This window comes from Scomber scombrus, chromosome 16, assembly GCF_963691925.1.
Source record: "Scomber scombrus chromosome 16, fScoSco1.1, whole genome shotgun sequence".
NCBI lineage: Eukaryota > Metazoa > Chordata > Actinopteri > Scombriformes > Scombridae > Scomber > Scomber scombrus.
The window spans coordinates 21,322,598-21,394,686 of NC_084985.1; the positions used below are offsets into that span (position 1 = coordinate 21,322,598).

Genomic DNA, 72,089 nt, shown 5'->3' on the forward strand with positions numbered 1-72,089 from the left:
TCTTGGGGTCTTAATGATGTCCCTGTCTGCAATGTTGCCAGATCCCAGCAGTTACTTTCGTGAGTATAATGTTATTGTAATTGGTGTGGCCAAGATCCAGCTTGGCACGGCAATAGGTCACCATTCTGTCCTTTTTGTTCTAAAAGTTGAATGGACATAAAAAAGAACAAAGGGAGTTTAAACTGTCTCAGGTTTGGACCAAAGAAAACAAACTGAAGGTGTTATTGCAGCAGATCCTAGCCTGTGACTGCTCTGTTATGTCAGTGTTGGCTTCTATCACCGTGCTTTCCTGCCAGCTTAATGAATTTGAATGAGCGGCAGACAGTCAATGGGTGAAAGATCCTGATCTGTTGTTTTTTGCGTGTCTCACACCCACATTACTGTAGAAATGAGTGTCAGTCATCTGTGTATTAGTCTCTCTTGTCTGCGCTCTTCTCTGTTGTCTCCCTTAGCTCCACACTTCTCATACACTATTACTTTTCTCTCTCCTTATCTATTACATTGCTCTCTTGGCTTGTCATCCATTTTCTAGACACTTGTTGAATGCTGAAGACAGCAGGGGATTTAATGATTTTTGAAAACACACACACACACACACAGTCTCACAATCCTCTCCTCTATCACTGTCTCCCTCTCTCCCTCCCACAGGATGTATAATTCATTAGGCGTTAGTGGAGTTTGGCAGCCATTGGCTCCGTGAGAGTTGAGAGCTGTAATGTGACACGAATTTGGCAATTACTAGAGGAAAACGTGTCCAAGCAGAATCCAAGGGAGAGAGAGTGAGAGAGTTTTGGTGTGTGGGGATGAGGTAGATTACTGGTGTCAGTGATGCTCTTGACTGCTGCAGAGGAACTCAGAGTGATGGGAACTATTAGAATATCTAACTAGCACCTATCCCATCCGAAAGATTTGCCGGGTGGTAGAAGGAGTAAACACTTTTTGATCCCAGATGACATTCAGAGCTTGTGTATAATGTTATTATGGCTCTGTTGGAGGAGGGAAACTAAATGTGTTTACTTTTAAATATGTGATACTTTTATGACCCCCTCCAGGAAATGTCTCTTTTTGCCTCGGGGCAAGTTTCACAACATGACACCATAAGCTTGTAGATATTCAGTCCTGCACTGAATGAGGATGTTTGTAGCAACTTCAGCACCCTGCTGCCTTTGTAGGAAAAATATGTGATGTGAAGCAATTAATAAAGAGGGTGCAGAGATGTATGGTTCACATCTGAGCTAGTATAATGTCAAACTATGTATGTGAAGGTGTTTCATTTTAAAGGTGCTATATGACATTCAGCCCTGCCAGATATTGTGTGAGGGCAACAGCATCTCATAAATAAATAAAAAATAAAATAAACAACCATGTTGTTTACTCAATAAAGTTGAAAAAAAGAAAACAGCATCTAAATATACAGCTCACGAAACTCGGATCAAACTGTCAAACTAGGCAGCGCTGATCAAATATGGATTGAGATTCTGTTGCTGCATTGCCTGTTAATCGACTCAAACGTTTTTAGAAATATATGTTAGTGTACTGTAGCAGTGCAGCTGTAATATGAGAAACTTTGTGATTTGTATGCCATGTTGACGATGGATGTGGGAAAGAAAGTGGCCAGATCAGCTTCTGAAACAAAGAACAGAGAAACTCGGATTACAACACACACAGCAGGAGTGTGACTTCATTCTCTGCTCAGGACAGCATTATGATATCTTTACAAAGCAAATAGTTGTGCAAGAGATAATTACAAAAAAAATGCCAACATTTTTTGGAATATGTAAAATAAGTGGGTATGGTTAGCATGAACACCTCAGCTAAACAGACAAAAATAAGAGCTCAAACCACAGAAACTTCTACAACACAAACAATGATCCAATACTGCTCAGCACTGTCTGACAGATGCAAAAACAAAGATAGAGATCCAAAAAAGGGTTTTTAGTGTTGAATGTTTAATGCATATCCATTTGTCCAGATATGTATCTTCTTGAATTTCCCTGGGTTAATTAATGATGGTCCCCTCAGATCACGTTGATCTGTTCTGCTTCCATCTGCTTGTTGCTGTTTTTTTCTTGTTGCTGCTTTGTCCCAATGACGATATCTTGAAAAGGAACATTCTTTCTTCTTCATTTCTGCCGACCTATCATAATGAGCGTTAAATTAGCCACGTGAAAGATGTGCCTTAATAAGTTTTCCTCCCCCAGCACCACTCGGGAAGAGCATCATGAGCTGAGTGCAGTGAAGGGTACTGCTTTATTTTACAGGTCAGTCATTTTTTTTCCACATTACCACATAATTACCTCGGGGAAGTTTCCTACTAATTGTAGATAAATCATGCCAATGTCTGAAAAAGTTGTTTTGCGCCAAGTGTAGTAAGTAAATATTCATTCAATGGTTATATGAATTGTTCACATTTTTTCATAATCAGCTGACCTGCTCTACACTGACCAAATACTCTCCATGTTATGCTACCATTGAATTAGAATTGATTAAGTGGAAATGTACCTATTCATCACTATGTCCACATTGTTTTACCTATGATAGGTAACAAATTACTACATTTTTCTCTGGGAATCTTACAACAAAGAATATACAGATCCATGATATAAAATCGGATAAGGGTGACCTTAAGTTCAGCTACATTTCCCCTTCAACCAAATCATACTGTTCAGATACTGTAAGTTTGGCAATGACACTAAACAATCATAATCAGAGCTGACATGAAGGAATTAGTCACACATCCATAACAACAGCCAGACTGAAATCCAGGCGGTCATTTATGTGGGCAAACGTGCTACCAGTCTCACACACGCACACCGCACACACGTAGGTACATCCAGCTTATTGCATATGGATGTACACAGCCTCAAGCCCTGCTGAAATACAGTATGCATGGTATGCTTGTGTGCTTCTATGAATCATAATGAATATTTCATATTTGGCATGCCTTGTCTGGATAAGCAGATGGTACCTCTCCTGCCTGTCTCCTGTGCACCTGGACCCCGTTCACATATTAGCTTTTAAGAATGTCTGGTCCCTCTCTCGCTTTTCTGTCTTTGTGTGTGTCTCTCTATATATCTCTCTCTCTCTTTATCAGTTTCCGTCTAAAGCCCTGGTATGTACTCACTTTCCAGGAGAAGTCTGATTAGTTTGGTTTGACAACATGAGATCGGCCGCGCAATTGCTTCCCAATATCCACCAGATTTTATTTGTCAGTCTCAAATGAGATCTGTCCTATAAATATAAACTTTAAACAACAAGTCCTCCAAATTAAATGAGCAAATAGGTTGTTTCACCATGCACTCCAAATGACCCAGAGGAGCATTTTCTAATATGCTACCTCTATGTACCATGTAGTAATTGGCAGGACAACATCATTTGTCTGTGCTATTCAAAACCGGTAAAAATCACTGTGAAATATAATTATGTTTTATGATTTGACATCGCTGTGGTTAAGGTTTGGTTAGGTTAAGGCACAAAAACCAATTGGTTAGGGTCAAGGATCTAACCAATATTTATATAAATGTAATTTGAACTACACCACTTCTTCAGGTCACAATTACTTTGTCCACTAAGATGGCATCTGTCACTGAAACGTAAGTATGGGCCATTTTGGGCGACTGACATTATGATATATAGTGTTGTTGTTTGTTTGTTGTTGGGGTTTGTTTGTTTTGGGGTTTTTTTTTGGGTGTGTTAATGTTGTTATTAGGATAACAACATTTATAGAGCCATTCAGTAATGTAAATGAACTTGTAAATGAGTCCAAGCATATTATTTGTTTTCCTTGTATAAGGGTTACAAATAAGGGGGGCCCCCTTATTTTTGCAATCTAGGTGTGAACTGAATACCCTATAATTAGTTGAGGCTTTGGCTCCTTTTTCTTGGTTTACTATGAATTATTTTTTGAAAGTTAGTTTTTTTAGTTACACATGTAGTGGAGAGAATTATAAATAAATTCTGCAAAATCCAGATGTCTGCTGAAACTGCCTACCCTTGTCATTAAAGCAAAACGACTTTACAAAGTCAAATGCAAGAAAGTCATTGTAAAACCTCCATTTGTCTTCTTATGCATAGTGAAGACTGTTAATGGAGATAAATTCTTGTGCAGAGTCACTGTTATCCTTTCCACTGGCATCCAGACAGCTATGGCGTCTACAGAATTCCAAAGTGGGTGAAAAACAAGAAAAAAGCAACCTGAATATACAGAGTATCCCACAGATATGAAGCCAAATGCAAGAGGCTGCGCAAAAGGTGGACAGATGATTTCAGAGGAGCCAAGCCGCCCATCTCCCAGATGGCTCCATCTACAAGCAGTTTGGAGGATGTACGCTTCAAATTCCTTCAAGAATTAATGAAGCTTCTGTCGCTGCAAGAAAACCTGTGTGGAAGAGTTTTAGACAGTTAAATCCTGTTTTATTCTGTCCAGACTATATCGCTTTACTTTTATATGATGATTTATTATTGTTTTTGACCTCACTTTTTATGATTCTTAATTGATTCCTGCTCAGATAGATAGATAGATAGATAAATAGATAGATAGATAGATAGATAGATAGATAGATAGATAGATAGATAGATAGATAGATAGATAGATAGATAGATAGATAGATAGATAGATAGATAGATAGATAGATAGATAGGTAGATGCATTTTGAGCATGCGTTAACATGCTAATGTTAAAAAGCTATGTTTGCCATGTTCGGACCAGGTCTACACTAAGCCGGTAAAATTCATAAACGCATCTTTTTCTCTCTTGTTTGGCTGTCTGTCTGTCCAAACTAAAAACAGCATTCTTCTCCCGTTAAAGACATGGTTTTCCAAAATGGCCTCCAGAGTGTGTAAAATGTGAAATCACCAACTCAGTAGTGTGTTATCGTGTGTACGGACAAACAGAGCTGTGTAGAAATGTGAAAAATTAATATTTCATTTTGGATCAAAGTGGTGGACCAACAGAACAACACTGTCATCCCAAGCATGGCTAAAAATAATGAATCATTTGTTGAAATACTAGTGTTTTGTAACTTATATGAAAAATAATCATCTGATATTGGCACAGTTTGTCCTCAACCATTTTATATAAATGAATAACTTGGTATTATCCTACTTACTTTCATTAAAATTATATGATATTATTGGTTCAGCTTAAAGTGTTCAATGTTAAAGGCTCTGCTAATGATGAAGGTTGCAGAGTTCCTCCACGTGTTGCATCTCAGAATAGCAAAATCCCAAACAACACTTTTCACAGCATGCTCTCTACTTTGACCCATTCAGTTGACTCAAATTTCAGTAATGGTCCAGAAATGGGTGAAATGACTGCAAGAGACGGCGGGTTGTACCACACACTCAACTGGTTTTTAGATATCATTTTATCCTAAATATTTTATGAAATTCATTTTGTCCAGATCCAAATGGGTTTTGTGAACAGCTGGATGTTTTAGTCATCAAGGTTTTTTCTGCTGAAATTGTAACCTTCCTTTTTCCTGGAGAAAATAAAAACCAGCTTGGTTGGGAACGAGTAATTATTTTTGAGATATTTAAAACACACCAAACTATATTGTACTGTAGCCTGTCCTAAACTGAATGTATGTATCAACATTGATGCTAACTCCCCACTTATTAACTTCAATTGCTGAATTCATAGAGGAGAGCTGGTAAATCCCTTAAATTCATAACCAAGTTAACACTGACTGATGCCTGTCTTATCTAAAGCTGTGTCAGTGAAAACCCTTGAGATGTCAGTATAAACCAGACTTCCTCACAATACTGTAATGAACTCAGTTCATCCATGCATCACCTTTGGGAGATTTCTGAAATACATAGAATAATAAGAAAATGTCTCAAATGTTTTGTGTTATTTGGGGAGAAATGCCTCTCTTGACAGATTACTTCTCATTTGAGTGGACATCTCGCAGTGTGACGTTCTGCACTGCTGATTATCAGTCCATGTAGGACAAGGTGGTGCAAATTGACACTAGAGCACTTAAGACCAAACTCAATCTGCAGTGATGTCTGTCTGAAAGGGCGTTAATTAGAAAGAGGGGATGATAACATCTCTCTGTCTGGCACAGCGTCCATCACTTAATCCTGGCTTGTTTTTTTGTTCTTTTCCTCTTCTGTACTATTCATCAGAGAAAACAGACACTACAGCACACAGATCCTCAAACATTTTTGCCCAATTTGTGACCATATGACAGGAGATTTGACAACAAAGTATTCCATCTGCAAATGTCTGGTACCAATTGTTCAACCTGTTGTCATAAAACAAAGAATTATCACTCATCTCTGCAGTTCCCCTCAGCTCTTAAGTGCATTTTAATGTCTATCAGAATTGTCTATCAGCAGTTTTACAGCCCGCACCTTAAAACATTCACCATCATCACCCTCATCTTCCTTGTTTCATGCCACAGCAGGCGGCTGTTTTCAGCTCAGTAGCTGTGATGATCCCACTGTACGCCACCTGCCCGGCACTAAATGGCAGACAGACAAAGTTAGTGACTAGCTGCTAAACATGGTGGAGCATTTAACAACAAGAGATTTTCTCAGGAACTTTTTTAGCCAAACTTTTTTGCTCCTTCTCTACTACAAGGGTAGTGTAGGGTTGCTCAAACTACCTAATGTAAGGATTCTACCATGGAAGAGCAGAGCAGAGGGAACTAAATGCAAAAGACTGAAATCAGGGCTGCAGAAAAATGTCTTTAATCCTGGGAGAAAGCACAGACCTGAACAGACTTCACAAAACTTGACGAAGGATCCATCAAATACTGAACAGAAAACCCAGACTTAAATAGTGACCGAACTAATGAGGGAATGTGGAGCAGGTGACTAGACACAGCAGATTGGGAAAGACACTAGGAGCAGGGAAGTGCTAACGAGGAGATGCAGGGCAAGTGTGAAGGCAAAGTGTGGAGGGAAAAGCAGAATATAGACAGACACACCCCCACCACACACACACACACACACACACACACAGACAGACTGAGGGGCAGAGAAAAAAACAGCAGGAAGACAGAGAACAGATCAACCAACAAAAACCAAAGTAACAGTTCAGTCCTTCCAAAAAAGTCCAACCAGCTTCTCCCACACAGTCCAGTCCTACAAGTAAAAGTCTAAGGGCAAACTCAGACTTTGTGTTAGATAGATAGAGAGAGAGAGAGAGAGAGAGAGAGAGAGAGAGAGAGAGAGAGAGAGAGAGAGAGAGAGAGAGAGAGAGAGAGAGAGAGAGAGCAGATATAACGATAAACATCATTTTTTAAATATACTTTTGTTTTTTGTACTTGTGTCTATAATAAGTATATTTTTAGTGACAACATGTCATGCTTGCATGCTTCTATAGTGAGCCTAGGTTTATGTGATCCATAACAAAGACAGTATGAGTCAGAGGTCACTTATCAAACAAATGCTTTAGCTTTCAGCCCAATTAATTTTGGACATTTACCCTTAAGTGTTTCTATGCTGATGATGTTATTGTTTTTTGGACTTCTGGTGATGAGGGGAATGAAGTAGACGCACGCATCGCACACTCCCATGACAACCTCAAAACGTAACTCTATTTCTTCAGTAAAGGCAGATGCTCGCTTTACCATGCACTTGCATGTCATACAGCTTTAGACAAACGAAGAAAGAGGCAGCCAAAAAAGACAAGCCCACCAAAGCCACACAGATTAGCATGCCTGCTCTGACTAGCTTGTTAGAGCTTGTTGAAGTCCATCTCTTCGGCCCTCTCCTCCAACCTCAAATCGGCATCTGCTTCGATTGAATCCAAACTTGATGCAGTGCAGACCATTGTGACCGATTTTGGTGAACGAATCCCAAGTTTGGAGGCCAACGCCAACTCAAATGAAGATCACTTCCAGGCCCTTGAGATGGTGTACACTAAGCTATCAGTTGCCTGTGCTAAAATCAAAGCTAAAAATATCGAGGGACGGAGCTGGCGAAACAACCTAAGAATTGATGTTATCATTTTTGCTGCTGGAGAGAGCCTGCTCGGAGAGAGAGCTACAGGAAGAAGTAAAAGCGTGTGTGTTCGTGTATGTAAATAACACACCCCCACCCATAACAGGATCTTTAAAAACGTACTACAGTTCCCCCAGCAGCATCACATCGCTTGTCGTCATCGCTGACAGCCAGGACAGCAGCAAAGACTCTAATCTCTCGATCCCTGTCGTGTTCAGCTTGACGGACGCATCACGCCATCATCACATGTCAAAATACTGCAGCCTTGAGACAAATCACGAGCATATGGGAGAGTGCTTCTTGGATAGAGGGGTCCATGAACATTGGAAGGTATCACTCTGCCACAGTTACATTCAGTTGAAATGTCTTTCCAACATCAAAAGAATCTCCTGCTCAGAAAAGGTGTCTTGAGTCAAAAAATCATCATTATAATGAAGTTTATTCTTAGCTGAAAGTCCTTCCACGTCATTTTATCTTCATGTATGCCTGCGGACATTTATGACGAAGTACGATTATGAAGTCTCTCTGGTCTTCATTAAAGATTTTATTCACAACTTTTGCGATGGAAGGCGAGGAAGAGAAAAGGGAATAAGGAAATAAGGAAATGGACTCGAGAGAAAAAGACAGAGGTGGGGACGTGAAGATGGTTAAGTAGAGAGAGAGACATTAGAAATGAAAGTAGATTTGCATTTCAAACACACTTCTGGCATTCTCTTCAACCATGAAATACAGTTTGAGAGTAAAGACAGAAAAAAAGGGTAGCAAAGGTAGAATTGATCGCGTTTAAACTGGAGGCACAATTAAAACAGAAAACTGCAGCTTTCCATAGGTAATGAAGTGTAATGTCTAAATAAGCATAAAAGCAGCAGTGTATAATTAAAGCTGAGGCTTGAGCTGATAATCACAGAGAGATGGCCACAGTGTCAAATGTTTCGAAGATGTAGAGGAAAGAGGAAGAAGTTTCAAACACATGACGAAGTGTAGAAATGTGCTTCCAATATTGTCTCCTCCATAATAAAAATGGTCTTAAACTCTCACGTTTGACGTCCTGGAGACATCAAATGTAATAGCATCAGTAAAACTGTACTGGAAACCATTTGGTTGTTGATGGGTGTCTGTCTAGTTCCATGTGCAGCTTCTTGTCTTGGCCCTTTAAAGATGATCAGTAGGAGAAGGATCAGAGAAACAACACAGCATTGTTAACCTCATGCATTTTTAATGCGCATCGCTTCAATATTTGATGGGCTGAGAGGCTTCACAGATATTGTGGTGTCAGTTGACAGATGTGGGCTTTACAAGTCTGGGGGAAAATCTCAGAGTTTTAAAGTGTATGTCTCAGACTTTAAGGTCTTGTTTCTTCCTCAAGTGTTGAGGACCTTTCTTTTTTTTGTTGTTGTCAGTTTTTTGTATATTCCAGTTTTCTTGTCGTGCCATCCTAATTTTCTAACAGAGCGAGGACCCTGTTTTTATCAACCTGCCTGAATTGATTGATTGGTTTTTAGCCACTTGGAGGGCAACGGATCAAGCTGGAAACATGACGTTGACATATCATCACCTTATAAAGTTGATGAGGCAAACAGTGTCCTTATTTACACAGAGAGCAGACAGAGAGCATTAGCATTCATTTGAAGTCGTGTTTGTGTCCAGCTGACAGATGTAAGTCCAATATTGACTCTCTTTTAAACTGTTTTTTTTGGTCTCCGCCAAGTCCTGAGGGATATATCTGGCTCCTCTATGTCGACCAGGTTGTCGCTAACTTTTTCTGTCGACTGTTGAGCTGAGAAGGAAGTGTACAGTAAGTTTTTAAGGCTTTTTTTCCCCACTGAGAAGAGCTGCTTACCAATGAGAACAAAACCAGAGCAGTAAAGTTGCAGGCCGAAAAACTAAAGCAATGAGTTATAAGAGGATAAAATGTTCTTTGGAGCTCAGGGGATGTGTCGAGTTGGTGATAATTCACTTTCATATTACACACAGTCATTTAAACTATTGTTAGCATAAAAATATTTATAAGTGAACCTTTAAATTTCTACTTAAATAGTTTATTTTCCCTTGAATTTCTCTACAATTGAACTCAACTGATTTTTAACCAGTTTTATCCAATTTAATAGACCAAACAAATGCACCTAATATCTAATACTCCTTCACTCATTTAATATGACAATCTGGTGGCTTGTCACTTAATCGATCAGTGATCTGTTATGCCAATAGCACCGTGTTTGCTGTACTCAATTGATATTGATTAAATCATTATCCAGCAGGAATGACGATGCCGTTCCGGCCCTTATCTCACTATCAGATGACTTTTAAATGTTGAGCACACATCATTCAGCTCAATGTGCTGTTTGTCTGCAGGCTGTGAATGAGAATTCAACCTTATCCACGTGCCCGCTGTCGATCATTAACACCGCTGCTCCATGGCAACGCGTCAGGATACATGAAGGGCTACTAGAAGTGAGGAAGTCAGAGAATATTTAAAGAAAATAGTTAATTTTAATAAAGCACCCTTGATAAACACATTTATAAGTTGTAATTCATGGTGCTATTAATGGTAAATAAATAATTTATTAATGCTTGATTAATAAGTGCAACTGTTGGATCCACTTTGGCTGCTGTTCCTTTTTTTCTAGTATGACACTTGCTTCATTTTTCTTTTTGCTCCTAAAGACTATTTAACCTTTGACCTCCTGGAGACCTAAATCTGTTTATGAGCAATTTACAATTGCAGGAAAGATGAATTGTTGTTTTTACACCCATTTCTAATCATGTCTATCTTTTCAACGCTCTATTTTAGCAGTCATCCTGATGAATTAAAGAGCTAAAAACACAAAGTCAGTGTCTTGGTCAAACACAGGGTAACTAGAAATATTAGTTTTGTTTGACGGTTGCTTTCTTGCATTATGCAAAGGAATTTTTTGCTTTGCATTTTTTTATTTTTTGTAGTTATTTGTACTTCTTTCACTTCAAAGTGGACACTGTATTGGGGATGATGCATCATTGGTGTAACTGTGCACTGTGGTTGACACAAAGGAAATATCCTGCTGACCCATGTTCTGTTTTATGATATGAAAAAATAAAAAAATTGATGTTTTCTTATAAAGATAAGGATTGATGGAAGATCTGAGTTCAGGTAAACTCACAGTGCTTACCTGAAAGAGTCCCAATAATTCGCAGGGTACTATTATATTATCATTTCCTTTTTAAAATGTGTGAATCAAAAGACCACATTCACCTACAGCTGTATTGGTAAATGTCTCCTTAACTCCTTAACTTCATTCGACATGTCGCTAAAGTGTGTGTGCAAAATGCAAGTCTCCTAGATGTGTCATGCATTCATCTAAAGAGTCAGAAGAGAGTCAGAGTCTTTTAAATAGCTCAGCATTTGAAACCCAACATGAAATAAACTTCAATGCACTTCACCACTGGGTCCTCTGCTGTCGTCAGAGAGGGAGAAATACGTTTGTTCAAACAGAAAGCTCTATGAATGAGTGGGAGATGAAGTAAGAGACTGAAACGAACACAAGGAGGGAAGACAGACTGAAACAAGTGAGCCTGTTGCATGAAGAAAGATCGTGGGTGATGTACAGTACGTTGTCTGTGTTTGATATATGTTCTTGTAATGATCTGTGTGTGTGTGTGTGTGTGTGTGTGTGCGCTGACCTTTTCACACCGTGGCAACGTGGGAAATCTGTTATATGTTAAGAGAAGTTCAGCTCTCACTCATCACTGTCACTGTTTGTGACAACGTAAGAGTTAGAGTAGGACACGCAGAATGAATAAATAATAAGGTGATCACATTGGCAGCAGCACACCTGTTATGCTCGACTGACTTCTGGGAGGTTGATGTAACAAACATGAGGAGTTTTGTGACTGACAAATTGGCTGGTTAAACAGTGAAAAACACAGAAATGTGGGGAAATTAAATCACCCTCTGGTGAGTCAGGTAGATTTTCTTGAAGGAAGCCAAGAAAAAAAATCAATATATGAATATTTATACTTAAAATTAGAGCACAAAGGTATGAACAAGCTGCTGGAATAATTAAGTTGGACAAAGTGACTTTTTTCCCCATTTTTAGTTTTTCTCATCTTGATACAACTTCAAATATATGGAGCTTCAAAACTGACTAATATAGTAAAGACACAATTAAAAAAAAGATTAACATAAGAGTGAAATAGATTAAGTTTAATCTGTTTTACAAACTAATCAGAGGTTAAAAGAAAAGTACAAGTAAAAACTAAAAGTATTACTTAAAGATCATATTGACTTTTAACTGTCGGTCAAAATCACACATTTTTGAACCACCCACTGAGTTGGTTCAGTCAAACTTGTTGCTGCATACTTTGGCTGTCAATTACACTCTGTCACAGAAATCTGACTGTTTAAAAAGGTGAGAAAAACGCCATTTAATTTAACTGTGATCACTAGCTGAGAATAGAACATTGGGGGAAAAAAGTCTGGCATATGTTGAATGAACCTGTGTGACACTCTGACTCCAGCCCAACTTTAAATTAGGTCAAAGTTGGATTGTACTGTTGCTGAAATGCTGATTATATGTCAGCCAGGCCTAACGTTAGCTAACTGAGCAGACAAGATTTGGCTAATTCAGATTTGGCCGAATTAGTCGGCTCTTTTAGACGTAACGTGACTATTAACAGGACTGCCGACTCTCATGCATTGACCGTGAGACTCAGGGAATTGATACCTCTCACACCAAACATTAATTTCCTCACACTGTGATAAAACAAATTCATAACTGATAACATCGCGATGGGAAAAGAACACACTGACAGCGTGCAGACAAGACAAGACAGAGCAGCACCGTTCAGCAGCAAGTTATTCAGACCTTCCATCCATTATCTGCCACTTAGATGGAAGGTTTTCACGCACTCTTACACCAAATGTCCATTTCCTCCATTTCCTCACACAGTGATAAAACAAATTAATAACTGATATTGTTGCGGTGTAAAAAAACACACACTTACAGCAATCAAGACAAGACAGAGCAGCACTGTTCAGCAGTGGGTTATTCAGACCATCAGGGGTAAAACCAGAAATATACACAAATCTGTTATATTGTAATTTGTTAATTGTAATGACTTCCTATGCTTAGAATAATCTCAGTAAGCGGTTCGCATGCTGTTTCTTGACTTAATCCAAGAGGTTTGGTGATATAGAAATTAAATTACAATTTAAAAGTTACCAGTTGTGTATCGTTCCAAGTTTACGCACCCATGGTGTCAGTTTTGGGGACTCCATCTAAATGTATCTGAAATTTGAAGATTATTCACTCTACTTTTCTCATTTGCCTCCAGAAAGGAGCCACCAGAGCAGAAAACCTGAAAAACCAAAGACGATAGAGATATGTCCTCGTTTTGCCATCTTTTATTAGAATTCACCCTTCTTATTCCCTCTCGTACTTCCTCCGTGGATTTTTCTCTTTTTGTCACGCATGCATGAATGGACTGAAATTTGCAGACAGGAGAGGGCTATATCTGTGCAGGAGATAATCCACAGATAGAGATCGTCTCATTTTTGCTGGGAGGATGCGTGGAATGGATGGGTGGATAATTTGCGCCAGCGAACACAGCGCCCAGAACAGAGCAGAGGTCAATGAGCTCTTACATGGCTCCATCTTGCATCTGTCGCTTCGTATGGTTATCAGTCCACTGCTCGCTATAATGGCCTGCTCAGGTGTGTTTGTGTGTGTGTGTGTGTGTGTGTATGTGCATACATTTAATAAACTTCTCTGATGCATTATGACTAGATAGAGTACTGGTCAGTCTAGACAAAACTTGAGGTTACAAGGCCATGGTGATTTTCTAATCCTATCATTGGTTTATGCCCACCCCGCCTCCACCCCACCCCTCACATTACTCACATTCAATCACATTCTGCCTGACGACGCTGCTATAGTGGGGTTGCCATGACTCCCTGACAGGATGGGAGGAAACTAAGATGTCATGATCCAATTCGTCTTTGGAAGAAATTAATCAGAGGACTTCAGGTAATGCGATTGCTATAAGTAGCCACATGTCCCACTGCACTGCTGCTGCTGCTGCTACATCACCCATTACCCACGTCATCCAAAACGCAACCCTCCCCTTTTTGTTTTCAAAGGGGTTCGCCAAAAAACTATCACGCAGAGCTCCTGTCTCCTGGAAGAAAATGAGCAAAAGTATGACTCAGTGATCTGCCTCAGCAGAAAAGTGGACATCATCTTTAGAGTTTAGTCAGTTGCCCCCATTGAGTATCATTGTCACCCAAAGGAGAGAAGTGTGTGCACGCATGTGTAGGTGCATGCACACACTTTGCTCCTGAAGTGGTTGTGTGTGAATGTGAATGCCTGCACATGTGGTTGAGACTAATGGATTGGTTTAAAAGTGGATACTCATTTCTAATATCTACCACTAATAGAAATATATTGTTTCTTAAGCTTTCCCACACTGATAGGAGTACAATCATGGGTAATAAAAAACAAAAAACAAACATCAGAACAGAATACATGTGAAAAGTATGGATAATAGGAGGGGAGATGGATAGTAGATGAGGTCATTCCATGGCTCACAACAAATCCAAACCCAGCAGCAGCAAAAGAGAATAAAGAACAGTTGCTATAAGACATAAGGATGATACTAACACCTTATCTTTAGCTCCCTGCTGAGCTGAATCTGTCTGTACGTGTCTATCCACAGTTATGTTCTTGGTGTGACAACAGGCATGAAGGAGGCAACACAAATCACATGACATCGAGGCATGACTAACAATATGGCACTGAGTGAGTTCTAGCTGATGTAAGAAGAACGGGAACGTGTTACGTGAAGTGAAGTGACGAAAAAATGCTGGGAGAGATGTCTAAGAACAAAAAAAGTAGTTTTCTGTCTGGGTGAAGAACCTCATTATCTCATGTGCCGGGTTGTTTTCTGGTTGTGTCTGTGATGAGATGGAGCATAAACATCTCTTGACTGAGAGCTGGAGTCAATATGCTTGAAAAAGTCTTTGAAGAGTGTGAAATACAAGACATAATCAATGCCTCTCTCTTTCTCTTTCCCTCCCTTCTGGTGCTGCCACACATCTCAACTCTTTCTTCCCTTACGCCCCCTCAAACCCTGAGGAACGACTCTCCTCAGGACCAGAGTTCTATCGGATGTGAAAGCCCCTTCAGGGGGATCACATTGTTGCTGGAGTTTCGATTACGTTGCGCCCTCGTCACCCCGATATCGAGACTACGTCAGCAGCCTGCTCAGCTCTTTACGTCAGGTCGGACAAATCCGCCAACGCCTCCGAATCTCAAGTGGAGACAGCGAGCGAGGTCTTGCATTCTAATTTTCAGTCAAAAAAAACCCCCAACTAAAATATATAGTATTTATTCCAAAGTGTCTTCAGGTCTACAGGCTCATTGAGACATGCTGGAGCACATATTTTACATAATTTGTTCATGAAGGCTTCTCATGACTGAAAAACACTTCTTATTTCGGGAAAATTCTGAAATGCTTCTGTGCATGGCCACTTCTCTCTTCTCCAGCTCTTTGGTGACTAAAGGTGACTGATGCTCTCGGCTGATTCTGGCAGAGAAGCCGGAGTTTGTGCCACCACCAAAGCGAAACAATCTGGATCTCTGAGTTCTTTGGTGCCTTCTCAGCTTGCTACAGCTAATTGGCCCCTCTGAGAGCATCACACACACACACACACACACACACACACATACACACACACTCATACAGGAGATGCAGGAATACACGCAAATATACAACCGAGGACCTCCCAGCCATCTGTTGGAGGGGCTCGCACATACAGGTGCTCCCCTGCTCCTGCTATCTTAAGCCCCCATGCTCAGGAGATATTTGAGGTCCCACCAGCCTGCTGTTGTGTTTAATCAGTGGTGCCGTGTTGTGTCTTGTAATTTGTAATTGTACAATCCCGCAGTTCACGACTCTTCACTGCCTCCAATATCTCTCCAGCTGAGTGTTGAATGAATGCCCGGAGAGAGATGTCAATCAAAATGTGTGCAGTGTGTCATTTCACACAGCATCCCACCCTCCTCTTGATCTGATTGAGATCATCCATAAATGTGTCACAAATCTATTGAAACATAATTAGCCCACAGTGGAGCGCTCTGTGTAAATGTGAAATGTTGCACTGCTGACATCAAGTTGTGGAGGAAGAGAACTACAACTGAGTCCGTCCCTGATACACTTTACTGTCCATGTGGGGAGACTCGTCTGGTCAATATCAATTAAACCCAGAGCTTACTGGGAATGTGACTCATTGGAGATGCTCAACAGGCCTTTTTCACAGGAGACATCTTGACATGTCACAGAAGGAAAAGCACCAGTGTTAATTATAAGATTATTGATGGCTGAATGTCATTTAGCTGATTCACTTTCAGGGTCCTGGTATGGTGCATGCTGGCTCACTGTCACGCCTCACTGGGACACTTAGAACAGAGCAGAGCCATTGTTAATGTTATTAGCACCTTGTGCTGTGAAAAAGGCCGACTGTATGCAGAGAATTAATCTCAGAAGAAATTGCATTTAGATATGTCACAGCAGGAAAAGCACAGGTGTAATCACTCATGGGGCTTACTGGGACACTTAAACAGGCAGACCTTTTTGTTATAACTGTGAATGATTGTGTCATCAGAAGCAGCACCACCTGAGCAGGATGTATACAGCTTCAACATTTGTGGTTCTCTCATCGGTTACAAAGTGAAATACATCTCTTCTGTACTTCAGATGCTGAATCAGGGCTCGTGTGTGTCTCCTCATCTTGTACTTGTCCTGCAAGCATTATGTCTATATCCATGTCACATGAAAACGTGGCATGATTGCAAGCAGCCACGTCAGCTGTCATGTCACAGTCCTGCGAAACAGTTTGATCTGACAGAGAGTCGATGATACCGACACGTGAGGCGGTTTGATCAGGATGAAGGTCAAACATTCTGACCTTGATTAGACAGTGTGGCGTTATCTTTGACCCATGATCTATATTTGCCTATGTGGCAGATCAGTTAGATTCAGACTTTACAGTATTGTAGCTTTTAAGCAATACTACCTCCAGTCACACCAGGCTTTAAGTCTTTCCATGACAACACTTTTGATCATGGTGCTATCACAGTTATTCTTAGTTTAAAATAACATAAGTACATAGTCGAGACAAAACACTGAATGTCCTGGCGGCTCATTTTTAACTCGTCTGCAACTTTAACGTAGATGTGTAAACAGCATTTTTCCTCAATGTAGCAAGATAGACTAATTAATATTAAGACTTATAATCATTTAAATAACTTTCTTAAACTCCTGGGTCATAACATGATTTTGCATCAAAGGTAATGAAACATTCAGCTGTGTATGAATGTAAAAATGTATATGTTTTTTAAAAATGAATACGGGTTTTTGACCCATGGTGTGCATTTATACATGTTTTTTATGCAACAATTGAGGAGTTGAAATTAAATATTGACTAATGGAGCGCCTTGGTAGCTGAGTGGTTACTGCGCATGCCACATAATGGCAGCGTCCCTGGTTTGATTATGGCAGGGGACCAATGCTGCAGGTCATTCCCCTCCCTCTCCCTCCTTGTTTCCTATTGGCCTCTCTGTCAACTACTATCAAAATAAAGGCAAAGAGACTTATGACTAAAAATGTATAACATGCAACATATTAAAATCATTTGCAGGGGTCACTTGGGACATATGCTGTGCATCAGAGAGTTCTGAAGGAGCATATTTATCTTATGTACCCAGCTGACATGATGAGCAAGAAGTTGACCTCTGACCTCTTTTATGGCACCTAAGACATTCAAGCTTTCTTCCCTATGGTTTCCACTAGGTGGGGATGATAGCCCACTGTGTACCTTATCATTTGTACCATATGTACAGAGGGTCACCCTATACAATTCTAAGTGCTTTGAGACAGTCCTAAATATGAATGTTGCAACAAAGGGAAACCATTTTCTGAAGCCTAAAAGTCCAACATCTAAAGGCTTTTGTTTAAGTTCTAAAATCTAACACACATTTTTATCAGATAACACTTCTCATATGACTAAGCCTGTAAATCAAGAATGCTTTATTAGCATTTTTATTAGCAATCAAGCTAAAGACTTTCAGGTTTTGATTGGTTCCAATTACAGTTTGTATTCCTGGTTTATCATTTGCTATTTCAACAGCTCTGAGATGTGTTAGCAGGGTTCGAGGTCAGCTGACTGCAGGCTGAAACTGGCCTGAATTCAGGTCAATTACAGATCATTGTTCTGCAGGAAAATGTACCTCTAAAGCTTTTGAAACTGGTTTTCCTTTCCTGTAAAAGCCATTAAAGAGAAAAGGGGGGGGGGGAATTCTTTTACTGCCTTGGGTATTATTGTTTGAATGTAGGTTTTCTGCATTGTTGCGCAAAGCTCTCAGGAGGTTGCTCCTCACACAAACTCAGGAAAGCTGTAGGCCAAAAAAGAGACACTTTTCTGTCTGACTTCCTCTCTAAAAGGTTAAGCACTAACAGCGGCACTTCTTCAAGTTTCGTCATTTTATGATACAAGTGCTGCTCGCTTCTCATCTCCCAGTAAAACCAAACAGAGACCGTCCTGACCAGTTTCAGACTCACTTTGGAGGTAACACAGGATGTGTTTGTTTTTCCAACTAGCAGGTTTATCTGTTTACTGTGTCATTTATGTGGACTCCAACTGTGTGGTCATGCCCCCCTCTGCTGGGAAACCACACTGAGAGAGTCATCACTCATGTACTGTGGAGATATTTGTGGAACGCATGTGACTTGTTACCCCAGAGTTTAAAAGGAACACACAGTAATATTCAACATTGTTCAGGTGGAGGGCAAAAAGGAGTCATGAATTCAAGTCAAGAAATACAACTTTATTTAAGTGTAAACAAAAAAAAACAACAAAAAACTGCATAGGAAATGTTTAAAGTCCACAGAGTACAGAGAGAGCAGCAGGTGGCCAATATATTATAGTCTCCTCTGCCTTATTTAGACTTAAGACCTGACATCTGCACTTCCACTCAGCACAATGTGTGAGTGTGTGTGTGTGTTTTAAGAGGGAGGGAGAGTGTGTGGCAAACGCACATACACAAGGTTAGACCAATAAATGCACACACACACACACGCACGCACACAGAGCGGCCCGGGTGAAGAAGCACCGGCAGCACCCATCTAAACTCAGCTAGCCACGCTGCCTCGCCCTGCCTCTTGGGACTGTGGGGGAGGATACATTCAGTGGATTTTTCTGCTCAGACAACACAGATGCAGTGCACAAACACAGCGCCTACTGCACACACACAGAGCCTGCTGCTGGGAGGACGAGGACACGACGGAGACGAGAGTTCGGACAAGATGAGCCAGCTGTTAGCCGCTCCCGACCTCGAAGGATGTTTATAAAAGCTGGTTTATGGACACGGTGCTGCATGTTCCACTACAACCACATGATTCCACCTATTAGTTTAAGTATTGCTGGTGTGGAACATTTAGCACCAAGAGATGGAAGAGAAAAAAATATTCTGTGGTCTCTTTTCTGTCTTGTGTTGCTACCAGCAGCTGGCTCTTAGTGAGTGAGCATCAACAAGATCCCATTCAACCCTTTTCTTCACAAAATACATTCTAAAAGGGTCGATGAGCATCAAGTGGTGTGAAGTATTTGTACTTTTTTTTTTGTAAAAGAAAAAAAAGGGAAAAAAAGAGCAAAAACAAAATTTAATCAAGGGAAACTAATCGAAAGCATCATTTTTTTCAGATTGAGAAATAATTTGTTTTATAATATGTAAATGGACACACAAAAGAATCAGACTAGTACTGAGAGATCATAATAGGGGGGGAAGAAATCACTACATCACTACGGGACACGTTTCAATGAGACACCTGCAGAGCAGGGCTGCTGAGAACTACCTGAGTTTTTTTTTTTTTTTTCCTTTCCAAATTTTCCAACTTTTTTTTTTCCTTTCTTTATGAGTATACAATCTTTAAAAAGGAGGTCTTTGACCTTGCACATATCACCTGGTGCAGCTTTGCTTTTTCTCTCTTTAAGCCGTGAGAGGCCTGAAATAAAATGGTGGACAAAAACCACAGGGGCCCAATAAAAAACCAAAAAACCCCAAAAAAACAAAACAGCCTAACAGGAGTGCAGTCAACCGATCACGTGCTCACCAGCCATTGCCGCACTTCCTGGACTCTTGTGAAGACGAGCAGGGGAAGCTGATTGCTAGTTTTGTGCTGGAGAAACCTAGCTGCTTCTCACATGACGGTGAGAGAAGAGGATTCCCATTACTAGGTCCAACACAAAACGGCCACCTTATGGATTCATCATTGTTGGAAAGGTAAATCTATACAAGTAGGAAGCTCTTACAACTTCCTAAGGTAACAGGGTTTGAGCGTGGACAATATGTTAATATGTCTACTGGTATTATTAATATTAGCTGGAGCTAAAGAAAAGTTAAGCACTAATGGTGGAGGGGCACGCCAGCCTTCTACATATATTTGAAAACTCTGCCTCTCTTGTTTCTCAGGAATTGAGGCATGGCCGGCTGAACAGGTTGTGCTCTGCAGAGCCTCTAGAGAACAGGAAATACAATCGCAAAGGTCAAATGTTAATTCCATCCAACGCATATCCTAACACACACATACACATCTTTGGGTATATATTTTGGTAAAACCATCCCAATAGTCAGCTACCCACCCCGTCTGAGTTTTTCAACACCTATCTGAGAGACGTCAGTATAATACAAGGACTTTTTAAAGCATGCAACAAAATGAAAAAAAACAAAACAAATAAAGGTTTAAAATACATTTTTCCTCTTTAAGAGTGAAGACCTAAGGATCTTAAAGATAGAATTCTGCAATCTTAATTAAAAAAAAAAACTGATGCAGACATGAATGAACATTTCACAGAGTAATACTGAAAAGCAAAAAAACAAAACAATCTTACAGGTGAAACTATGAGTTGGGTTCAAAGCAGCAAGGTCTGTGGACTCAAACTGGCTCGCCATCAATGTGCTAACAGCTCCACTTAAATAATAGACCTTTGATGTGTTTGTTTAAACCACAGTCTGAGTGGTTGAGTGTAGAATTATCTCAAGGTCCTCCACAACCAACATCAAGCATCCTAAAAATCCACACTGAAATCATGGTCAATTGTGCTGAAATTAGAGGTCATTCTTGTGCGTTTAAAGGTGGACTGGTAAAGTTCTTAACTCTTTAAAAGAGGCTGTTTCCTCTTCCCCTCACCCCTTGCGCACAGTAACAAAGTAGAGGGAAACGGCATGTTCATCATCATGAGGTAAAGATAATTGGGGCCCAGCCCTCTTAAGTGCATCCAATCAGAGAGCGAGGATTTATCCTGAGGCGCTCTGATTCAACATTTGTATCTCTGATATAATGGTCCGGTGACGTTTGTCGTCTACAACATGTGGTCCAAATGCCAACTCTGTTTGGCACAGAACTCTCAGAGATCATTTTGGCACGATGCTTTCATCTGAATATTTGGTTTCTTGGTGATAAAAAAGGCAAAGTTAACCAGGCAATTTACAGTAGATTCAAACAAACCGACAGATGTTGAGGGCTGCAAGATGGAAAATGACCATAATACAATTTTTTATATATTTCGGTTTGAAACAGTACCATGATCTTTGGTCCTAGAGCTATGGGACATGTACTGTACTGTAACACAAGAAGACTCAAAGAATGAGGTATATATTGTGACGTATAAATATCTGATGAGGTATGCTTAAATAAAAAGAGTAAAAATGAGGTATTCAGAACGAGAGTAACAAGTTGAGGTATTTGAATGTTAAAATGCACAGTAGCTATGAGTGACTTACTTGAGGTATTCTGCATTTGAGGTATACAAGAAAAAGAAAAAAAAAAGGAGGTAAAAACGACCGTTGAGGTAAAAGGATATCTGAGATATGAGGATGTAGATCCTGATCATGTGCAGACGGGCCCTCATCTCAGAGGTGAGAACCTGTCGGTGAATCTTTTCACAGGTCCCAAGATTTTTTGCTAGGCTAAGGAAGTGGCTAACAGAACCTTAATTGTCTAGTGCTACCTGTGGGACACAGATTGAACCAAGGGCACGGGGATTCAAAACCCCACAATGCTTTTAGCCACAAGGAATTAGCATCTGTTTGCTTCTAGAGTAATTAGTTTGGGAAACAAAAGATCATTTGAGATGCTATTTTGAGTCTACGGGCAGTATGATATTAATGGGGTAACATGGGTTACTGATCTGGGGCATTGTTAGATGGGATGAGGCAAAAAAATGCAAGGGGTAGAAAGGGGTTTTCTTTGGTGCGGGTATCCTCTGTTCTCTACACAAACATCTCAGACAGACAGACGAAAAGATCTTTCAAAACCTGCCTCTCACTGCGAGGGCCTTGTCTTAGCAGGATGTGAAAGTACTCATGCACAATTAAACTGTGACCCAAGCACACTAGTTATAAGCCTGACATGGACAGTGCTATGAACTCTGGAGTTTTGTGAACTTTAGACGTCCCGGCAACAATGATTATATTAAAAAAATGTCTTTAAAGGGGTGGGGGTTTTTTTTGTTTCTTTAATTGCCAAATCTAAAGTTGGCCATTGTGCAGAAATTCTAACTTTGGTTGACTCTAGTAGTTGGTCTATAGACCTTCATCTTTATAGGATTGGTCTACTAGCGATCGATCTGGAGAGGTCTCTACTACTCCAAGCATCAATAAATAGGGTAGGGCTTTGCGATGGCGCCCTCTCATTGGACTAGACTAAATCCTAGGCCCCAAGAGCCAAAAGGTGTGGCTTTCAACCACAATCTACATCCAAAGGATTGTTGAGTTAGGCCTTTAATTTGATGTCATTAATGTCCTCTGGACGGCCAAATCAGGTGTCTACTTCTTGAGGCTTTTGTCACACATGCCTCGTTGAAAAAGATGTCATTCAATTCTATGATTAAATCTCTACGTTAAGATCACTAATAGATCCAGATATTGGAAAAATTCATCTCCAAAATCCTCTGGTGGGTCCTCCTTTTTGGAGGAGACACAGCTGTCCTTGCATACTAATCTTTTCATCTTAGTTGTTCATGCAACTGGCTGGATAGTTATGCCACAGGTTGTCTTATTCTATCAAAAACATTAGTTAATCCAGTTTTAGGAGATGATTTTGGGGCAGGGGTGTAAGGATAATCACTTTGGATCATTTTATTACAGGGTTTACATCAGGGATCATTTTAGGGATTATTTTGGAGGCGATTTCCTAAACTTAACATTTTTTGCTCATCAGTAAATTCATCAAATCAGCATCCACTATTAATCAATCAGCCAGCGAAGCTAGAGAGAGAGCATGAAGAGTACTGATCATTTTTAAATCAGTCCTACCACGACCTGAGCTAATGTTGATTCTATCAAGTTTGGCATCGCTTTGCGCATTCTTCTTAGGCTATCATGACACTACGAACTCTGCAGAGCCACAAAGAGAGAGGGTCAATGCAGAAGCAAAAAAAAAGAACTAACTAGCCTAAAAAAACATGAAAGGACACTACTTTTCCCGCGTTTCCTCTCTGAGCAAAGCCTTCTAATGAGAATAAATCATGCAGCCTCTACAGCAGTCTGAGTATTGTCTCAGCAACAACATTCAGGAGGTTCACTTAACTCATATTTCAAAATGCACAGCAAGAATTCCTTTAATCCTGTGCAAATATCAACTGAAGAGTCTATTCTTTTTGTCTCTCTTAAATAACAAAGTATAGAGGTAGACTTTTCTTCTTTGTAAAACTTCACGGACTGAACCTCTGCTCAGTGACTATGAGTACATTCATAAAGAGCTAAATGAGGTAGGTATGGAGCAGAGGGTACAAGATTTCAAGAAAAGTGAGAAATTCCCTGAGAAGGATACTTGAGGAAAACTTCCAGAAAGGATTAAGAGCAGCTGAAACTGAGGAAGGGAAAATGGCTCTTTTTCTACTGATTATCAATTTGTAGAGGTCCCCTTTGTCATACATACCACAGATATCAGATTTGAAGAATATTAATGTAATGACGACAAATATTAATTAGTTTTAATTTCCCTTCACATCATCATGCTCTCAATCCTCTAAGAGCTCTCCTCCTGTTGTGTCTGTTTTCTGATTCATTCTCTCTCCTCTATTTCCTTCATCGAAAAAAAAAAAAAAAACTGCAAAAGGGCAAACGGAGGGAGAGAATGCAAAGAAATAAAGTTTTAGAACTTGAGGATGCGATTATTTCCAAAGTCAACAACCACGATGACTCCGTCGGGCGTCACAGCCACACCGGAGGGCCGATCCATCTGTCCGAAGCCGCTCCCCTGTGTTCCAAATTTGCATAAGAAGTTTCCGTTGGGCTCGAATACTTGGACTCGGTGGTTGCGGGAGTCGGCCACAATGATGCGGTTCTCCTGGTCCACGGCGACGCCCTGGGGCCTCAGAAACTGCCCGTTCCCCGTGCCCTCAGAGCCCAAAAAGCGAGCCGACTGGCAGTCCGGCCGAATGACCAGGAGCCGGTGGTTGTTAAAGTCAGTCACCACCAGGTGGTCTTCGTGGTTAAAGGCCACTCCTCTGGGGGAATCAAAGTGTTTCCACAGGGCCCCTTCAAAGCCGTACTTGTTGAGGAAAGAGCCGTCGGGGGCGAAGAGCTGCACGCGGTGGTTCCTGGTGTCAGAGACCAGGATCTTACCCTCAGAGTTGACAGCCACATCCCAGGGATAGTTGAACTGCCCGTTCTTGGTACCCTTTTCCCCAAACTTCAGCATGAACTGGCCCTCAAAAGTGAACACCTGTCAGACAAAGCAAATGTTTTAAGCCTCAGTAGGTTTACATTTGAAGTAGAGAAGGAGTAAACTCTTCTGTGGTTTTTGACTTTCTGATGCAGGTACGTACATTATTGTACAAACTAAGAAGGTTGTAAAAATAGGTTTTCATACCTGCACACGGTGATTGTCCTTATCAGCCACGATGATTCGTCTCTGACTGTCACATGCAACCCCAGCTGGACGATCAAACTGACCAGGCCGAGAACCCAGAGAGCCAAACTTATGGTGGAAGGCACCACAGGGCTTGAATATCTGGAGAAGGAAGAAACAGACACTTCATGTTAGACTTCTTCTTTAATATTAGAAGATGTAGCTGCTCTACAGTGACGCCTCGAATTAGCCTTCCTGAAACATGTAATGATCAACCTCAGCTGTATTGCTCCACAATGTAGACTCTACGCTTGCCTCCAATGGACACACAGCTAATATTTACCTTTAAGACTATTTGTTCCTTTACATACAAATAAAAAAAAAAAGATGTTTGCCACTGACCATGTACAGAGAGGTAAGGTTTGTTTGTAACCACTGATTGAATGACAGGGAATGAAGGTGATGCTCTACCTGTACGCGGTTGTTGCTGCGATCGGCCACCACCACATATCCCTCCTTGTCCACGCTGATCCCCCAGGGACGACACAGCTGACCATCTCCCTCGCCTTCGCACCCGAAGGAAGACACCTGGGAGCCCAGGGACCCGTAGCTCCGTCCTGACTTCACCATCACCTTGAAGGGACTGCCCTGGATGTGCTGGTTGCACACCAACACCGACACAAGGTGCTCGCCCTCATATTTGGGCAGGTAGTTCACGGTGTACGAGCCATTCTGGTGATCCGTTATCTCCGCCGCAGACAGGTCGCCTTCGCCAACGGACATGACTACTGCAGACACTGTGTCCCCGCCGGAAAGACGTGGTTCGCCGTCATGGTCATATCCAATCACAGTAAAGGAGGCGGGCTTGCCACGAAGGGCACTTTTCAGACCTTCGCCATGGGCTTTGGTGACCGGGGCAAAGGCTCCACTGCTGATCAGGCCCATGGACTGGATGGCTATGTACAGAGCCTGTGGGAACCATGATGGAATATGTTCAGTTGCTTTTTCTTTCTTTAATTTCTTTAAATGCTCATCAAGGAGAACCAGACACAGCCGTACTCCTAACTTCTAACGTTAAATCACACTTGAAACATAGCGACATTCTACTTTGTGTAATTTCCACCGTTCCTACCTGGTCTGGAGGAGTGAACATGAAGCGGTCGTCCTCTTGTGCCTGCAGCAGGCCCCTGAGGGTCTTGAGTTCATGGATCTGGGTGAGCATTCGCTCCCTGGCCAGGAGCACGTCTAGGTGGCGGCCCTCATCCAGCACCTGGCTGACGGCAGCGATGGTGCTGTCCAACTTGGTCAGACTCTGGTGCAGTTTCTCCACCTGCAGGTACAGAGACTTGGCCTTCAACTGACGGATCTTCTCCACCTGAAGGGAGAGAAAGGGTAGAAATGTTAAAGGAGGAGTACAACCAGAATATTTACTATTATTCAAGAGTAGTATATCCAACAAGTAAGCCTGTGATAAATACGCTTTCTGATCCCCAGTTGTAAATGATGTTGTTTTGGCAGGCAAAACACATACATTCTGAAGTTAAGTATTACTACAGACTGCCCACAAGATGGCAGCAATGTGCTGACTGTACATGCATTCAGGTGGAAGAAGAAGATAATTGGTTGACATGCTGCTGGTTAACTATGCGTCTATTTTGATCAGGGTGTCAATATTAACCAATCCAGTAGAATTAAGGTTAAGTGAAGAGAAAACAGGCACAAGAAGACATTAATTGTCGGAGAGCATTCGATTTATTTGAAGATGAATTGTTTAAATTGACGGGCATGGGGGAGAAGCAGCACCTTAGTGAATCTAGTTCTGACTGTAGACTACTGACAAAATGTTAATTGATTGAGCTTTTATGAGAGGGTTACTTATAGTCCACTTATAACTATTGTTTCTTTTGGCTTCTTGCCATAACAATAAAACAGCAGACAATAAGGAAACAATATTGCTCATTGTACAGACTGACTAGACCAATGTTTAAAAAAAAAAAAAAAAGAAATGTGATAAAGACAAATTGTTAAGCTAATGGTAAAAAAAAGAAAAGGAAAAAAAAGTCACTTAACCACCACATTTATGTAGCCGTGTGAAGACAGATAAAGTTACAGTACAGTCGGTGAGAATAAAGCATTAAGGAGGGTGGTAGAACCTGAGAAGCAGGGACTGGGCTCTTACTACAAAAAGAACATATAACACAATAGCCTGACTGCCTCTATGGTTAGAAGGACTTTTGATAGTAGGGAGGGACTCTGAAAGAAACAAAGAGTCCAAAAGAGAGGGGTCTTTTGTTAATTCTAAACAAAAAGTGGGGCTGAAATTTGCATCTGTGAGACTAGAGTTACACTTTATAGTCAGTGAGGACAAAGATTCAAGTTAGGCTTTCTGATGGACAGACAACTCGCTTTAGTTCCTCGGTTGACAACACTGTGAAGGGGAGAAAGGCAGAGTTGGTATGTGTTTCACAGACTGACAGGGCGAAAACCCCTTGAGACACAGAGATGGGGAGAGACCTTGATGTTCAAAAGCTGCAACCTCACATGCAGGCACACCTACTTCCTGGCACATTCGCCCAACTTCATATAGAAGACGCAGCAGGCTCATAGCCGTCAAGTGTCTCATGTTTGACCCGTGAGTCACGTTAGTGCCTTGAATCTCTATGGTTTATTGACACAATGCTGAGTCACTGTAGCGTCATTCTGGATACGGTTTCTGTTTTTCCTGACAGCGCTGTCAGCACAGTTGACCGTCACACCGGTTGGCAGTACAGGAAGTGCCAGCAGAGTCATTTCCAATATGCTGTGTGATTCAGCAGATGTACTGCTCACCTTGTAAAACTTTTGCACCTGTGCTGTTACTGAAACACTTCCACTGAGCTGAAATGACTAAATTCCTTTAAACTGAAAGAGCAAACTCACTATTTACTAGGTTGACCATTGAGATAAATTCCTAATCATTCTACTAATTGTTTTAATTAAATAAGTAGAAATACAGATTCAAAAGTGTCATTTTCAAATTATTTTACAGGTAAAAGTCCAAAAGCCAAAAATATTAATTTTACAATAATACAACCTACAGAAAAGCTCAGATTCTTACATTTCAGAAGATAGAAGAAGCTCATGTTTGGAATTTTGCTTGATAAGTGAGTCAATCATCAGCTATGAATTGTTGAAAATCATTTTTTTGGCTACTTTTTTGAGCCCTTGGTGGTGGTGGTGGGTATGCCCGCCTCCAACAAACTAAATAACTTCATGTAGCAGTGAAACAACATCAACACAGCCTCCTACCGACTTTGTAAGCAGAAACTGATAATCATATATAATTCATCAGCACCAATCTACTTTGCATGTTATGTAGCTTTCATCTGCCCCCACAGATATTCCTGAAATTCTTAACAGCATTCCTCAAAGTATAGTAAGCAGAGTGGAAGAAAGAAGAGAAAGTATTGTAAAACTCCCTCACAACTCACACTCACACAACATAGCTGCATACTTGTGAACAAGAGGCAAAGCACCTACACTTATTCAACATATGTAACAGTCAGTCAGTAAGTCAGTCAATCATTTCACATGGAAGAAGAAAAGAAAGAGGGAAACTCTTTGTGTGTGTGTGTGTGTGTGTGTGTGTGTGTGTGTGTGTGTGTGTGTGTGTGTGTGTGTGTGTGTGTGTGTGTGTGTGTGTGTGTGTGTGTGTGTGTGTGTGTGCACGTGCGTGTGTTATGGTTGCCTGTAATGACTTTATCAGGTCAGGGATGAAGACCAAGTTCTGTAGTCGTGTTGGAGGGGGATTAAAGAAGGGAATATTGGTAAGTGAAAACCTTCTTTGTGACACCCACACACCCACACACACGCAGTAAAATCTGAGGGAGTATGACACAGGTCAGTTTTTACTATGTCACTGAGCCTGCTCTGAGGGGAAGGAGAGAAATAAGAGTGGTGGGTGTTGTGTGCTACATTAATGGTTATTCCCCTCCACAGAAACAAATATATACATGAACAAACATTTGACTGGTTTTAGTCATATTTGCTTTGACTGGTACAATGGTATGCTTTAATGCAGCCTCCATGTTATGCCATTTTATGTCTGTACTCAGTATTGAGCTGAGGCTGAGGGGCCTCAAGGATGAGGGCTCGTTCTTTTACCCAGAAACCTTCTTATTCTGTGGGTAACCTTAAACCTGGGACCCCTTACAGATTGTTCACAAAGTGCAGGCTTTAGGCCAAACAGCTCTTTGGTTTTGGTTGGTTTAACCACATTTAAAGAACAAACTCTGACACATCCCTCTCCCTTCTGAGGCTCATTTGGTACATATAGCTTAAAACTAAAACTGAACTTTTGGGAGGCTGCAAGGTTGTGATGTGGCATTGTTATCCATCTCGAAGAATACAGTATATTAAACCTATTATAAAAAAAAGCCTCTATCGCAGGCTACTCAAGAGTGAGTTTAGATATGGATTTACTATAGGTGGCTTGGAGAGGGTGCAGGGGTTGAGGAAGTTCTGTGAGTGTAGTTGTCACAGGTGACAAAAATACACTATCTTTGGAATATTAACACTTCCACAATGAATTGGCCACCTTTGGGCTCGAGGCCTCTGACTAACTCAAAGTTAAATCTGTTGTGAAAGCTAATTGTAGCGCCAGTGACTGAAAGATGAAGATGAAGGCAGCAGCTCACCTTCCACAGTAGTTCACACTCCCTCTCCTCCAGCGCTTTCTTGTGTCTGAGCACAAGGGCCTTCACTTCCGTCTGCACCACCTTCGCCTTGATCTCCACCTGCTCGGCCATGGCCTGCACCTTCTCCATGCTTAGCTGGGGAGACAAAACACAGGTCATGTGATCTCACTGATGCAGGACTTAAATCCTGCCTGCTTATTTGAGCCAGGATTAGCTGAGAAAAAAGAGAAAAGGCAGGAATTTTAATAAAAAGTAATACCAATAACATGGGACCAAACAATAAAACAGAAACAGAGACACTGGATGTGGAGATGAGCAAAGACACATAATAAAAGACATCAAACACACCACTGGTTGGCTCTGTTTTATTGCTCAGATGGGATACAGATCACCACCAGAAACAGGATGCAGAGGATCAGGAAGCATTAAAAGGACGGACACTGTATGCGACATCTTCCTGGCAAATGAACAAACACCTGCTCGCTTATTGTGATCTATGCCTTTCCTCACATTTGGCGGCTTATTTGGAGGGGAAAAGGAAGCAAGGGTCAGGAATAGGAAGTCACTTCACACTGCACGAAATGATGCAACTTCCTGCCGGGCAGAACCCTTAATCACTCCTCTTTTTTCAAACAGGGCATCATAAAAATAACAAGCATATCTGAGCGTTACATGATGGGTCAATGATTTTTTTGGGGCCGTGTGGTTTAGTCAAATTTAAAAAGGGGTTAAAAGAATATATTAGAGGATTATGGCAAAAATGTTTAAGTGGTGTAACCATAAAAACTTTGTACCAAATAATTAAACTTGCTTAAAAACACAAACTTTTCTATAAAACACCATATCAACTAGTTTGCATGATCTTACATTATAACTTTTTATATTAAATAAAGGTAATGGAATAAAATTGTTTTACATATTAAATGTAATCTGGGGAATCATGTCAAGTATAAACTTAAATACACTGTAGGTGGATAAAATATTTATCATTCTTTTGTGGTTACACCATTTGACATTTTCAGGAGCATTCAGTCAGTCTGTGCAAATGTCATTTCAAAATGTAATTTTCTGAGCTCAACAGACTGTTCTATTACCTGCCTTTATCCACTTAGTTATTACATCCACATTACTAATGATTATTTATCAAAAATCTCATTGAATAAATATTTTGTGAAAGCACCAATAGTCATCCCTACAATATTGTCCAAATATCAATATCAATATATCAACATGATACTTGATTCTGTCCATATCGCCCAGCCCTAATATTTATAGAAAAAGGTGTCTATGTGCACAGGAATCACTTTTTCTTAATAGATACATTTCTAAATAATACTATGAAAAGATGATTGTAAGTTAATATGTTCTAAACATGTGGTCATAAACATTTCTCTTATAATTATTGTATCAGTTAAGATATAGGATGTATATAGTCACTTTCAAGAAGCGGTTGATTGTGATGCTTTGTATAGGGCATTTCCATGGTGAATCAATTAGCACTATATAAAAGGAAACGGAAGTGGCATCAGACACCCACACTAATGAAGACAAGATAGCCTAAAGCGTGAATAAAGCATTGAATCCTGAAGAAGAGTGCAACTTTTTGCAGGAATCACTCCACAATACATGTAGAATACAATGAAAGTATCCTTTTTGTAGCTCTTTTTGAACCTCTATAGATAGCAACTGTAGGACATAAACTTGAAAATCCTGTTTAAGAAGGTTTTAGCTTTTACAGCCCACACTTTGGGCTAAATGCACATTTTTTTCTCTTTGTCTCCTTCCCTGCCCCCCCCCTGTGTTATCTGGCTTTTCCTCTGGCATTTTCTGGGAGGTCACAGGGTGAACCGGACCTCACAAGGACGAAGGGGAGGTGGGATAAGGCTTCCTTTGTGATATCGGCCACAGAGATCAAAGGTCAGCCAAACCTTACAGGTCGTGATCTGCAACCCCTGTCTTAAGACACATACTACCCACCCCCCACTGCCACCCCAGCAAGAACAAAGCCAGGCAGTAGAGTTCTTTTCTCTTTCGCTTGGCCATTTGAGGTTGGTCTAAAGGCTCACGGGTCAATTATATCAGGCCTCCGGAGAGGGAACAGCAGGGAGGGAATCTAGAGAAACTGGGGGAGGGCTGTTATCAATGCGTGGTGAGGAAGGAGGCAGGGTGAGTTTCATAGCCACTAGTTTTCTCCAGTTGTTTCTGTCTATTTTATACTCCTATTCCAATTCTAATGATCCTCCTACTCGTGTATTTTTCTCCCATTATTTTCTCCCTCCGTTGATTTTTTCTCTTGTTGTCTTTGTTTCCCCCCATACACTTCATTTTCTGGTCTGCTTCTTGATCATATGATCTCCATCTCTGTATCTTCTCTCTTTCCATCTTTTTCTCCACATTCCCAGAAGAGCACAGCTTGGAACACAAAGAGGGTCAAACTGTCCAATCAAATCGCAGAGGGAAAGGACTCTGGCCAACCAGGGGGTCACAAGTCCAGGGTCAGGGGTCAGGGAAGATAATGGGTGTGGAGTGGGCGGAAATTTCCTACCTCAGGGGACAGGAGCGCGTGTGGTATATGTAAGTGTGTGTGTGTGTGTGTGTGTGTGTGTGTGTGTGTTTACACATTATCTGGCGTCAGCATTTAGTCCTGTGGTGACCTGTGACAACATGGACAAACACACACAAACAGCAGCGTATTGCCAGATGGATAATGTTTCTTGTGACTCTGCTGCGTGGCTCCTGATGGCTTTCTTTAAATCTAATATGGCTGTGTTGATAGGATTCTCATTGGTTAAGAAGAGCAAGCGAGCGTGTGCTGCAGGGGTTTCAGTTTCAAACTTTGTTGCACGTGATTGAGAGTCTGGCACTTAACTGAGCCGATCTGTGTTGTGATATGAAAGGTCTTGGAATTTCAAGAACACCCACAGTGACATAAGCATCCATCCACGGAGGCACAAAATGTGACCCAGTCATACAAAGGTCAAGCCGAGAAAGGGATAGGTGAGGCGCAAGGTCTGTTGATGAGATAGTACATGCCAGCATGTCACATGACCTCAGTGAAGCTAGTGTTTCATGTTTCGGGTGAGTCTTTACCAAGGCCGTAACACCTTCCAGGCAAAATAGACACTAGTGTGTGTGACCTAAACCTGTAAGCTTCAGTTAGATTAAAAACTCATAGCCAATCTAAGCTTTTATTAACTTTAAAAGTAAGGCTGAGATTGAAGGGGTATTTTCATTTTTGATTTGCAGATTTTGTTAATGTTAAAATTGTTAATTGTTAATCATAAAATTGACTAAAAAACGATTTTAAAAAAATGTCAATCAGAATTTCACTGAGTCCATGTCTTTACGTTGTTTCTCTAAAACTGTCTAAAAATCCAGATGTGAAAAGTTTTTAATTCACAGTGATTAGGCCGTTGGAAAGTAGTTTACTTGGACTGGTGCCTCCTCTGTCTCACTTGATTAACAAACTATCATGTAAAGGCTGAGGTATGCTAATGAATAATCTTTGAGATAGGGGATAACATCACAGACTGTCTCTCCTGTAAGGCGTTCACTGTGCTGCATTTTTTTGTATTTTAGTTGTATGTAACTTTTAACTTAACCAGGAAAGGTCTCATTGAGATTAAGATTGATTCACATTGAGATCGAGATCACTGGGTTACCCAAAATATTCATCACTACTCATCAATCTGGGATCAAACAGCCAGATGTGCCAGCCTCAAAATCACTTAGAATGACTTTAAATGCATCCAGTGAGACCAGCTCTAGAATATTCAAGTGATTTTGCAGCAGATTCCAGGCAGAGGGAGTTTTTCCCAGTTCAGTACAGACTTAAGGGACAGAAAGAAAATAAGTTTTGCGAGTAGAGACAATAACTAATACTTTATACTTTTCTAAAGCATATATATCCATAGGTAAAATGGAAGCAGACCAAGAATAGCTTTTTAAATAAGAATATGCCAGTAGTATAGTCTACAGGTGGACAAGGGCAGACTATCCAATCGGAGTATACAAAAAGCAAAGGTGAGTAAGGGCTTTAAAATGTATAATAAACCTCAGCACAGTTTTTCTCACCAATTGGTGGAACGTGACAGCTACAGTTTGGCACTTTTTCTATAAATAACTTCACAAATGAATACATGTGCTTATCATTTTTGTGTCAATAGACTTGTTTTTGCTCATCTGAGAGCATTTCCTGCAGGTTGTGAATGCAGATGCAACTTATCTGGTACTGCATGATGTAAAACATGGCTGCTGAAGCATTTTGTCTTTACTTGTGCATGTTTCAGTGTAGAAAAGGTGAATCTAAGGGGGGTTTAGGAGGCTGTCACCCAATTTATGGGGGGGGGGGGTCAGTGACAGAGTGAGTGAGTGAGTGAACAGGGGGAGGGCAAAGTGTTCCATTTCTTTAACAGAGGAGGGGAGTTTTCCTTTCTCTGAAATCCTTTAAATACCTCATCTACCCTCCCCCCATCCTCCTCTCCGCTCCTCATCCCCTTTGACCTTCAGCCCTGCCCCCGCCAGACCTCGCCCCCGTGCGTCCCTCCCCCTTTTCAGGGCCAGCTGGACACCTCTTAACCCCGGGCTTCACAGCAGCCCAGGACTGGTCACTCTCAAACATATTGGAGCTGATCTCTACTCTAATAGCCGCTCGCTCTGCGCTGAGGGACGACGGAAAGACACAGCTGCTCTCCTCAGCTTCTCCTCTGTCTTTCCAGGAGATGGATGAGTTTGGATTTGTGTGGTTTGACCTTCATAAGGGTTGTCTTTTTGGTCAGACCTAGGAGAATCGTGCAGGAGAGCTCTCGGCTTTGTTTAGTTAAGACTTCTATCTGTTTGACCTTTTCAAATCCAGTGGAGTGACACAAGACGAAGAAGTTTTCTTTTGATGCAATTATAAAAACATCTGCTCTCACTCTCTCTATTGACTGATTGATTTCTGATTTGACACACTGCACAATGAAAAAATAAAATGGCAAATATTTTATGCAGATTTTATGTGTTACCTCATTGTTACACAACCAAAAACATACATAAATGTATAACTGAGTAATAGTTTCATTTGTATCTGCTGCGAATGTGTCTGCACGGGTTCCTGTCTCACCTGCACGGCCTGTCGTCCCTGCTGTGCGTCTGCCAGCAGCTGGATGGTGATGGACCTGCAGTCCTGTACGGCGTCTTGCAGGTAAACGAAGGTGTGGCCCATGTGTCGGCCCATGCTGCACTCTCTGCAGATAGGCACGGAGCAAGTTTCACAGAAGAACAGGAAGACCTGCGAAAAACAGAGAGGAGGATTCACACATTGACTTCGTCTCGTTGGGACTTTGTGTGTGAGCTAAAGCACGTGATGCATACTTGTTAAAAATGGATACCTGTGCCTTTTAACACCACCATGATTTGAGCATTACATTTGTTTTTTACTCTTTACTCTCATGAACTACCAGCTGTTAATGATGAAATAAGGAAGAAAAGTGTCTTTCTTGAAGCCCAAATTTTACTTTGTGTAACTGCATGGCTGTAAGCAACACACACACACACACACACACACACACACACACACACACACACACACACACACACACACACACACACACACACACACACACACACACACACACACACACACACACACACACACACACACACACACACACACACACACACACACACACACACACACACACACACACACACACACACACACACACACACACACACACACCTAATGGCAAAAGACCACGAATGATAAAGCCACCATTTACATGCATGACCAGGAAAAGCTCATATAAGCTTGACACCCAGGAGAGTTTTCTTTCTTTCAAAGCACCCTGCCAGAAGAGGCGCAGAGGGACAGAAGGCCACCCAAACTAGATCAATACTCCTTTTGGACACTAACGTTTGACGAGGAGGTGCCATGAAGGGATTTTGTTTCCATTTCACATTTTTCAAACCAATTGATCTTGTAGCTCAGTTGGCAACAGTCTCAGGCTTGTTAAGAATTCTGCTTAAAAGTTTTACTAAAGATAAATTGTACCCCATCTTCCTAAAGTGTTGTTAGATTAAAATGTACTAACATGTATCCCATTCTTTACTATTAATCTGGCAGAAACACTTGGTATACACTTTGTGGATCAAATAAAAGTGGCGCTGGTAACAGTTGAAAAAAAGTCCCCATGTCCCTCAGGTTAAGAAGGAAACCAGTCATTTAACCTTTGCTGCTAAAACCTAATTTTTTCCTCTGAATGCTGATTGGTTGTAATGAAAGGCTAATTAAATATGCACAGGCCATCATATCCCAAAGAGACACCAGATCAATGGCCTCCAGTAGCAAGAGACCTGAGTAGATGGGGAGGGGTCTGCAATCAATCCATCAATAATGCCCCCCCCCGGCCCCCCAAACTCCCCTGGGGAGCGGCATAATCTAATGACACACACACACACACACACCTCCCCCTTTTATCTGATTTCCTCTTTTCTGCCTTCTCCTTAAACTCCTGTTGGGTCCTTTTTTTCTTGCCCTTTTTCTTGCTGCTGTCTCTCCTTCTGCTGAACCCCATCGCTCTACTACAGTCTCCGCTCTGTCACTCAATACCCTCCTGTTCTCGCCCCTCTCGTCTCATCTCATCTCACCCCCTCCCAGCACCCCCCATCGACATCTCCTAAATTCCAAGGGGACGGGACGCACAAAAGGGAGGAATGCAGCTGGGTTGGAGTGGAGGAGGAAGGAGGAGATAGACGATGATGGACAGAGAGCTGGGGCAGTCGGGGTGAAGCGACAGGCAGATTGATGATGCACGGGCAGGATGGATTCTGGTGTGAGGGATTGAGCCGCGCCATCTATACGTGGGCTGAGACCTGCAGCACTCACATCATCAAATGAAGCTGTTCCAATATTGACAATTACATGACGAATGGTTTATTCCACTATAAATAGTCACGGTGACAGGAAAGCGCCTCCTGACGTGAAAATGCTGACTTGCTCGCTTACCATTTGTAAAGTTTTAGGGTCTGGCATCTGTTCTTTTAGGTGGGAGCATTTGCTAATGCAAATGGAAAAATGCTAATCAGTTCTATTACACACAAGCTGCCACACAAAGAGCTGGGAGGCAGCTTGTGTCTAATAAAATGTGTTAATTTACTTAAAGCTCAGCAGAAACAGATGCCACGAGCGCTCGATTCAGACGACTGTCAACCATTTTATTATCAAAAAAATCCCTCAATAATATCCCCTCTGCTTCAGTATAAATAAAACGCTGCCACATTGATTTACACCATCAGAAACAGTGAAACTCATAGTAGGTGTGCCGTAAGAGAGAAAAACAGCCGATATCTAGGAGAGGGAATCCTAAAGACAGCAAATGCACTAACAGTGTTTAGAAATGTAAATACAGGCCCGATTACTTATTTTGCGTCATTGGTAAGCAAGCAGCCCCCCTTCTTTTACTGAGTGAGTTCAGGAGGTGTTGTCAATGTTGAAACTGGAAAAAATTCAATTTGCTGTGAGTGATCCTATCAAAAATTTGGTCTCCATTTATTAGACATGTTGAAGGTCTTCCACTTCCTGCGAATGTTGAAATGTGTAGCACATATGAGGTGGCTGACTGGTACTGACAATGTCTTTATAGTGAAAATCTCTGTAGATTTGGCTTATTTATTGATGTAATATTACTACTGTTTTTGTTTGTTTAAAAAAAAAAAAAGATTTATTTACTAAATTACTAAAAATTTATTACAGATCTGTCATTAGTATTTGTATTTTTTTTTTTAGATCTGATCTTTTGTGCACCTGGTTTTTAAAATGATGTATAGGACCCTGGCCAGGGCGGGGGGTAGTATGTGTGTTATGTATGTATATTTGTATGTGTTTTATAAATTGAAAAAATGTCAATAAAAAGAAGTTTATAAAAATGTAAATACAGGAAAACTCTTAAACAGTCTCACAAATCAAAAAGATGTTTCCTTGTTTATTCACTGTGTTTAAAATTGTAGATGATCATTCACCTATTGTAATTTTCCTATCTAGTAATGTGCATTACTTCATTAAATTGCAACCCAAACTACTCTTTCCCAAATGAAACTGAAATGGGCCTTTGAAGTTTTTCCACAATAGATTTCTTCTTTGTGTAATTTTATCTTCACTAGTGTACGTACGTGTCAGTGTGTTTTCACTATGGCTGGCACATATCACAATATTTGTGGCCAAATATCTGGATATATTATGACAATGTTGTGCAGACGACTATTGGTGCTTTAAAATTGGAGATAACTGATAAATAATCATCAGTATGTGTTGATGTTGGATATAATGAAGAGCTAGAACAGTCTGGTAAATTCAGAAAATGACATCACTTTACTGTATTGCAGCCTTTAACACTTATGCCATATCATGAAATTATGATATCCATTATCTAAGATGATATTTTGGCTCATATCACAATATCAATATATCACCCAGCTCTTCACTGGTGTTTCTACTTGAGATCGAGATTAGCTTTCACTTGTTTGTCTATGTGAGTTTATTATTTACAGTGTCTGGAGCAATAGGATAATCATATGATGAGCTATGCAAAACACTAACATACCGAGTTCTTCCATCATCAGTGTTTCCTGATGCAAACACAAACAGCTACAAGCCTCTATCTATCATCCATTTGTTTGGATCTGCTGTAACCCTGGCAACGACTATTTATGAGGTCCATTAAAAAAAAAAACAACATAATAAACCAACAAATGTTTAACACTCATACCACATACTGAATTGTCACAACTGCACCGACACAAACAAATCAAAACCACACCCACACACACACACAAACACAACATACAAAACATTAAGTAGAATTGACCAATAAAAAAACTCTGACATTTTATATGTTTCATACAGAAATCAATAACTTCTTATAATTGTTACTCTTCTTATCTCATGTTTTCAGTCACCATTTGTGAATGTGGGAACAAAATGAAAAACAACAGGATGAACAGCAGCCTGTTATTGAAAACAGTGGAGTCCAATTTCATGGAACTAGATCTTATGACAAGTAGCAGCGAGGAGCTTCGGTTATCTTTAATACTATCTGCTGCTTATGTGTTGTCAACAGCTCGACGGTCTTAGAGGTGAAGCGAATGCACTCATACAAACACACACACACACACGGTTGTAGATTACATAACATGCACTGGCCTCTTGGTCAATATTATTGACTTGCACAGGATACTGGTTCTTCCCAGAGGGCTTCATGGAAGGAGGTTGATCCTTCTCTGGCCTCCTCTGTCTTTATCCGTCCCTCAAACCCATCATTAACAAGTCATTCTCCAAAAATTCTAAATCTCCAAACCACCTACAAACCAAATTCTTCGCAGGCCACAAATACAGCTGCTCTGTTACACGTTGTGTTAGAGCGGACCAGGCATTTCACAGCCGGACACGCCGGATACCCCTCATATATGCAGAGAGCACACCAGACGCTTCCAGTGTGCACGTGCCGCAGAAATGTGAAAAACAAGTTAAAAAGATGTGAAATAGGCGTGGTGTCACGCTAAAGTTGTAAATTCCACAGAAAACACCCCTGAAGAGGGGGGGGCCTGTGAGCAAGTGACACTCCTAACAGGCATGTATTTGCATTAAACATTAACGTGCAGCACACACTCAAACAAACTGAGAAGCAAACTAGATGCGTGTGCTGCGTGCTTGTGTGTTTTGAGAGGGGCTGTCAGCAACATGCCAGCAGCCAGCTATAAAGCTCTGTGCAGCGGGCCTCGGATACTTTCGGGGAGGGGGGGGGGGGGGGGGGTTATTGTATTTCATTAGTGCACCGGATGTTGCTCGCTCTCCCGCTCTGCCCATTACGCACTCCCATTATCAATTTACAGCGAGACACACCCACATATATGTTGGGGCGTGGGCTTGAGAATGTTTATGTTTATGGTACCCTAAAAGAGACAATTTGTCAAGACATTCATTCGTTTCTTGACTGAATTTTTCCAGGTGAATTCATTTATTGTAAAATTATTTGATGGGTAACTATAAACTACAGATGACAGAAACATTATATAAAAAGTATAGAAATGCCTTATATATTGTGATCGGAATAAAATACAGACATGTTGAGGATAAAACCTGAGAGAAAATGCATGATGACTGAATGACTGGGAGCCGCCTGGCCTTGTGCTCACACAGCAGCAGGATCAGCCCCCCCCCCTCCCTTCCCCTTGTAGGCACTGGGAACTGGGGGAGAGGGCACGAGCCCAACTAGCCAGTAAAATCACTCCATGCAGCACTCGCTGCCTGCGTGTACAGCAGAGTGGGGGGAAGGGACAAGGGCCATGGTAATGTCACACTGTGGTGCCAGAAAAACCAGGACTGCTCTGGGAACTAAAAGCATGTTTTACCAAAGAACTAAAAAACACTTTTCACTGACAGTGAGATGCTCTGACATCTGCAGAGGTCCTGTCCAAATGTTATTTCTCAACTCTTTCCATATTACTCTATACCTGGCAGTGTCAGATGCAAGAAAAAATGTATTTCACATATACTTAGAAAATAATCTGCAGCGCCTTTCAAAATCGTGGCTTTTCTTTGCTTGAAACTCGATCCAGGACTGGAAACCAATGGAATTTTTTTTGGTAAGAAGTCTAATGAAAATGTAATTGAAAACAGACTTTCAGAAAACAAATATGTTGCTGATGTTGAATTCACAGTAGCTAAAAATGCTACTTTTTCTGAACATGCAAAAAAAACCATACTAGTTATTCTGTATAAATCTAATTTATCAAACTTTTACCACTAAACTTTTACACTGTATTCATTTCTAATGATTTAACAGCAATACAACGTTATATAATTTAATATTCATTTATAATATTTTCAAATTAACTTAAATTAATCAATTACATCACTTAAGAAAATACTTCAGTTACCCAACCTAAAGAAATAAAGATGTGAGCTTATTTTCATATATGTGTTGTTTAATCCAAACGACAAACAGACCATCTCCTAAGGAGGTTTGTTTTTTGGGTGTTTTTAAACAATGGGGATTTGCCTAATAGACGGTTTTTCATAATCCATGTCAGGGCCTCGGGCCTGTGAGCTCTAGAACTACCTGTCAACAGACAGAAACAAGAACGGTCAGAAAGGTATTGACACACAAACACACAATCAACAGACAGTCCTACAAACTGATGTAAGACGCCAGTGTGTTTGCAGCATGAGAAAACAAAGTTCCTGTTTGAAATATGAACCCCTCTAAACACACCAAATTTAGCATATTTATAGACTCCATGTCTGATTATGTCTCTTTTTAAAAGCAGCTTTTTAAAAATCCAGATTAGGTTCACCGATCATTAATTTCCAGTATGCTGCATCACTCACGTTTTATTACACAAAAGCACCTGGAAGCCGTCAAATATAACCGTCTGCGTCTGAAAAGACGGTTGGGCGGTTGGTGGTTGAGTACCTCGCTGAAGGGTCTATTATCAGTAAGGAGGAATGAGAAAGAATTATTCTTATTTTACAAGCACTTCCAGCCCAAAAACAAATACATGGCCTTCCTCATCTATTTGTATGAGCTTCAATACCATCTTTAAAACTGATGTTAGTGGAAAAAATGCCTAAGGGCGTACTCACACTAGGCAATCGTACCGTGCCCAAGCACGTCTGCCCCCTAAAATCCGGATTATTTGGCTAGTGTGAGTGCAAGTGTACCGTGCTTGAGTACGGTACACTTCCCTGGTACGGTACGGTTGGAAGAGGTTTGCTTGAGCACGGTACACTTGGTCACGCATGCGCACTAGGGATTCATATTTTTTCCGAAAATAAGACATTTTAAATCCCAGGAAAATCCCAGGGAATCCCGGGAAATCGACGATTTTTAAAAAGGCAACACTAGCTGAGCCCTGTTCATTTCACAAGCAACACTAAATGCAATGTGGAGAGATATGCATATATGGTTTCCCAATCCAACCATTTTTTGTGTATTATTGTATCATTATTAAAGCAAAAGAACTCAATTTATGTCCATCGACATTATAATGAAAAGGCTATAGGCTTCATATTAGTTGGCGTCCAGCGTGCTGCGTGGACTTCATTACATCTGCTGCACGGCTGCTACCACAATTATGAAATGCTAAGTTTATTGTCTGTGACTGCGACCTTCATAAAAGTAATATTTTACAAATCTGCATTATATAAACTAACGAAATTCGTTAAAGTAAGTCATTTGGCGACTTCTAAGTCGTTAAACTAAGTCTTACTTTTACTGGCGTAAAGAGTTGAATCAGGACGTCTGCTTTTACTAGTCTTTTTTACACTAGTATCTAGTACTGCATACACAGGCATGACTCAGAAGAACAAGCTTGCACTTTTTAATCATAATGCGTTGTCTTAATTGATCGGCTGTTTTGTGTTTTACCGGCGCACAGCACGCGAAAACACACCTGTGCATGTTTTACGAGAGTAAACTGTCTATATGTTTTTGCGCAATGTGTCGGAGGCAACCGTGCTTGAGTACACTTGGGTTTGAGGTAATGTGAGGGCGGGCCAGCGGGGGACAGGGGAGGGGGGACATCCGTGCTTCAGCACTATACGGAACAACTGGCCCTAGTGTGAGTGCGCCCTAATTGTCAGCTTCCAACTGCAGCCAGTTTTTCCTCATATCAGTTGTGTCCACATGAATCATAATGTGTTGCACCTCTCAGGCTGGTTTTGGTCATCGTTATAATCCTCATTATAAGTAGGAGCCACATCAGGTAAGACTGCTGACTACGTGAGAGACGTGATGACAGATGGAGACCAGTGACCCGCCTCCTTCCAACACATCAGGCAGAGGCAGGTGTTAGGAGGCTGCGCTTGCTTCAGCACTCTCTCCTTCTTCCGCTGTAGAGGAAACTGCTGCAGCGATCATATGTTGGGACTTAGAAAAAAAAACTGTCTACATTCTGCATGTGTTATTGTTGGGATGAATGGTTGAGTGCAAAAGAAGAGGGAGTATAAAGCTGCAACTTAACTCCACCGCTGAAAAAGCCAAACAGACAGCACCAACCTTAAACCGGTCTGGTATGTCCATGCGGGATAATCTGTGGAATACCCAATCCCGACATTCCCAGCAATCCCAGTAAGACTATCTGCCAGACAAAGCTCCTTTTATGGAAGTCACAGACACCTAAGCTGTTCCTGAAATCACTCCCTCCTTCACTCATTCTCTGCTCCATATATATATAACAAACAGTCGACAGTAAATTGAGATTCAGGAGCCTCACTAGTCTCCATCATTTTGTGTCATCATGGACAAATTGAGAGTTTTAAAAGAGAAAGCAGTGTATGTGCCGTGGACACTAAAGTTCATTCCACTGTGGAGTTTTTGAGTGTAAATTAGAGTCCGACTGATATATTAGTCAGCCGATATTTTCAGCTGATATCGGCCTATCACAGATATATCAGTACTGACGATGTATGATATGTGCCGATTTTAAAAAAAGAAAGAAGATATATCAGCATCATTTTATGTATATTTGATCAGTTCTCTCAAGTTTAATATATGAATGTTTTCTGTTTTTGTTTTTTATTATTTATAATTGTAAAATTCCAGTGAAGTTTACTGCTTCAGTGCATTGATGTCATTTTATACACTTTGAACTTTATTAATTAATCAATTAATAAAGTTTGATTGATTGATTTGTTTGTAACAAGTCTTTTATAACTATATTTGAGGGATAATTGCATTATTAAATTTTTCTTACTCTTTAATATCAGTATCAGCCCCAAAATCCAGTATCAGTGAGGCCCCTAGTGTGTATATATATATATATAAACACACACAGTAGTACACTATATAGTAGACAGTGAGGAATTTCTGACACAACCCTGCTCTCATCTTTTTCCAAGCAGCCTCCATATTTAGCTCACATAGTTTCTCCTCTCTGCTCCCTCCATCACTCTTTCTCCTCTCTCATTACTGTTTTTCTTCCTCCTCCAACGCTGCCGCCCCGCCCTCTCGTGGCAACCCCTGTTGGCTTGTTGCCAGGGACACAACATGCACACGGACCTGCCTGTAGATGTTTTGAAACACTGCCAGATACGACATGAGGGGAGTGGGACGGGGGGGCGGTGGCCGTAAGCCGGTGCTCTGATTGGATGGCCTCGGGAGCGGAGAAGGAAAACAAACCACAGTCAGCTGGCCTCCTTACCCAGCGAGCATGTGACCGACTGTCTGCGCTTAATACTCGAGGGCTGTAAAAAGAAGAAAGAAAAAAAGAAAAGAAGAAAAGGAAGTCAGAGGGAGGGAGATGGGGGCAAGAGAAGAAAAAAACAGGGAGAAGAGAAAAAGAAGGAGCGTAGCAACAATGAGAAGGTGAAGCAAAGAAACAAACATGATAGGGAGTCGCGGCTAGGAGAGAACGGGGGATGAAATGGAAGAAGCTGTGTGAGCGAAATGTGGAGCAGCTGAAACGTGACAAAAGCTTATTTGTGTACAGTCACAAACCATCTACTCTCACTTACTGTGACATTAGAGAGCGTAATAAACTACCCATGCTTAATTCACACACCCACATCGAGGACTGAGTGACCACATGACCTGTTTTTGTCCAAAATAGTCCAGAAATAATGAGACGTTTGCAAGACGGATTACAAGCAGCCATTGTTTTAGCATGCTGCTCTGTCCTGAGGCCCTCATATATTCATGGTCTGTTTGTCACACACACACACGCGACACACATCATGTACATGGCAGGCATACCAACATGACGGCCTAAAGAGCGTGACCTTTTTCAGGAAATGGTCTGGTTATACAAGGCCAAGCTCAGACATCAACAAAAGCGAATGCCTCTCACATGTAGCATCGCCCAAAGAAAACAAAGCGCTCTATTTAGCATAAAGGGACAGTGTGTGACAGAATAAATAAAGGAGTAACTAGTGAAACTGAATTGCCCTTTGGGGATAAATAAATACATATAAAAATCTAAAACTGCATCCAAAAATGTAGAACTAAACTTTGCAAACTTAATGTAATTGAATGCAGCAATTTGAGTTCACAGCATGGCCACACTACAGCAACTACTGTGCAACTGCTCCAGACCATCTAATATTTAAAAAAAAAAAAAAAAAAAACTGGACAGATTGTGGCTGGAAGCTGTGGAGTGCCCCCCCCCCAAACAGGGTTGAGAGCTTTTATGTCAAATGTGTTAACAGCACAATCACGTTGAGTGGGGTCAAATAATGGCCAATTAAAAGCCCATTTGTGCCTGACCACGGAGTAGGAAGTGGCAGCTTCCAGCCTTTTGAATGGGTTTTAAATCCTGTTGCTAAAGAAATGTGATAAATGCCTTCCTTTCTGTCCATTAAATTTATATGGCTCAGAGTCCTCAAATGGACATCAAAGAGAGGACACACACACATATGAGAGCTCCCCCCTTTTAGCCTACATGAAACACATTCACAACACACAGGAAACAGGGAATGCTCTCTAATTACTGGGCACATGTTGCGCATTAAAACCCTGGAAGTCCAACTTCATATAATCCAACTCTGCTGGCTGCATGGAAACACACACACACACACACACACACACACTCTCTAAAATCCTCTTCAGAGGATAACTACCTACAGATGGGAGATGCTATTGGAAAAGAAAACGCTGCAACCACACACTCGCACCGATACTTCCAGGAGTGATGAAAACTAATCACTTGCCCCTCAACGGCAACAGCTGCTAAATCATGTTGAGGAGACTTTTCTGCATCCATAATGTCCATTGTCTCTGACACAGAGCAGAGAGCGCTGATGAGAATGGCAGGAGCCGGCAGAGGAAATACCCAGCGTGTGAGTGTATGTGTGTGAGAGAGAAAGCGAGGGAGAGAGAGGGAAAGAAGGGGAAAAGAGAACCCAGGAGGTATAAACTCAAGTTACAGGAATTCCTCTGGCCTTGTATCAGCGTCAGTGTTGGCTTGGGTTTCCTTACAAACATTCTCTGCTAGCGAGCTGCAGAGAAAGAGAGAGAAAGAGTGAGGGGGGGAGTGAAACTGGGGATCACAAAGCCAGCCCAGCATATGTTTCAAGTGATAGTCTGCCTCTACAGAACTAGATAATGGAGCCCAAAAAAGTACCACAGAAAGAGGAATTGTGTAAAATGTTTGACAAACTGCACAAAACCCAGACCTCCCACTGGAGCTGAACATCCCACGTCTTCCTTACTGCTAGACAAAAATGATCCCCGAGGAGACAGAGGAGCATTAAACTGATTAGTTCAACTTCACCTCATCCTCATACTATGATGCATACTCATCCCCACCATCTCCCAAAGACTATTCGGTGTGTGCGTTTGTTGCAGAGTAGCAATGCGCGTGCACAGCCAGATGCGTAGTCATGGTGATGACAATTTAATCTCAAAAAAGGCACAGAGGTGACATTTCGCGGAGATTATCATATCATTAGCCGTCTCTCAGAAGGAGCAGCTAAGTATTTGTATGTTGGGTGACATCGCAGCGAGCAGAGGGCACTCTTTTGATGTAATCCAATTTTCCCTTTCCACTTCACACACTCCCTCCGACTGCCAGCGCTACAGATGAGTTACAACGACGACATTTACGCTGTTTAAAGTAGGCCAGCATATTCTTTCATGTGTGCACACCCTGTAAATTCTTGTCAGTGAGCAGCATACACCCTTTGGGGGCCGCAGAGCCTTATCTTCCAACTGAAACCCTCGGCTTTATCGGCAATCTGTGAAGCAATCAGGTTGTGTAATTTATGATGCTTTTATTAAAAAATTCTCCTAAATTGAAATGTGTACATTAACAATTAAAAGTTATCTCAAAATGATAGATTATCAAAGCTAATAAATGTGATATTCAATTAAACATAAAGTGAGGGATTTTACAATTACACAGGGTTCTCAATTTCCAAAATCTGAATCATGTAACATATGTGTACTTATTAAAACAGGCCTCCTATTTTTAGCCAGCAAGTGCCAGTGTCGGCAGTTGTCGTTGGCAAATTTGATCAGCTGTAGTCAATTAACGTGAGACTGTACATTGGCCAGAGGACAAGATGAAACTAACTCTCAGCTGTTGTCGGATGAGGATGCTCTGTGCAAGCTCCAAAGTGTCAGAAAGATGACAGACATCAACTATCTCATTTCCACACATACACTTGCACTTGTATACAATATATATGACATGCCTATCTGTCCTAAAAGAGGTAGCGTTGGGTGTACAGATTGTAAAGCCCTTTAAAGCAAATTTGTGATTCTGGGCAACACAAAATAAAGATAAAAATAGGCTTGAACCTCAAATGAATATTGAACAGTTTGGATTGGAAGGATTAATTGATGGTTCCATTGAAAGAAACTAATAAATCACCAACTATTTTGATAATCAATTAATCAATGAAGTAATTTTTAAGAAAGAATGGCAAAAAAAGTTTTTCTTTGCATTTTGTTTTGGACTGTTGATAGCACAAGATGAGTGACTGAAAACAGTGCCTCAGGACCTTTTTTTGTACCTTTTCTATTTTACACACCAAATAATTAACCAAGAAAATAATCAGCAGATACATTTATCGTGTGAATTAGCAGCCCATTATGAATCAATATTTTAATCTTAATCTGGATTTCCAGGATTCGCAGCTGTGAGGCATCCTGTCCTGTCAGTCTGACGGTAACGCTGGCTCCCGCCGCTTCATTAAAAACCAATCTGGTCCCTCCGGTCTGACATGATTAGCTTTCACATCAGACAAGCTCTAAAAGTAATTTGTCAGCATTACCTGAAGCTGCAGCGCACAGATATCAATAGTGCCAGCTTGTCAGTCAGATGTTATTAAGTTGACATTTTACAGTGTCAGAAATGACTTACTGCATGTCATTAGACTCTTTTTTTCTTAGAAAGAGCACATGTGTTATTGATATTAGATAAAACAAACATTGAAAATGAGCAGAGCCCTGAAACTGGAACACCTGCTGAGAATACAGCCGTCGTTACTGTGATTAATTTCCCCTGCGCTAGCACTGCTGTGACATGCCACAGCAAGTGTCTGCTGTGAAAAGGGCCGATAAACTAGGTTAACTTTAATGCTCTATTTGATCCATAGTGAACATTAATTAATTAAGCAACTTCTGCATGTGATATTTATTATTACACTAATAGTAATCAGGTTTCTCTTATAATCACTTTACACCTTGCATCTAGATTTGATTTAACCAGGTTACATTTACATCTGGTATTAATGTTTCTCCAGTGTCCACATTAAGATTTGAATGCTCTGTCCAGCTCAACCAACCAAACGTCACATCCCACTCTCATTTGTGCGGATCCATTGTCTGGAAATCTGCTTAGTTTTCGAAGCGGTGGAAGAAGGAGACACTTGGTCTTTGACTTGACTCCGCCATTGAGTGTCTTGAATATTCATAGTTTCTTTTGCTGCTTTCTTGCTAGTAGCTTAGCTTGCTAACTGGCTAAAGTCTGCTAATCTGCCGTTTTGGAAAAGTTGTGCACAATTACGAATTTCCGCATGTTTGTTTCAGATGCCATGTTTGTGGGCCAAACACCCCTAAATAAAGACGGACACAATGAGACTTTTTTTATTGGTCTGAACTCTTTTTTTCACAATAACCCAACCAAAAAAATATCTGTCTGGGGTTTCGGTGATCCCAGTGAGCAGCGACCATCATCACCACCAATCTCCCGGGAGAGGAGAAAATTTCTCAGCAGCCTTACATAACATTGCAGAGGGGACAGACCCCAGCTCCTGGGAAAAAAAAGAAAGAAAAAAAAAACTTGGCTCCCTAATTCACACAAGAATGTCTTCTCATATTGGTATGGAGGGCCATGACACACCAAGCCGACCTCAAAGCACTGGCCCAGACAAAAACAAATGCAGCGCGCCTCGTGTCTTCTGTTAAGAGTTGCACTTGAATAAACAGTGGGGCCACACAGCTGACGGCCAGCTGACCGCAGACGTGCATGCAGAGTTCTGTGCCTGCATGAGAGGAAATAACTGGCCGGTGGTTGATGTTCCAAAACCGGAATGCTGACCAGCCAACCGTTTCTACACAGCCGCAAACCTGCTTAAATAGCATGGAATATGATTCAAATTGGGAGATACAGACATTGTACTGCAGCAACACTGAGAAAGGAAACTATTTTGATCAGACACCCTACTGTGTGTGCAATAACCAGCTCCCACAACCCGTAAAACTGGCAGACAGGCATATCTGGTTGGAGCTGTGCTGGACAATAGCAGTCAAAACAGTAACAAAGGTCCTTTCTTTAAGCAGACACACAACTGCTTTGAGACTGTGAACTTTGAGACTAAAACAATACGGCACTAACACTCAAGGCAAACGCAAGGAAATGACAAGTTTCTGAAGGAAACAGCAGGCTTCGAAGAAAGAATTTCTTAGTTTGTGTTGGAATCTAACTTTTACATTAGAAAAGACAAATCTAGCAAATCTTGGATTTGCTAGATTGGACTAAAATAAGAAAAACAGGGCTTGGCAAATCACAAAAACTGAGTTGAGATGAAGAGGATTCCTTCTTGACACATCGTTACCCATATGGAAGGACTGAGCTGGAAAACAGGCCGCTCTTTCCAACAGAGCAACTGACTGGGGAGGACCATTTTTTAAAAAGACATGATGGATGTGGAGCTGGATGACGGGACAATGACTCCGCTCGCTCCTCGCCTCCCAGGTAAAGAAAGAGCAGCCTTCTCCTGTGTCATTCCCTCCCCCAGGGCTGGAGCGAGTGAGGCATTACTGGGAAATGAAGCTCTTACTGGAAAACTGAACCCACCCATTTACTGGCATTGGACTGGGGGTGGGGGGTGGGTGTGAAGGAAGGGGGCAGGGGGTTGGGGGGGGGGGGGGGGGAGTGTGCACTAAAAAACTAAATTGGAAATCTGAACTTGGTCTCGGTGATTGAGCGCTCACTGCTGAATCAGGCACTCATTGATAGCCCTGCTGTTTTATTTACATTCAGCACATTAAATAGCGCTGCAAAATAGTGGGCTTTGTTTTCAGAAACACAAGTCCTATTATTTGTGTCGTTACATTCTCTGTTGCCCCCCTAGGTTTTAGCTTCACCACAAAAACTAATAGCATGTTTAGCACTCGGTAGGTAATTGACACTCTCAGCACCGATAAAAGCAGTTATTCTATACCGTTGAAGCTATAATGACGCCGTTGTTCATTTCCTCATTTCCTTATGTTTCCATGCATCGCAGCATGTTAAACTTATATTGTAGAGAAGTGGGAAGACGTCGACTACAATGATCAGCTTTTGTTCCGAATGGGCGGGACAGAGTCGCTGACGTTTTTGTGCGAGTGTTTCACACCACACTAAACTTGAACGACAGCAAGTTTTTCAAGATCCAGTTAACAATAAATGGTGTCCAGTTAAGTCTCCGGTGTTTGACTCCATATTTATTAACAGGGTACATATGGCAGGATTGGTGTGTAACTCAAGTCTGTTAATTGGTTATGTGAGGAAGTTAATATGACTCACTTTTGCACCAGCGCTGCACTATTTCATTATAAATGGATGATTAGTGTTTAAGTAAAAGGTTCTGTGTTTAACTGTCAATCCGCGCTGAACATTTACAAACTTTACGGGCCACATTTGCAGATATGATAGGGTAGGTAGGGTAGAACACCACCACAGCTTTCTGATAAGATACTGATAGATAGTTTATTCACGCTGTAGGTGCCTCGCAGTGTATTCTCCAGCAGCAGGGAGAACTTCCTTGAGCTCCTCAACAGAAACCAGAAGAAAAATTACATTCCAAGACCCCCTCCTAATGCTATTTGTTATTCTTCCTGACCATATGACTAAACAGAGAAAAAGCTGGTTTCCTGTTTTATAGGCCTTTGTAGTTTCCTCTGCCCAGATCACATGGTCAGAAAAAAAAACAACTTTGGGCCCCCAAGTTCCAACTTGTCTTTCCCATTATCAGAGAAAAGCTAGATCTCCATAATATGTCCATGCATAGGACTTCTAACAGTCAAAGAAACATGTGTGCAGTTACTACAGGGGCCTCTCTCTGCCCTGAATGGATGGTGTGGTACAGATTAACCAGACTCTGCATGTGTCTATGCATAGAAGTGTGTGTGTGCATGCAGGGTGTCTGTGTGTATATGTGTGTGCGTGCGCGCGTGTGTGTAAATCCAGCTCAGCACACGTGCCTGTTTGTCTCCAGGGAACTAGGTGAAGAGCCACTCAGCTCCCTTTGAACCTAAGGCCATATGGCCCCCAGTATGGTTCCATACTACACACATAATGCTATTACACTAAAGTGTGTGTGACACAATAAATATAATGGTATTAAAATACACAACAGCAGAAGACCAGCAGGGCAGGGTTAGATGCAGAGGCACTACAGACTGTGTCAAAAATAGAGTACCTGGGTGTGACGTGCATTTATTTCCCATTCACTTCAATTATTAGTAAATATATGAATGGGCAAATGCAGCCCTGCTTCTGTGGTTTAAGTGCTATATGTTATGATTCTTCTGCTCCACTCACCTCATTGTCGTGGTGCTGGCAGAAGCTCATGCGATCCTGGAACAGGGACAGCAGGGCAAAGTTGTTCTGCAGGGACTGGGCAAGGGACACCGACACACCAGGCTGGCCCTGGTTGCTGTTGGCGTTGACCCGGCCCAGGTGGAGGCTCTCTCCCAGGCGCTCGATGAAGTGGTCCTTGGTCAGCCGCACCCGCTGGTGTGCCCGCACACAGTTGTCACAGAGATACTCCTGGCAGTCTAGACAGTGGGAGGTGGCCGGGTTCTCCTCATCACAGGAGCTGCACTGAGGCTCTCCCAGGTGGTGTTGGTGCAGGAGTCCTCCATGGGAGTGATGGAAGCCTGAGGAGCCTCCACCTAAGCCTCCCCGGTGATGGTGGTGGTGGCCGTTCTTGTTCTGGATCTGCTCCTCGGAGCTCACCACCACATCCAGCAGGTTGCTGAAGAGGAAGTTGGAAGAAGGCAAGGAGTCCACCCCGGCCTCGGAGATGGACACCTTCTGGTCACAAGTGGGGCACCTCAGCTTCAGAGGGTCCCCTGGACTACGCTGGCCCTCTAGGCACTGCCTACAGAAGGCATGGAGGCAGGGCAGTACGTGAAGCCTCCTGGTGGTCTGGCTGGAGGAGGACGAGGTATGCGAGGATGATGAAGAGGTAGACGAGCTGGAGGAGATGGGCGCAGAGGAGCCGCACAGCTCCTTGCAGAGCGGGCACGTCTGCAGGTCCGAGTCTGGAAACGAAGCCATCTGCAGTGTGACTGAAACACAGGCTCAGTTTACAGTTGAGGTATTAGAGGACACATCGGCCCTGTTGTGTTGTGTAGAAAATAATCTGGTGTTTGAGGTAGATTCATGAGGTATTTAAGTCAGTTCAACAGTGAAAACAGTGTTCATCCACTTACAGATATCTCTCTGTATTATAGAACTCAGATTTGATGCAAAACGAGGAGGTAGCCAGTTCTCCAAAGCAGTTCATTAGAGATTGAGGTATAAAGAAAACACTTATGCTGCTGAGCTCATATTAACTCAGTCGTGTGAGGCTGTAGTGAGGAGCATCCGAGCCATTCTTACATGACCAACATGATGCCACCGAGTGATGTTGGTGCTTCTGAGGAGGGGAAAAGTGTCGGATGGTGTTTTTTCTCGAGGTTCATAAAATTAACCCGAAACTGAAGTGATACTGGATCGGCGTCGAAGTACTGGGGGCTCGGTCTCTCCTCCCCCACCGGCTCAGCAACATGACTATGGAGCTCCGCGCTTCAAAGCAGCACCCAGGCGAGTACTAAATAATTTATATATATATTTATTTATTTTTCTGCTCTCCAAATGTAGGTCCGTGTTGAGGTTGTGGCTTCCCTCTCTAGTCCACCATCGGGGCCCGTTCAGGCGGCGTCAGGCGCAGCCAGTGAACGCTCGGTAGTCGCAGCAAGAGCCTCGGACCGAGAGACCGTAAATTATTCATCAAAGCAACGATCTCATAACGCGCTGTGGGTCATTAGGGCGGCAAAAAACTAACACACAGAGTCTCGGCTAGAGTCAAAACTACCAGACAAGCACGTCTGTGACGAGCTTCTGCGGGTGAATTCAGCGTCCCACCGTGTGAAGAGGCCGCTTCCAGCTCCCCCTTCCCCGTCCAGGCTCTGGCTCTCTGCGTGGAGGAATTCACACGGGAGGTTTTTTTTCCTCCCGACAGCGCGGATAAAATGACGCCCTACAACCGGGAGAAAACTTGGTGTGGGTTTCTTTTCCAAGTCCTTTACTCCGTTGTCGTTGCAGCAGTTTACTCTTGGAGAACTGAAACGTTCATAGAAACATTAAGATGTGCGCTCTCGTAGGCGCGTGTTGCTCGGGCTGCAGCTCCTCGAGCCGCTCTTATCCGACTGAGAAAAAAATGGACCCACTTCCGCCCCAGAGAGGTAGGGACAGAGGGAGGGGGGGCTCGTGCCCGATAGTGAGGGATGGGGTGTGTGCGCGTGCTCGTGTAAAGTTCTTATGCGTAACGTTAAAAGGGAATTTAAATAACATGAAATAGGATAAAAGCCAGACTCATTAATTGTATTTGATTTAGCGTTCCCTCAGGAGATCACCCCTACAGCACACAGAGCTAATTATGATTGATGTTCATACAGTACAAACAGGGAATACTGAATCCTGACCCTCCAGCTGGTGCATTTAGGTTGGCTAAGACTCACTGAAGACTCAGTATATGCCTGCTTTCTTTATTTGTAAGTTGTGATGTTAAGTGAAGGATAAAAGGGAAAAAGGTGTTAAAATTCTGCACTGGAGGGGACAGAACACCCATGGAAAAAGTGAGACTTCAGTATCCAATTTGAATAATAGGCCACTGAAATTCAAACCTTATTGTATGATTAATGTTCAATTATAAAAAGAAATTAATATTACAGCATAACCATAAATCTCTGTAGGGATATACAGCATATAAACATCAGACAAGATGTACATATATTAAAAGCATTAAGATCAAAGTAAACTATCCATTTAGATATTACTTTTGTCTTTTTTTACATTTCAAAGCTTGATTTGGAACCTCAAATTCATTGTGCATGCATCTGATTTCCTGAAAACCTAAAATAGCACCAATTAAGCTGTTCAAGAATGCACATAACGGACATCCATGTTTATCATAGTTGATGCTCAGCTTTCAGCACGATGGAGTAAACAGCGGTTTCTGACACACACATTGTTAAAGTATTCATGCACTTGTTAGAGTCCTGGGATATGGAAGAGTATTGATCTGCTGTGGTTCTTCCTTCTCTCTCTCCTCACTCCTTTTCAAAAAGACCTTGCAGAAGGCACAGCTCATTTCAAAAAGCTCTCAAGTTATTATTCACCAGCAGAGACCTTTAAAATGAGCTTTTGAATGAATAAGTGATGAAGGAGGGATGAATTTTGCATCGACTCATCTTTCCACTGTCACTCCACAAGTTGCATCAGTCTCTGCGTTTATCATCTCGCGCCTTGAAAGTGTATGATTAGGCCACACCATTAGCACATATCACACGTCATGTTATTTACATGTGTGGAAGCATCATGTCTGTGTTGGCTGGCTGATGAAAGGATAATCAAATAATAGGTGATTCACTTTGGAGAGGGCGTTTATTTAGAAACACGTTTTATAAGGCTGATAGATCACCTAATTGTTAAATGTCATATACTCACATCCACATTATGCACTCTATATACTGTACTGTTAGCAATCCTTTCCATAAAATCGGTTTTATTTTTACGACCATTGGCAAAAATCTCCTTTGGCCTTTCTTGTTGTTTATCAATGCAAAGCCAATCCAACATTATTTCAGATAAGAAAAATGTTATAAATAAAAAAGAAAAACAGAAATTAATAATTGTTGTGCTTTTTTTTCCACCTTCAAATGCAGAATGAGTGTTCTTACTCTCATTTAAAACTAAAATATAAATTTAAAAAATGTTATGTAAAGGCTATGTTAAATAATACAGTTGGACTGTTATATGAACTAATCTTCTTCTTTTTTTTAGGCTTTTTCATTCTTATGAGCCGGGGAGAGTTTGTCTTTTCCTTCTTACACTTCTTACACACAGATCTCACCAGGAAAAGTAATGGATGGATCTTGAGATGAGATTCTCTTCTAAGATCAAGAATGAACTCTGAACCTCAGCTTCTATGCAAACATGGGTGAGAAGTCCTTGAAGTGCAAAGAGAAAATGGAAATTTGATGAAAACTAGGCAAACGCCATCATTTGATGAAAATCATATGGTATAATTTAAAGGTCATGAAAAATTACTAAATGGATCTTGTGTTCAGATTGTTTCCTTGATCAACCTTTTTTATTTTTTTTATTTACACAACACCCTGCTTCAAAACCTGTCCACTACTTTTGGTTGAAATAATAGGCTGAAGGCATTTGAATAACCTTTGGGCTGTAACTCATAGACCCTAATGAGGATGAAGCGAGGTCAACTACAAAAACATAAGTTACACAAGTATTTGTAAGAAAGCAGCTGGTGCAGCAGAGGAATTAAAAGAAGGGTGAAAGCTGTATGGTTTAGCAGTTATCTAAATGACACTTAACAAACTGAATTTGACAAGTTAAACAAATGTTACCCCATTTATCTCGGGGTAAAGAACAACAGTGACCCGGGTCTGATTTACAGCAACCTCGCAAGGTGATTAAAGTAAGCAGGGACAGACAAAAGGATGAATGGCTTGCAAACATGCCAGAGGTTATGTTGATATGTCAAAGTGAGAAAACACTACTCCTGATGGAAGAGCCCATGGAGCTTTCTGTTTCATACAGGCCTTTCCTAAAGCCACCGTAGAGTACGCGCACGCAAGATGATGAATGAATGAGTGTGTTAATTGCAATTCTTAAAGTCTGAGGAATTCATGGTCAGATGACACATTCAACATTAGCCCTGAGATGACACAGGCCAAAGAAATGGAGGGAAGTTAAGGTTACTGAGCCTTCAGGAAGGGGGAAACATGGTTTAGAGAAAAACAAATCACACAAATGGTTCAGTGTTAGGATTATGTCTATCCTTGGATGACACACACTTTGGCGTCAGTTTGCCCAATACGGTCATTTTCCATTATTTACAGCGTATCATCTGACTGAATGGTGAAAGCCCCTTGACAATGTTAACATGAAAGAACATCTTAACAGACATTCATGTATCCAGACCACGTGAAGATCGACCAGGCCTTTTTTTACTCTAACGTGCCCCGGAGCTCGCCTCTCAGGATCATCTCACAGATTGTGACGATAGAAGGGAAAACAGATGATGTGCAGTGTTTCACTGAATGTATGCTGCAGAAGGCTCCAACTAATTGCAAGGCAGAGGAAAGGGGGGTTGGGGAGGGTAACAGTAGAAAGTGATGAACTATGCAATGACTCAAACCTTCTGTCCATCTGTCTATCCACCATACCTATGTCTCCAACAGTTGTCTCTTATTTCTCTTAGGTCATCTCAAACTTGTAGGTCACTTTACAAATGTCTTTAGAATGGAGTTGAAGGTTTTGAACCTCTTTCTGGTCCATATAAACAGACATCAAGCTGAAAAGTGATTTCTCTACTCTAAATTGAGTCACACAATCAGATACACTATAGTAAATTATAAATGGTTTAACTTTGACAAATATCACCCTCTGTTGGAGTAAACATGTGAAACGAGCTAAACAGGAGCTACTACTACAGCTGTCTAGGTCTATTTTCTTCTGCTGTGTTCCTACATTTGTATCAATGAACCATGCCTACTTATTCATCTCACCACAGTCCAGTACTCCCCCCTGGTGGTTAAATTGCTGTGTAACACCTTAACGCTTTTAATGACTATAAATTACACTGTTTCAGTGCCATGTGTAAGATATGGAAGGAGAGGCATATGTAGCTCTTTAGTTTTAATATCTGTCCACATGAAATTAGAAGGTGCATTTGAGCCAACAAAAGGCAGATTTTTTAAATGTGAACGTGTTTGTTACAATGACTTTGAATGCAGTTATTTCAGACGTTTTCTCCTAGCTTTACAGGCATGAGGAGCACAGGCCTGATTCACATGGACCTTAAACCAGATAACACTGGTCAGTGACGTGTGGTTTCTTGGTTGTCACGGCAACTGTGTATGTGTGTGACCTGAACCCTGAATGTTGTGTATGCTGTCAGTGCGCTATCTGTAGATGTTATTGTATTTTTTTGTCTGTGTCCATGCAGCTACTGTAATTTCATTTAAGAGGCTGGAGAGGGATTTGTTTTTCTGTCAGCTGAACATAAAACAAAAAAAACTTACCATGAAGAAGTACCATCATTTGTCAAAACAACTGTAACTGCAATGTCAAATCAGGCTTTTTAATTGTCAGGCTTTGCAGTGATGTGCATCATCGGGCCAGCAGGTCAATCACTGTCCTATTTATAATCCAACAGGACAAAATGCTTCACACCTTCAACTTTGATTAATAAGGCGGTGATCAAGCTTCTCAAATCTGTTCCAGGCACTGATAACTGATACCTCCTTTAGGACAGTTATTAAACTGTTTGCCATTACAGCAGACATGTAGTAACATTACTTCTTCATGACACCAACAGACAGGTTGGGTAGGTAAGTGTTTTGCAATATTAAAAGAAACATATCTGGAAAAAGTAAAATTAAAAGCTGAGGGAACAGATACATGGTTTATACCACTAACCAGATGGTCATTGGTCTGGAAACATTATGATGTGATATTGAGTTTCCTGGAACGTGTTCGCCGACACTAGGGAAATAATGTTAAGACTACATGCGAGTATCTGGCAACATCACATGCATACTATCTTTATATGAAGAAACAATACAGAGCCAAACCTTTTGAAGCAGAACAGCAATTTTATAAAAACATCATACAAAGGAAATACAAATCCGCAGCTCTTGAACTGGCAACAATTGAGTTTTTGACAATCCCTAGAATAAATCAGTAACATAATACTGTCAAAGACTTAACACCATTATAAATATATACATATTTACACTCAGATGTTATTTACAATTAAGTAAACAAAATCTATAATACACAACGACAACCCTACAAATATATCCTGGACTTTCCCCACAGTTATTTTTTGAATAGTAAATCACATAGCAACACTGAGTGACATAAATCGAAGACAAATTAGCTTAAGGAACACCTCAGGAAATGACAAGGAATTAAAAAAACTCCTTTAACATATTTTTAAAAGAAACTGAACACATAAATTATTAGATTTGTCAAAAACAAAAAAACAAAGTGCAAAGTTCTGGCGTCAGTCTTTGGTGTTGATCTTCTGATTTTTCTGCTTAAGTCAAAAGCTAAATTGAAATAGCACCATTGAGTGTAACAAATGTACAGCCGACAGAAATGCACATGCGTTCATTCTCCTGATTTCATTTGGGGGTTTTCCCCCCAGTCAACTGATGTCCCTGGAAGATAAACAATTTCAGGGTGAAGGAAGGTAAGTCCTGGGACTGCAAAGAGTGGGGGGGGGGGGGGGGGTAACAGTTTGGTCTAGTCTGTCCATACCTCATTGGCCCACAAATGATTGTGTCGGAGCCAGCGTCGAGCAGAGGGAATGTCAAGCATGAATACCTGCTCCTGTGAGGAGTTAACTGCTGTGTAGTGAACAATGACTTTGGGCTGAGGGATGGATGCTGCAGAGAGGAGACGGCTACCAGCAGAGAGGTATTCGCTCTCACTGCTTTGGGTCCTGGAGGGGGAGGAAGAAGGACTATCATGTACATGCAGATCACATGATGCAAACAGGGCTCGCTGACACACACACACACACGTTACCTTTTGAGAGTGATGTTGAGGCAGGAAGTGGTGTTTTCTGGAGGGTGTAAAATGGCTGTTGCGTTGACTGTAATGAACATTTCGAAGGCGAGAGCCAGCTCAACCTCCCCTAGTCGACAGGGGACGATCAGTCTCATGAAACCAGAGGGAGCTGATACAGCTGCGTAGTACCCCACACTCAGAGAGTCTGGAGAACATTAATGAAGCCACAGAACCAACAGATGGAACAACAACACTGTCAGAAAAACAGGTCATCTATTATTGCTGGAAAATGTATTAATGAAGCTGCCGTTTAAGTCCAATAAACTTTACGATCCAAGATGAACAGCCAACAAACTAGAGGCCGATACTTACGTCTGAAGACTTCTCGCGCGCGCAGCCACAAGTTCTGTTTCCCCAGTTTGTGTAACAGTATCTGCAGCACTGCTTGGTCCACTGCCAGGTTTTTTAAGAGCATGAAGTCCACCGTGTCTGAGGCAACAGGAAGTACCTGTCTGTCCACACACACTTGCAGTTGAGCGTTAAACAGAGGACTGTACCTTGAGATATCGATATTATCTGAGGAAAACAAAACGTATACACAATTTCACAGACATTAATTATCATACTGAAGCCTGCAGCCATAGTGGGGGTCAACTTTTAACTGTGTTTAAGTGTGTCTACAAATTTTTTAAATGCACATCAACAGATTTTACACCTCCAAAAAAGGATCATAATATCTTTACAGTGACAACACTAACAGGCTGATGTTAAGGATGTTTAATATATACCATTTTCACTGTATGAGTTGAGCTTAGTAACACGTGCAAATTAGCACTAAGAACAAAGTAAAGCTGAGGCTGATGCCAATGTCTTGCTATTTTGATAATAATAGTTGATGATTGGGTCAATGACAAGTGAAGGAGTCGCCACCATGACTACACTTCATCCTGCGGGGGACATGCATGTCTGTAATAAATGTGATGACAATCCACTCAATAGGTATGAAGACCTTTCACTTAAAACAAATGTGAATTTCATGGAGGACCAGAGAGGAGCTAATCAAGTAGACATTGACCTCTTTGTGGCACTGGATGAAAAGTCAGGGGATCTGAGCAGCATGAAAATATATTTAAGATAGAGATATTTAACTAAAAAAACAGTCCTGAAATAAGCAAGTTATCAGCTGTTCAGAACATCCACACAAAATTATGCTCCAGATTTTTTGGATCTGGGCCCAGTCTAATATAATGTACATTTCACTTAACTCTAAAATATATAACAATAAGTTTAAATGGCTAAAGGTGACAGAACTGGGAACAGAGCTGGTTATGCTCTCTGACCATCTGGTTCTTTGATTCCAGGTAGATTGCGGAGGACCTCCAGCGTGTCTCTATGACAGGTTTTCTCAGCCAGACGCATCAGCACACGACTCCGGCTCTCCAGATCAGCAGGCTCACACGGCCATGAGCTCGAACTCAGGAACCATTTGTTTTCTGGATAAACAGATGCATATACAAACAGGAATAGATTCCTAAAGCATTACTGATAGAATTGTATTTAAGTATCCCTGCTAACAGGTCCACTCACCAAACCTCCACAACATCAACAGTCCAGTTAAGGTACATTACATAATATTTCAGTAAAAAACTCCACAGCTCAGTACATGAGCAGCATTTCTGTACTAATGAGACAAGTGACACCTGTGTTGTGTCTCCAAGCTTTTAAATTGGGTATAAAAAGGTGTGATAGCACACTGGAATGTTCATTAGTAAGTCTGCTGCAGGATGAGTTGTTAACTGTGTTCATCATTAAAAATGTCTGATTTTACAGTTTTTCTGCTGGAGTTGATATAATGACTACAACTGGTTCAATTTGGTGGTTCTTCCATGTTTTTGGGATAGCTTTGGTCAAAGGGGGCATGTTTGTAGTGACATTTTATGTTACCACTCTTCATTATGGCCACTGCTTTACTGCAAATCAGGCACACGTGGTTTTGTGCTTGCCTCAGGCAAAATGAACAGGTATTTCTCAGTCCACTAATCCTTAAATGCAGTTTTCAAGGTCAACCTTTTTTTCCCCTCTCTCTCTTTTTTTGTTAGCATCAGCTCGTTTTTAACAACCCATGTTCCCAGCCCAGATTAAATTGTTATTCAGTCCAGATCTGGACCAGGGTCGGGGGGTGAGTATGTATGATTTATAGGATGTCCTATAAATAAAAAGAACTTTGTGGGCTATAGTAATCAAATTAGCAGAATTTTAATTTACAGCAATGTTTCTGTTAATTGTGATTGAGCTACTTAAGTGTCCAACTCCAGAGTACTAGTATATTTTCCATGTGGTGTTTATATTGTGTCTAGACTAGAACAAAGCTTTACTGTCCACAAAAGTCAAAATGTGCTTACTCTCCTGTATTTCAAGTATGCCATAACAATATCTTATAAAAGAAACTTGCTTCACTCCCCTTTTCTTTTCCCATAGGGCTTTAAGCATAGCAGTAAAATGAATTTCTCCGGTTTATGCCAGCCATTTTATGTTTTTGGATCATCAAACAGAAACGTTCGATATTTTAAACTGAGTGACCACAGCTGTTACCTCTCAGTGTGTTTAGAGCTCCCTCCACGCTGCCACTCAGCAGGAAGAGCTCAGTCGCCACGGTGACCAGGTAGCAGCGGGACGCTCTATCCTCATTCCCAAACAAACCCTTCAGCGCTGAGTAGTCGACCTTTGAAATGGAAAGCACCGTCACCACCTTCCGACCCTACATTTACACACGAAACACACACACAAGCAAATGCAAAAGGTACGTTGCTTAAATTATGATATCTTTAATTGTACAGCCAGTGTTTATTCTTAGTATGGTACAATAGGGCTGGCAAGATGACCAAAATCTCATATCCCGAATTAGGTCACAATACCTATCCTGATATAGCACGTTTAAACTCAATGTCTATATAGTTGCTGTAAAGAGTGCGTTTAGCGTCACAATAAAATAAATGATAGAGCATAATATGAGATTATAGACATTTTTCTATTGCCAAATGATGTATATCGTCATATTTCACAGCCCTATGATACAGAATAGTGTTAGTAATACAACTAAACTGAGTAGCATTTGACTTTGTTGCCTTTCTGGAAGAAATGGTCACAGATCCAGCTGCTAGCAACAAAGCAGAGTGTCAATGCAAATTAACCTAGAAACTGACAAGTGTAACTGGTCAAAAATATTGTCTGAAAAGGTACTGAGTAACAGTTAACCGTATACCTAGTTAAAAACACAAGTGAACTATTTCTAGAGGCCACCTCCATCCAAAGAGCAACATAGTACAGCTGGCTACGTTAGTGAGTGATGACAGACAGAAGACAGGCACACAGACTGTATTTACCTTGGCCCACTGGTGTGTTTTGTGGTATCTTAACATAAGCGAGACTCCAATTCTGCCAAGGTAACTCTTGATCAGGCTGTCTTCACCTTTACCCTGACACACTAAAAAATGAGAATAAAACTTTTTTTTTTTAAATGACAAATTAATATGAACAGAGAACCATGATTTGGACAAAAACGCAGTTAAATTGTCTTCATCTAAAGTAACATGTTTTAACCTGTCTCAGCAAAGGCAGCAAAAGGCAGTGACAGCTTGTCTTTGCTCTCAGACAGGAGTGATATGGCAATGCGACCGCTGATGTTCTCCATTTGGTTGGGAAGTTGGCAGGACTGGCAAATGAACTTGAAAACCTCACCAATCCGCCTCCAGTCCTCCTGCTTCGTGCAAAGCTGGCCGACAGAAAGCATAAAAACAAGTCTGAGAGTGCAACAACAGATTAAACCCAAAAAAAGCCTAAAACATTTCATTCATGTGGATAAATTCAGAATAGTAATCTATGGAAGAAAAGAACTAACCTCGATCTCCACAATGGAATGGGCTAACTTCAGGTACTCTGGATAGGGTTGATTGGTGGACACTGATAACCTTTGATAACAAAGACAGACAGGCAGCTGCTTATACTGCTAAAATCACACAGCAGAGACGGTAAATAACTACTTGAATGAAAAGCAATGCTCCACTCACTTGTGGTTGCCAGACGCTGAAACAGGTGAATTTGGATGGAGCGCTTGCTGGAACTCAGGTGTGTTTTTTACACAGTCAAAGCAATCCAAACTCAGCACCAGTCCAGTACTGGCCATCTGTCAACACACAGAAGAAGAGAAACATTCATAAACACACAAAAACAAGATTCTGCAACGACACAGTAAGATAAGTAAGTAAGAATTCAGATACCTTGAATGTGAGCCGCATGAGTTCAGGAACATAGCCCGTGAGACCCTTTTCTCTCACATGGTTGAAAAGTGCTAGCAGGAACTCATGGGTAGGCTAGCAATGAGAGAAAGGAGGATACGTGTTGAAAATCTGTTTTCTTGTCCCAAAATTTACATACTCATGCTTTTAAGTTTGTTTTTATTCACACAAACCAACACATTACCATTACAGTCCTTTTCTTGCCATACAAAACAGAACATGACCTGCCTCCTACTGGACTACAAGGTGTACTGCACCGTGACTTTATTGCTGACAGATGGATGAAAACCCAACTGACCACTATCTTGTGGGCAAAGCTGACACTTAGGACTGAGAAGACATCAGACACCATGCCCGCTTTGAGCAGAGCCCAGAGGAGTGATAGAAGCACTGGCATAGAGAAATGCGCTCCTGGTGGGTTGTTCTGGTAGTAGCCTGTAAACACAGCTCCTGGAGATCAAATGAAATGGGCAGGAGGACCGAGGAGAGAAAGTAAGAGAGAGAGAGGAGGGGGGGGGATACAGCAGCCAGATGATGTAGAAAAAGTAAAAAGGATTAAGAGAGATAAAGACATTCACAAGAAACACTGTATGAACTGTGACTGGTTGGGGTTAATTCACTGGACACAGTGAAAAAAAACATACCTGCTTTCTGGAGGCACATTACATTCTTGGAGAACTGAGTCACTGTTTCAACACAGAACTGAAAGAGAAAAGAAAAGAAAAATTGAAATGACTCCAGTTCTGAAATAAAGTGTGGAGTTACAGATCGGGCACAGCAGAGGGTGATGTTGCATTACTCCAATTTACAGTCACAAATGCTAAAGAATTTAAATTTACTATCATATTCAAATGTTAACTCATATTAATCTACTTTACTTGATGACAGAAAAGATACAGTTCTGTATAGCGTATCCAGCATATTCATAGTTTAGCAGTTTAGCATGCTGTTTGCAAGTTGAGAAAACTGCAGAATTTCTTTTTGAACGTACCTTCTCATCCCCCTTGACGGGGACGTGATGGAAGCGACACACCTTGAAACGGCAGGACAGCGATTCACTGAAGTAATGCCTGCAGTACTGAAGGTTGAGAGGAGGAAATTACTCTACAATCAACATCATGTTACTGATAAATGCATCTTATTTTTGTATTCAGTCAAATATTGGTCATTTCCAACTAAATGTGCTTGTGAGGAAATACACTCAAAATACTTTCACTATTCATTCTTAACTACTTTCATATTCTAAGCTTTTTGAGTTTATGGACATTGTATGAAACTAATAATAATCAATGTAATTTATATTCACTTTGAGTGTCACATATATCCTAAAGCAGACTTGCATACTATCTTGTCCAAGTCATGTTTTTTGTTATTGTTTTTTGGGAAACTCAAAAGGAAAAATAGTACATCAATCATATCAGGAATATTCAATAATACTGCTTTCTTGTTTAAAGTTTAAATTTTGTTGTAATGCCCAAACCTTTTAAGCAATAGTTCTGTGCTACTGTGAATTATACATACATAGTTTGTCTATATCTTATTGGGTTTGGTCAGATTCTGTTTGGCATAAGTAGAAGATGATAAAATCTTAGCTAAAGCCGACAATGAGGCAGCTGTTTTGAGGGAAGACAGTGATTGTTCTTTATTTAACTGAATACTTACAGTGTTAAATCTCTGGCGCCTGAATTCTGCCAGGTTGGCTGAGGTTGTGGTCTGTGGGCCTGTGTGAAGAGCATCCAACAGAGTGCTTAAAAGCAACTGTTCAAGATTTTACTCCACTTTAGGAAACTGAGTGACACCAGCTAAAAAGTAAAGTCATTGTCTATGCTGTCAGTTTCACTCACCATTTCTTAAGGTCGTAACTGGAGGGATGCAATTAAGTAATGAGTTCACTGTCTGGTTCCTATTAAAAAGGACATAAACAATAATTATTGCAACATTCGAAGGTTTGATTGGGTACAAGGAATGTTTTAACACAAAATGTATAAAAACAGGTACCTTTCTGGGCCTCCATTGACATGATTGTTGTTGGCATCAGACTGACCCTGTTCAAAAACACAAGACAGATTTAACATCATACAGAGAACTTCTTGATATAATAACTGAACCTGTTTTGGTCGAGATCATTGATGCAAGAGAGACCCTGTGAATGCTTTGATTCTCGACAAAATGCAGAGAAGTTAAGCGGTTTCGGAGCCTGGTGCCTTGCAGTAAAGTGCTGAAAGACAGTCCGGGGAAGTGTGGCACACTATATGACAAAGCGAGTGCAGTGCTAATACATTACCATGGTTTTGGATTGCTTGTCTTTGGCGGGCCATGTATTGCTTTTGATTTCGAAAGAGGCGCTGCTACACTGAGGTCTCCACGGCCGGCTTTCACTCTCCTCTGTAAAAGACACATATCAAAACAAAGTAAATATACATTAAGCAAATTGCAAGTAAGATATATTTAATTCTTCAAAGAACACATTTTTTACGAGTTATATATTGGTTGTAATCTGTCAATTAAAGATGACGTTTTCTTCCTTTGTAGATGATTATAACTTTTTGCATGTTGTGTTGTTGCTGATACTGATTCACATTATGAACCTTTGCTGTTCATTTTTGTCTGGCCAGCCACTGGCTCCCATGAGCATCAACTAATGTTCATGTATTAATAAGTTAGGAAAAAATCTGAAACATCACTTTAAAAGACTCACTGGTCATACCTGGGATGTCTGGACTGCAGAGACAATTTATATTAACTGGGGTCGATCTGAAAACCAAAAACAAAAAGAAGTTTAATTTACAAAAGATTACACATCATTTGTTTTATTGTAAGACTTGCTATGAAATCTGACCCCTTACCTGTGTTCAGACTTCATTGATGAAGTCTCAGGCGACAGGATTCTCACCATTCCAGCAGGTCTGGTTTTAGGGGCCTCAGTAACCCTTGTGGGACCCAGTTTCAGCACACTTTTCTGGGGCAGGTTGTAAAACAGATCTGGGTCATCCTGGATCACATTAACAAGCAGGACATCTTGTTCGTAAGCTGCAAACTCATCAAAAATGTACGACTGACTATCCCCAGATGCCTCTGCTTCGGTTTCATGACTTTCACTGCCTGCTATCTCAGACGGACTTGATCCCTCTTCACTAGCAGAACTTAGCTGCCCATCATCATTGAAGGCTCCATCGTCATCTTCATCACTGCTGGGAGAAGAGTGGGATTCTGTCAGAACACCCAAGGTCACTTCTTCCTTCATTTCCGGATCTGAGGGAACTCGCTCTGATGTGCTGCTACCCTGTGCCTCGTCATCTTCATGATCCGTTTCATCCTGACTCTCGTCTTCGCTACCATCATCTACATCTTCATCACTGCTGGAAGAAGACTGGAGTTCCCTCGGAGTATCATGAGTAAGAATATTGAAATGTGACGATACTGTTTTGAATTCAGCACCGTGTTTAAGATCATTGTTGCATCTTGAACTGTTACCATTAACAATTTGTGCATTGTGATGTCCACGGAACATTTTTTGTCTGTCTGTGTCGTTGCTTATGTCATTCTCCTCCTCTTCTTCGTCTGAGCTGCATGGTTTGTGTGGTCGGAAGCTTGTTCGTGACTGCCGTGTGTGGTGTGGTGAAGTGATAGGAGACAGCGGTGGTGGAAGCAACATGTTCAAGTCAGTTCCTACGCACTGTCCAACTACATCATGGGTCCTGGGGCTTGTAAAATAATAAGGCTTGAGTTTTGGTGGGCTCCTGTATGTGAGAATATCTCCATCGCTATTTGGCTCCTCTTGAGGGAGGAGGAGGGAGGAATCGCATGAATGAAGGGAGTCTGAGTTGTGTGAAGGAGCGCTAGATGAACAACTCAATTGGGTTTCTTCTCTGGAGAACAATGGGTTTTTTAGCATTCTGGGTGAAGAAGAAGAAGATGATGATGTTAGAGATGCACATGTAGAATGCGCATCAGGCAACTCGACACCTTTGACTTTATTTAGCATAAAAGATGAAGGTGGGAGGGAGGATGGCGTGACTGAGAGGCTGCTCAATTCACCATGTGGGAATCGAGATGACATGGAAAACAAAGTGGCAGTTTCCCAGTCACTCAATCTGAACGCTGAGGGGGAAGGGGTAGAAATGGAGCTGTCAGTTTCAGGTCTATTAGAGGGCGAAGATGGGGCTGAGACGGTTTCAGAACCAGACTCCCTTTGGTGACAAGGGGTGGAAAGTGTAGCAATGTCTGACAGGCGACTGGCCAGTGATTCTTTCCTAAAGAGAGGTGCAATCTCCATGTACTTGCTGGCCAGAGAGTGTGAAGACAACGTACCATGTCCCTCCCCACACTCTCCATCCTCTTGTCTTCCACCATCTTCTCCTTTCTCCTCGTTTTGATGAGAGACCTGGTTGATTGAGCTGTCTGTAGCTGCATTTGGGAGCCTTATGTTAGTTTGGTTGATGGTTGAACCTTGCAGAGTTTGATTTACTGGAGAGCAGCTGTTATCTCTAGTTGATGGATCAATAGGCTCTGCTGGCCGGGCTGTGGTACCAGCAGGTTCTACAACGGTCGGACAACTGTACGAGAAGGGCCAGGACACGTATGTGCGTGCACAAGAAAAATGTGTTTTTCTCGAATAGACCCTCACTCTCTGGCAGGTTAATGACTCAAGTTCATCTGTGTCCAATTTGTTCCTTTGACAGAACCGCTTTGATGACATATGTGCTGCATCAGTTTTTATGGGATCGCCTATCTCACCACGAGGTTTCTCGTGGTTATCTTTCACAGCTGAGTCAATAGCTGTGCGGCTCCCATTGGAGAGCTCTAAACATGACTGGCTGTCAGCAGGCATCCCAGAACATGCTTTTCCTTTGTTTCTAGTTTTTGCTGGGTCATTACAGTTAATGCTGCCTAAGCTTGAAGTGAAAGGCAAACTGCCATCTTCAATACTATCCCCAAGCTTTACTCTTTTGTCTCCATGCATCTCTTCTCCCATGAAGTCACATCCTGGCTCAGGGTCCTCAGTTCTGCACTCCCCCTTGTTTGTACGTTTACCTAGCGAGAAAGAAGCGGAACAAGTTGCGGGGGCTTCACTTTCCCAACCCCTCAGGAACTGAGCGGATAACGCCTCTGCAGCCGTGTGTACCTTCAGGTGTTTGTGGTTTTCACTCAGACTTGGAGACTGACAGACGCTCCTCTCGGACTTCACCCTAGGACACAACTCGTTATTTTTAGCCAGAGTACTTTCATCCCTTCCATGTTTGTTGTGCCCTAAACAAGTGGGCCTTAACTGAAATCCGGCTCTCATGTCCCGTTTGAAGCAACGCACGACCTTGTTCTTCAGCACATCTGGTAACAGAATGCCAGAATCGTGACTGGATGTGTCACAGTTTTGGGCTATATCACAAAGCGTCACCTTGGGGTACCGGTCTATCCATACAATAATCTTCTTTGGGGTCACAGTGAACTTCTCTGCCCCCAGGCTACTGCTTTTCTGTACTTGCTTACCCAATGTCTTCCTCTGAGGAGAAATATATTTACAGTCACCAAAAGTACCACAAACTGGGGTTCTGACAGCTCTTTTCATAGAGCCCTCTGAATCAGCCAGTCCAGTGAAGCGTGGATGCACATTCCCATCAATGTCTGCAAGTACAAACAAAAACGTGTCAAATACTGTAAGAGTTAATGTAAAAATTTGACATTTGGATTTATAAAGCACTAAAAAGGATACACCTTATCATCATGGTAATGTATTGTTTTATTCCCTTTTTGGTTTAACAGTAAGGGATTGCTTTGATCACTGCATTAGAGACAGTCCTGGATGCTTGCATTGAGAAGGGGCTGTGCACTGCTCTTCATTGGGAGTTAACCACACATGCATTTGCCAAATCGGCCAGTGAGTCCTCTGGAATCTATTAACACTATTTGATATGGCATAAATTTCACCTTTGTGTAGCTTGTCCAAGCTGGTACATTCTGATGCTCCAAGCAATAATCTGCTCATTGCTGTCCCGAGGCTGGCAGTTGGAAAACAGCCATTGACAATGGTTGGTGAGAACCGCAGTCATCAGCCACAAGGAACAGCAATGAACGTTGATAAGCCACACAAAAATGAGATTTACGCACATAGCTTCTGCTTCGCAGTTTCTGATTTGAAATTAAGAGTAACATAAATAATGACATTTAGCGGATGATTCTCGGTTTCACTTACACTTATGAAAAGGTGTTAGACATCATAGCCATAGCAAAAGCTTTAATGCTGTTTTCTCAGTCTTAATGGGTCTCTGAAGTCTCATTATTAATCTAGTCCAGATTTGACAAGTCTAACTATAGTGTTGTTTTTATCTGGTGTACATAGGGAAAAAGCAACGAAATTGTCCTTTTTCTATTTTCATAAGCAAATAAAAAGGTGTCACAAATTTTATAGTGGGTTCTGTTAAGTATTGTGCTACAATGTCTAGCACTTTTTCTTAAGTGTAGGTGGCGCAATCAGTCTCAAAATACCATTTATGTTTCCCTTAACCCAAAATCAAAAGCTACCTAATGCCAAATTGGATAGTAGAGAAGATTACACTATTCCAATGGAAATATTAAAACATTTTTGCTTTTTTCAATTCATCTAATCTCATGTCACTGCAGTTTCCCAAAACCACACTTAGTAGAAACCTTTAACCATGACTAAACTGAGTGGGGGGTCTGCAGGGGACTTGTGGGAACCCAATGCCATTAGCTACCACTGTATGTTTAATTCTGCATCAAATAACATATGGACGTGGTAACAGCACATTTTATGTGGCGCATGGCATTAAATTTTAAGATCCTCCTACACATTATTTACAGAAATATGTACTTGTGGTAGCTGGTACAGTTGGTTTAGCCGCGCTGTTAGCTTAGCATCTGACACGTTTCATCAAACATGAGGCGAAAAGACGCTAGCTAGCTAAAAGCTTTTAACTACCTTCAAATCCTCAATATATTACCAAAAAAATTCAGCAAACAAATGTCACTAACTTTATGAGCGTACTGCCGGTAAAACAACTAACCCAACTTTGAAATAAAGATACAGCAAAGTGCGCCTTACTTGAGAGTCCGGTGGGTGTGGAACCTGTTCCGGTCTGCTCTGTTCCCACAAGTTGAGGATCAGAGCCAGCTGACCGGGCCTTCACACTACTACTCTGGCCCTCTCTGTCTCCTCTCAGTTTACCCGCAACATATTTTGGTGTAGTTCGGTTATTTGTGTCGTTGCTTATTATAGCCACAGGTACCTCACTGGACATTGTGTAAGACATTTTGGAGATATTGCCCCTCTGTTTGACCCAGCAGTGCACCACTGACGGCTTCACTGGTGCAATGTCTCCCAACCATAGGTCCCAAACCGCTCCTGCTCCCGGTGTTTACTTTGCTCTGGTGGTACTTACCCCTACTAGTGAGTGGCCCCTCTTTTTTGAAGTCCAAATCTCTCTTTCTGCATGACCGTGAATCAGCTCTCATCCTCGGCTGCCGCGTAGTAGCCGAGTCCGGCACACTTTCTGAATCTGGACACACTTTTTTCGTTAAAAAAGTTTGCACCTGTTCGTCGATGCCAGTGTCCTTCACTGACATTATTTCAGACTCGACGTGTTTTTCTTCTTGTTTAATGGAGACATCATTCAGAGGCTGAAATGTTCTCCGTCGCGGCACCAGTTTTATCTGTAGCACGTCTTTCAACGCGACCCGATTGAGTTTCACTCTGCGAGAAGATGCCATTGTCAAGTTTTCAAGATGAAGTCCTGCAAGTCCATATTGGCACCAAGGTGTGCTGGTCTCATTGCGCATGCGCAATGAGGGGTTTAATTTATTTGTTTAATATAGGGTGGATTACGGTAATGTGGGACACTTTTTGCACTTTTGACTTGTTTACCCTATTCGCATATGAATCCAATACATTATATCAACACCTAATATCATGAAAGATGTTTCCTTGTTAAAACAGAAGACAATATTTGGATAATGAAATCAAAAGTTTCAGAATTTGTGGATTTTGTAACCTGGGACACTGGTTTCATGGCTATAGAATTTGTTTTATTTATACAATGCAACCGTATCTGCCAAAACATTCTGAAATGTGTATACCCATATTTGGTCATTTAATTTAGTAGGCCTACAATTTTTAGGTTAAAAAACTAATAGCCTGTATGTTTACGTGTCATTGTAAACAACATAAAACAATATAACCTACACAGTTTGCATATACTAGTTAGCTTTATAGAAAAAGAGATAAATGCACTGGAGGATAATTAGCGTCCTATTTCAACTAACCAACAGTCATTGCCCATTACAATAGTTTGAATGTGTGTTAATGATATTTGTGGTGATTATGGTTATATGAATTGACATAGCCAATAGTATATACTGGAGATTATTAATATGTATGCCACACATTATCATACTACTTTTCACTTACCAACGTGGGCGAAAATGAAAATAAAAATGTACATTATTTTAAATAAGTATAAAAGTCACAGAAGTGTAAAATATAATAAAACACGACTAAAATCTAGACATCTAAAATAAAAATGAAAACATACACAGGTTACCTAATATCTAAATCATACAACTAAAAGACTGGATCTATATCATGACTATATTTTAAATCAGCTTTGTGTGTGAATACTGAAATTGCTGATCATTCTTATGATATTTATAACAGGTATTACAATCTACATCATTCATGTAGCTATTCCACATTCAGTATCTAAAACTGAGTATTACACAAACTGAAAATGCAGCCTGTTATACTTCATTTAGTATTTTAAGTAGCTTATGTGAAAGAGCAGAAATGAATGAATCGGTTATGCTGCATAAAGTGAATACATTTAATTCTGAGTTGACTGAAAGATAAGGCACACTGGTCAGCGACAACAGGTCAAGAGCATAGCTTTGGTTTGAACATAAGAAGTAATCACTAGTGTCTGATAAGCTAGTGTGTACAATGAACACACTGGCAAGCACACACACTCGTGCACATGCCCAGCCATGCAGAGTTTTGAAATATGGAAAAAGGATGGTGTATGGTGCATTCAGGAAAATGTTCTGTCAGAATATTGGCTTGTAACTATGTACATGAATATATTCAAATATACTAGATGCCTTTAAATGTGAAAACAGAACATTTGCATTCAATTTGAAACTAAACTTTACCTGTTCAAAATCCCATAGGAATATGCTCGTCCTCCCTATAATAAAATCAGTGTACCTGTACAACTGTTTATAGTTTGGGCCTGCAGAGGGTGGACCAAATAACCTGCACAGTATACAGTAAGAACATTTACACCTTTGTCAACTAGGACCTGTCTTTTTTTTATGTGTTTTTCAGTCGATCTTACATTTTGTCTGTTATGTTCAGTTTGGACTGAAATTTGAGAGTATTGATGGTGCTCAACATAAATGAAGGTGAAGATATCCCGCCAGTCCTGCAGTAAAACTGATACCTGTAATTCAAGCAATTCATTTTGCCAGTAATATAGATCTTGCATTTTTA

At 41.2% G+C, this 72,089-nt stretch overlaps 1 protein-coding gene across 1 annotated transcript; it reads right to left on the reverse strand.

Annotated features, from left to right (window-relative positions):
• Nucleotides 1-23,856: 23,856 nt before the first annotated feature.
• Nucleotides 23,857-51,840, reverse strand: trim71 (tripartite motif containing 71, E3 ubiquitin protein ligase). The gene is made up of 7 exons (XM_062436160.1): nt 51,024-51,840; nt 34,621-34,788; nt 29,517-29,651; nt 25,973-26,215; nt 25,312-25,809; nt 24,862-25,002; nt 23,857-24,714 (listed from the first exon to the last, which is right to left on the reverse strand). Exons 1-7 carry the CDS (start codon nt 51,762-51,764, stop codon nt 24,142-24,144), a joined length of 2,499 nt encoding a protein of 832 aa, XP_062292144.1. The 5' UTR covers nt 51,765-51,840; the 3' UTR covers nt 23,857-24,141.
• Nucleotides 51,841-72,089: the final 20,249 nt, after the last annotated feature.

Bases quoted from the DNA above. Each gene is read 5' to 3' on its own strand.
- trim71 (XM_062436160.1), bottom strand. From the start codon at position 51,764: ATGGCTTCGTTTCCAGACTCGGACCTGCAGACGTGCCCGCTCTGCAAG. The intron at 29,652-34,620 runs GTGAGACAGGAA...TTGTCTCCCCAG, and splicing joins AGGGACGACAGGCCGTGCAG to CTAAGCATGGAGAAGGTGCA. The intron at 25,810-25,972 runs GTAGGAACGGTG...TGGTTCCCACAG, and splicing joins TGTTCACTCCTCCAGACCAG to GCTCTGTACATAGCCATCCA.